The sequence below is a fragment of the Cygnus atratus genome, chromosome 1 (genome assembly GCF_013377495.2).
Source record: "Cygnus atratus isolate AKBS03 ecotype Queensland, Australia chromosome 1, CAtr_DNAZoo_HiC_assembly, whole genome shotgun sequence".
NCBI classification, from domain to species: Eukaryota; Metazoa; Chordata; class Aves; order Anseriformes; family Anatidae; genus Cygnus; species Cygnus atratus.
In genome coordinates this window covers 196377098-196449186 of record NC_066362.1, presented here as the reverse complement: position 1 = coordinate 196449186, position 72089 = coordinate 196377098, and positions in this window count along the sequence as shown.

Here is a 72089-nt window from a genome sequence, read left to right as displayed (position 1 = left end):
GTTGAAATTAAAATATGTATTTATAAGCACACTTGAGGTAGTTCTCATCTCCAAAGGATTTCATTTAAGCAGAAAAAAACACAGAGTTTATTTTTAAGTAGTCTTTGGTTAACTAGGAGACATATTAGAAACCACTTTCACACACAGACACACACACACTGTGTTTAGGGTGAAGGTAAGACAAAAACAAAATGAGAAAAAATGGATCCCAGGTACTCTGACTTGGTTGCTTTCCAGTGTTCTGCCCTGTCCTTAGTTATTATTCAGATTTCATGGCACTGTGTTGAGTGATTTATAAACACAGAGCAAAAAAACAAGGTTCCTTTCTTCCCCCAAGCATCTTAGCCTAACGAAATGTAATAAAAACTAATGTGACTCTGCCCTTACACTAATTGCCTGAATCAAAAGACAAAATAAAGCCATGAGTTTTTACTGCTTTATCAATTGGCAACAAGCAGTTTGGTTTTGGCAATGACAGGTTTTTACTTGTTTGGAAATATGTAGGGTAGAAATTCAAAACTATGTTTTGAATGCTTATATATGCACATGTAATTGTATTTTACATGGTTAGTTTTTTGAAGAATAGGATTTGTAGTTTTACTTTATTTAATACTTTTTACTTGAGACATCCCTTCACCCATTCTATGAAGTGAGTAGCTGAATGTTGTAATGTTACCAGAGGATGAATAAGAAGCTATAACTTCTTTACAGATCAGTGAAAATCCAAAGCTGAAATTCCTTTGCAGTAAGGCACATATTTATGATGCTTTTTCCTCTGTACTTTTAAAAAATGACAAAAAAAAAAAAAAATCCTTACTTTGAAATTGAATATCTTATTGGAACCACCACTTTTTCATAGGGTCTCCATTTGAACTTTCAGTGGATTTTGTGTAGCAGTCAAGCTGAAGTAGTAAACAAACATATGAAGAAATATGAAAGATCATGGCTAGTATTATCAATTAAGATAAACAAGTGTCAGGATCGTAAATTGGCATTTTGATACACACACAAATATTCATATGAGCATTGTGAAAGAAATGCATACAGATACTTGAATATTGAATAACATATTAGAAAAATATCATTATTATTTTTATTTTTATTTTTTTAATTTTAATTTAAGGATCTCAGCTGTGAAATGTCAGAAGAAAGATTTTCTGTACTATGCTTGTTCATTATCTGCAGGGGCTAGAATATTTAGTCACAAGACAATGGCCAATTTGTATTCTGTCTTCATTTACTTCCTTGAAACTACTCTACTTTGTCCCTCAATATTTATAAAAGTAGAAACAGAATCTTAGATATAGCCATTGAAGCATTTGAGACCTAACAATCCAGATTTTGTTTTTAAATTTGTCTCATTATTTGTGTTAGTATCACAGAATCACAGAATCACAGAATCACAGAATCGTCTAGGTTGGAAGAGACCTCCAAGATCATCTAGTCCAACCTCTGCCCTAACACTAACAAGACCTCCACTAAACCATATCACTAAGGACTACATCTAAACGTCTTTTAAAGACCTCCAGGGATGGCGACTCAACCACTTCCCTGGGCAGCCCATTCCAATGCCTAACAACCCTTTTGGTAAAGAAGTTCTTCCTAATATCCAACCTAAACCTCCCCTGGCGCAACTTTAGCCCATTCCCCCTCATCCTGCCACCAGGCACGTGGGAGAATAGACCAACCCCCACCTCGCTACAGCCTCCTTTAAGGTACCTATAGAGAGCGATGAGGTCTCCCCTGAGCCTCCTCTTCTCCAGGCTAAACAACCCCAGCTCCCTCAGCCGCTCCTCATAAGACTTGTTCTCCAGACCCCTCACCAGCTTCGTTGCCCTTCTCTTGACTCTCTCGAGCACGTCCATGTCCTTCCTGTAGCGAGGGGCGCAAAACTGAACACAGTACTCAAGGTGTGGCCTCACCAGAGCCGAGTACAGGGGCACAATCACTTCCCTAGACCTGCTGGCCACACTGCTTCTTATACAGGCCAGGATGCTGTTGGCCTTCTTGGCCACCTGAGCACACTGCTGGCTCATATTCAGCCGACTATCAACCAATACTCCCAGGTCCTTCTCGGCCAGGCAGCTTTCCAGCCACTCATCTCCCAGCCTGTAGCTCTGCTTGGGGTTGTTGCGCCCCAGCTGCAGGACCCGGCACTTGGCCTTGTTGAACTTCATACAGTTGACCTCAGCCCATCGCTCCAGCCTATCCAGATCCTCCTGCAGAGCCTTCCTGCCCTCGAGCAGATCGACACACGCACTTAGCTTGGTGTCATCTGCAAACTTACTGAGGGTGCACTGGACGCCCTCATCCAGATCATCGATAAAGATATTAAAGAGGACCGGCCCCAGTACCGAGCCCTGGGGGACACCACTTGTGACCAGCCTCCAACCAGATTTGACTCCATTCACCACAACTCTCTGGGCCTGGCTATCCAGCCAGTTTCTAACCCAGCGAAGCGTACGCCAGTCCAAGCCCCGAGCAGCCAGTTTCTCGAGGAGAATGTTGTGGGGAACGGTGTCAAAAGCCTTACTGAGGTCAAGGTAGGTCACATCCACAGCCCTTCCCTCATCCACCAAGCGCATCACTTTGTCATAGAAGGAGATCAGGTTCGTCAAGCAGGACCTGCCTTTCATAAACCCATGCTGACTGGGCCTGATCGCCTGCTTGCCCTGCAAGTGCCACGTGATGACCCTCAAGATAATCTGCTCCACGAGCTTTCCTGGCACTGAGGTCAAACTGGAAGGCCTATAGTTCCCCGGGTCTGCCCTCTGGCCCTTCTTATAGATGGGCGTCACATTGGCTAGCCGCCAGTCAACTGGGACCTCCCCCAATAGCCAGGACTGCCGATAAATGATGGAAAGCAGCTCGGCCAGCTCCTCCGCCAGTTCTTTCAGTACCCTCGGGTGCATCCCATCTGGCCCCATTGACTTGCGCACATCCAAGCTCCTTAGCAGGTCGCCAACCATTTCCTCATGAATAGCGAAGGCCACATCCTGCTCCCCAATAGTCCAAGACAGCGGTTTTACTGGTCCCCTTCCTGACTTCGCCAAGAATAGAGAACTGAACCATTTCGTGGTCACTCTGCCCAAGACAGCTCTCGAACACCACATCTCCCACCAGTCCTTCTCTGTTTGTGAACAGAAGGTCTAGCGGGGCACCTCCCCTGGTAGGCTCTCTAATCAGCTGCATCAGGAAGCTATCTTCCACGCTCTCCAGAAACCTCTTAGACTGCTTTCTCTGGGCTGTGTTGTGCTTCCAGGATATGTCTGGGAAGTTGAAGTCCCCCACAAGAACAAGCGCTGACGATTTCACGGCTTCTGCCAGCTGCCTGTAGAACTCCTCATCTATCTCCTCATCCTGGTTCGGCGGTCTATAACAGACCCCCACCAGGATGCTTGCCTTGTTGGCCTTCCCTCTGATCCTAACCCATAGGGACCCAACCTTATCATTCCCAGCCTCAAGTTCCTCAACATCAAAACACTCTCTAATATAGAGAGCCACACCACCACCCCTTCTGTGCTGCCTGTCCCTTCTGAAGAGCCGATAGCCAGGCATTGCAGCACTCCAGTCATGACAGTGGTCCCACCACGTTTCCGTGATGGCAACCAAGTCATAGCCTGGCTGCTGCACGATGGCTTCCAGCTCCTCTTGTTTGTTACCCATGCTGCGTGCATTAGTGTAGATGCACTTCAGTTGGGCCATTACCTTCATTGTTCCCCCTGGTACAGCTCCAACAAGCCTTATTTCAGCCCCGTCCCCCTTCTTTCCTAGTTTAAAGCCCTCTCAATGAGCCCTGCCAGCTCCTGGGCTAGGATCCGTTTTCCTCTTGGAGATAGGGACCCGTCTGCGGTCACCAGGCCAGGTGCCGAGTAAAGCGCCCCATGGTCAAAAAAAACAAATTTTCTGTGTTGGCACCAGCCTCTGAGCCACGTGTTAATCAGGTGGACTTTCCGTGTCCTCTCAGTACCCCTCCCTGCCACTGCAGGGATGGACGAAAACACCACCTGTACTCCCACTCCATCCACTAACCGTCCCAGTCCCCTAAAGTCCCGTTTGATAGCCTTCAGGCTTCTCTCTTCAATATCATCACTGCCAGCCTGGACTATCAAAAGAGGGTAGTAGTCAGAGGGGCGAACCAGGTTGGGAAGCTTTCTGGCAACATCCCTGACCCTGGCCCCAGGGAGGCAGCAGACTTCCCTATGGGTAGGGTCAGGTCGACAAACAGGGCCCTCTGTTCCCCTGAGAACGTAGCATAGTATATTTTATGCGCAGTGCAATGTCTGCATAGTTTGTGTTCTGTCATTCAAGAACCAACCTTATATCTGTGCTCCAAAGCTGTTAAGGGTTATAGGCAGAGTGCTATTTCCAGTCCTAAGATAATTTCTGCAAACAGAAAAAAATAATAAAATTAAAGTGGTAAGATGGAATCACCCTTTTTCTGTCCTACCACTTTTGAGTCTTAAGATTCAGATATTGAGACTATCCACATGGACCACTTGGGTCTTTTGTCTGAGGGTAACGTTTTGTCAGAGTAATGATATAGGCTTCAGGCATAAGGTACAGAAGTGGTTTTATCTTGTGTACAACAGAAGGGCTATATACCAGAGCTAAATGTAAGTAGGATTTAATTAGAAGCCAGGGGGAGACCAAAGGCTTGTGACAGGAATAAATCAATGCTTTTGATCACTAGACCTTGTGTAGATTCTGCTGCTGTAACAGAAAACCAGTACATGCTATTTCCTTCAAAACCCTTGACACAACTGTGATAGACTTTGCTGGTATACAGTTGCATAGGTTTCTTTGACTTTAACTGTCCCTATTTAGATCTTACTTTGGATTATTACTAAGGGAAAAAAAAATTGTTTTGGTTGCTACAGTAACATGTCCTATAATCCCCAGGCATGTGTGAGCTCTTCACCAAATGTTTATGACAACAGATAAGTGTAAATCTAGAAGGAGAGAAAATGACAGACTGCTCTCAGACCCTCTATGTGCCATGGAGGTGAAGGACCGTGTCAACAACTGGAGATGGACTAATTTATTTCAGGTGAAGGTCTATTCCAATCATTTTAATTTGCCTCACCATAAACCCATGCTGCTTTTCAATGGCAGGTTCTTCTGTTAGTGACAGTGATGGAATTGTTACTGAGTTCAAGTGGGGCTAGGGCTGACACTTAGGCTGTCATCTGCAAAGGATAGTGGGCCACTTTCTTCTGTGGGGTGTGTAGTGTTGGGCTGGAAGGCATTAAATTATGGCTTATTTCTGTCTCTTACATGGAATCAGTATTTAAATTGGACAGAGCACACATAAAAAGCCTTCCTGTCATCAGACTTGAGTTATGCAAAATCAGCTGTACTTTGAGAGATGAAGTGGTTGTACATCTCAGTCTGTGCATGTATATAGCTGCATGCTGAAAACAGTACGTGAAGTTCAGTTTCTATGCCTGTGTGTGTTTCTATGGCAGATGAGTCTGTTCTTCCACCTGGAACAATCAGCAGATAATGCAATTATAGTCACAGCTAACTCCTCATTACCCATGGCTGGAATGTTCCTGTTGTCTATTTTTTAGGCCAACTTAAATAAATGTGTTGTTGTTGTTGTTGTTTTCCCTTTCATAAATACTACCTTAGCTGACATGTAAACTTAATATTCCCAAAGACATTTCAATAAATATACTTTATTTTTAAAACCTAATGTACACGCATTTTGTATTGTCTGTATCCTTTACTGAATTTATCTTCACTCCAGAATTTTTGTGCTTAAATTGAAAGTTGAAGGTAGTTTCTTTTTAGTGTCATTTTGTCTTAGTATGATGAGGAGTGTGAAAATCTGCAGTCACAATCTTTCAGCCCAAACAGATAACACAGATAACATTGTTTTACTTCTGACGGATACTGTTTTTTTGTGCTGAGATGCAACGTGGTACGTTGGATGTGAATGCACAAGAAATGTCACACAAAGCAGCAAAACTGTAAATCATGAAGGTAGTGGGTGGAAATAGGCTTCCATCACTTCTAGGTAGTGTTCACTACATGCTGACCACAGTATTTACTCATTCATGGAACAGAGTATTATGGTTCCCATTAATGTTTTCATAAATGTCTTGGATAAAGGACTTGAAGGTAGACTACATAAGTTTTTGGATGGCGCTAAACTGAGATCTATTGAATCCCTTGAGGTTGGTGAGGCCTTGTAGAGAGATCTTGACAAATTAGAGGGCTGGAAAATCACCAAGTACATGAAGTTCAAGAAGAGCAAGTGCTGGATTTTGCACCTGGGAAGGGGCTACCCTGGCTGTAGGTACAGGCTGGGGGATGAGAGGCTGGAGAGCAGCCCTGCAGAAAGGGATCTGGGGATGCTGGTTGATAGCAGGTTGAATATGAATCAACAGTGTGCCCTGGCAGCCAGGATGGCCAACCGTATCCTGGGGCGCATCAGGCACAGCATTGCTAGTCAGTCGAAGGAAGGGATGGTCCTGCTCTACTCTGTGCTGGTGCGGCCTCACCTCGAGTACTGTGTGCAGTTCTGGGCACCACAGAACAAAAAGGACGTGAAACTGTTGGAGAGTGTCCAGAGGAGGGCTACATTTGGCTATCAAATACACCCAGATAATGCTCTTAAATTAGCAATATTAGGCAAGACATACGAGGAGTGTCTGAGGTCCCTTGGTTTGTTCAGCCCAGAGCAGGGCAGGCTGAGGGGAGGCCTCATGGTGGCCTGGAGCTCCCTCATGAGGGGAGCAGAGGGGCAGGCGCTGAGTTCTGCTCTCTGGGGACAGTGACAGGACCCGAGGGAACAGCATGGAGCTGGGACAGGGGAGGGTCAGGCTGGGTGTTAGGAAAAGGTTCTTCACCGAGAAGGTGGTCAGGCACTGGAACTGGTTCCCCAGGGAAGAGGTCACAGCAATAAGCCATCTTGAGTTCCAGAAGCATTTGGATAATGCTCTCAGACATGGTTTGATTTTTGATTTTTTTTTGTTGTTGTTGTTTTGGTTTGTTTGTTTCTGTGTGTGGAGCCAGGAGTTGGAGCTGATGATCCTTGTGGGTCCTTTCCAACTCGTGATTTTCTATGATTCTATGGTTTACCCATAAATAGAGTTTTTCCTCTGTTCTGGACTTTACTTTGGCTGCCAGTGGGCTTTGGAGTTTGTTTTGGAGGGGAGAGGTCCATTTGTGTTTACAGGAATGCATACAATAAATATAATTGTAGCTTAATGATATCAGTCTATCTGCTGGATTCATGGAGTAGAGAGTATATGATTATTTTACAGGAAACAGTTTGGAAGTGATACAGAACCTTGTCCAGTTCAATGGTGGTGGCCTTTTAATAGTTTCAATTTGACACAGACCTGAAGGAAGAGTTGAACTTCATAGTGTCTGCAAGAGAGAAAAAAAATGAAGATGAATGCAATATTATATGTAAACCACTAAGTTACATGTATATAAGTATACACAACTATTCCTTGGGTATTAACAATAATTCCTTTTTTTTTTTTTTAATATTTATAGTCCAAGTACTTGAAGAATGTGGGAAATTATTTTTTTCTATAGACTTAAAATCTCCTGCACTACAAAAGCTGCTAAAGTACAGCCATTTTCTGCCAATATTTTTAGTTGAGCTATGGCATTTCTTTAGATAAAGATGACATCATTCAGAACTTACTTTAGTGTTTGGGAGCAATTTAGAATCTACCGGACCTCAGGTAAATTATTAGAGTGCTTAAAATATCCATTTATTTTCTCCATGTTTTACTGAGATAATTATATTAACTTAGATTTTTTAAAAATGTCTTCTCTCAAGTTATCTTTGAATTCAGTATTTGTTTACTGAGGGTGCCCTATTTTTTTGTTTTGTTTTGTTTTAAAGTCTGTGAGAGTACCCTCCCACTCACCTTTGCCTTAGTCAAAGTCAAAGTCTTGGTCAAGAATCAATATGAAAGTTTTTGGAGCCCTTGGACCTTTGTGCCAGCTCTCCCCCAGAAACCCACGTACTTTCTGTTGAAGTAGCCATGATGGGATCATTTGATGTCATGGAACTGTTTGATGAATTAGGAACACAGAAACACCTGTACCACATAAGATTGAATAGAAATGTGAGGAGATGTGAACTTTAATCACCTTTCTTATCCCATGGCTTTCCATTTAGTTTTTTTTTGCACTTAACTCTGGCCTTCTGGTTTTGGGCTACTGAGAGGCATAATACTGGACTTGAGTAATAATATCAGTATAGAATTTTCAACGTTCCTGTGAATTCAGAGAAGTTCTGGTAGATATCTCCAGCCACTTAGAAAATTAATAAGCAAGATTATGGAAAAAGTTTGTGACAGATTGTTTTATTGAAATATTCAATTTAAAAATTTGTAACATTTTATGAATTTAGCCCAGAACGCTTATTGCAGCTTAAAATATAGCTTAAAGTGTATTTGTCACAAATCCCCAGAGATGATATTACGAGCAAAGTGAAGTAAACCATCTGATTGTTGATCCCTGTAACTTAGATAAACAAATCTTAAGGAGCAAAGAATGTCATGGAAGTGAAAGAGAGACACACATTTAAAATAGAAAGGAAATGCCACTCAGTGTTTAGGAGGCCTCAGATAAACTTTGTTTTCCCTAAATCACAATTTCATAGTTCCTTTCTTGTCTGACAACAGTTATATATCACAGTAGTTTCTCTGACTTTAATAGTGTGATTCCAGATTATGGCTCCTCTACAGTCTTGCACTGGACCATTTGACTATTGATTTAAAGAGATGCTGGAGTGCCTGAATGGAGCAAATCACTGTGTGGGGGGAGGGGAACAGAGATCTGGGCTCCAATTATTAGCAGTGCTCTCAAATGAAAGAGCTCTAAAGAAGTCTGAATGACCTCACAGGCTAAGATCATGACACCTGCAGTTAGCACGTTTCAGCAGAAGTATTTTAATGCTTTAAACAGAGGTATCATCTCCACCAATTACTTATTACTTAATTACTTATGGATCTTAGTCATTCCTCTTAACCTTCTGCTTTTTTTTGTTTGTTTGTTTGTTTTTTTTTCATATTCCTGAAATACATATACCTCTCTTGTATTTGAGTATTTATTCAGTTAAAAAATTACATACAGATCTAATGAGAATAGCAAAGCAGCTGACGGTGAGAATGGGAACATAACTGTTTCTGAAGTACCACCTTCCATTTTTTAAGCACTGCTTTTCATATGCCAGAAATGGCTATCAAATACACTCAGATGATGCTCTTAAATTAGCAAAATTAGGCAATTAACTGAAATTTAAGATGGGTAATAAAGTGGAACTGAACCCTAAATGAGGTTTAGGATTTGCACAGCCAATGTAATCCTAAAAGCCTTTGAAGGAAAAAGCCTTCAAACTATTCCACAGTTACCTGTAACTCTAAGGACATATTTGTACAGTCTTTATGTTATCCTGTTTTTCCTTCTTTCAACCAATTGATTCAATAGAAATAATTCACGTGATGCCTTGGTATTTCAAAAGGTCATTTTTTCACCTGCTAAGTATATGATGCCATCTTGTTTGACTTTTATACAAGCATCTATGTTTTTCCTCCTTCTGTCTGTTGGGATTATATCTCTGTAAACAAACCAGAAATGTTTCTTTATCCTTTTCCAAATTTCTCCTTTACTTGCTTACTCCATGGAGTTCTTTGAAAACAAAACAAAGTAAAAATCTTAAGTCTTCTGGTATGCCAAGATCAACTATGTCTCCGTGCATTCTCTTGTTCCTTGTCTGTCTGCATTCATATTTTGTTTCAGGTCTTATATTTAGACTGTGGGCTCTCTGAGACAGGGGCTGTCTTTTTTGATCCATGTTCAGTGCTGAGTGTTAAAGTAGTGCAAATAAATAACAATAATGATGTATTGCTAAACTATACCAGGAGACTGTACTGCTGTACTCAGCTAATTCAGGAAGTGAATCAGGAGACATGGTCATCACTTCCTGTCAGTATACATTGCAGCTTAGCAGACATGGAGTCTATGAAGGCTCCTATCAATTCATAAGTTTGCAAAGACTGTTCTAACTTTAAAAATTCTTTAGTACTTAATACTTTGTGGAGGTAAAAGTAGGTTGTAGAAAGTTGTAGAAAAAGTCCAGAGCTGGTAATTTTTGTTGGCAACATTAACTTTTCAAAATCTTTTTATTTTTAAAAAATAGTCTACTTTTAAAGAAAGTTCTGGAATAAAAATAAATATTTGGAACTGGTTTTGCAATGTAATTTAGATCTTTTTCAGAATAAGTTCCCACATCATTTTGAAATACTCTTTCATTTTGAAAGTGCAGAGCACTCTCTCACTCTCCCTCCTCATCAGGACAGGGAGAGAAAATTCAACCAAAATGCCACCATGGGTTGAGGTAAGGACAAGATCACTCATCTATTACTGTCATGGACAAAACAGACTTGACTTGGGGAAGTCAAGGAACTATCAGTGGAACTGAAACATAAGAACTACCAGTGTTGGTGATGAGCCTGCCTTTGTCCAGCCCCAGGTCACCTTTTGGAACTGGCTGGAACAGTCCTCTCTCCAAAATGGGGCCTTTCTTACAAAGACCACACCTGTAGCTCCCCTGCTATTGAAACCTTGCCATGAAGGCCCAATAAAAACTTGGTTCTAGTTTTGAAGCTTAAACGTAATATTGGTTTCCCACTTGAGTTTAGGAATATTGTTCTTCTGTGTACTGCATCAGTGGTTATTTCCATATTATGTCCAGGATGATTTTTAGAAAAGCAAAATTGAAATACAGAAGTATTTTATTTTTGCTTCTGTGATTTAAATTTAATTTTTATTTTTTGTTTTCATTAGTTATATTTATATTTTTAATAAACTGATTACTCAAGATAGGCAGTGATATCCTTATAGCTTGCTAAGTCTTTATTAATAATATACACATGCTTTATCAACAGTTACTAACATGAGTATTCATACCTTTTAGGAAATATTTCTTCCGGTTGTATTTGCATATTTCCTTTGTTGTTCTTCAGTGTATCAAAAATGATTTACACTTGCTAGTATCTATTGAGTCTTGCAGTCAATAACAATTTTTTATTGCTTTTAAAGGGCCTTGAGGTGGACCTCCATCTGGGAAAACAGGCAAATTACATGGTCTACAAGAATTTTTGAAATAGCGATTACTTTCTAGTATATATATGCATATATGTATATTTAATCATTATCCTACTTTACTTGACCTATATCTTTTTTTTTCATATTTGCTCAGAGCTTCCTACCCCCACCCCCGCCCCGGGGAGAGGAATAGGAGAACAAAGAATTCAGTATTTTAATCATTCTGCCTTTACTTCATTCATTAACAGACCCATTTTCTTCTTAATACCTCTTTTTGCACTGATATATCCGTAAAAGTCATTTCTTTATTAGAAAGAAATAAGACTGCCACAGAAAAATATCAAGAGATGTGGGAGTAATACAGATGAGAAAACTGAAATGAATGTTCAGTGATTACATGTAGGTTACTTGTCAGTCCCTTACGCTATTATTTTTAATCTATATCTGGCTGAGGACTCAGTGAAAAATGGATATTTGCCAAATTTCAGACTTTTTTTTTTGTGTGTGTGTGTGTGTGTGGAAAATCTCCAAAATGGAACATCTTTATTCTCTGACATTTAACTTTTGAACTTTGTTGAATACAGATTTTTTAAAGGAACACTTTAAAACTTACAGTTTATAAAGCCATTACAAGTTCTGGTTATTTCTAATTACAGCAATATATCTTCACAGAATTTTTAAATAGTTTAACAAGAAGCATTTGCCAACAAAATTTTACAATTCCCAGCATGTCCACTATTCTGCAGTCCCACATTGTCTGTAAATTTCTGGTCTGCACAATTAGCAAAGCACTTTAATCCATAACTGATCCTGTGCCATAGAATAACCCATAACAGAGAGCAATTTTCAGACAAAGGTTACTACTAGAGAAAATATTTTTTTCCTTTTTATAGAATTTAGAATTGTTGGAGGGAAAAAAGTATAAAAGGAATTTGATCTCTTTTCTTCTATTTTCTGTCAGAGAAATAGGATACTTGTTAAGCCTCAATCAACTATGACCTTTCAGATGAAGCAGAAACTTCCACACTTCCATGCATATGAAGTACTAGGTGAGTGGTCTCCAAGGGAAGAAAAAATTGAATGTGGATGACCATATGGATGATATTTCTAATGAATCCTAATCAGATGTGTGTGTTTCTAATGTTTTTGTCAGTTGGAGCTCATTTTCCTCTGATTTGCTTTTGCTCATCTACCATGTAAATATTCCTTGTTCGTAAGCTTAGACATTTCTCATTCCTTTTCTACCTCAATAGAGATATCACTTTATAACTTGTCTTTAAAATGTCTCCTTGTCAAATTGCCTGCAAGTCGTACAGTGTGGTGCTGAGCCTAAACTCACCTTGTGAATCTAACGGAAGCAGATTTGGCACTTTTTACTAGGCTGAATCTTGAGAGTGACAGTGGATTTGAGACTTGCTTCATTGACTGTTGGAAGTCAAATGCATTCTAGCAATGAGAGGCTTTGAGAAGACCCTTGCAGTTCAGTAGAGGAGCACCTTGAAAAACTTTGAGGTCTTTGTCTTATTTGTGAGGTGCCAGTGCTTGGCAATGGATGGCCTTTGAAAGATCTTGACACATTCTTAGGAATAGGAATTTACTGCTTGACAGCCCTCCCTCAATCTTTCTTGACATTAGATGAATATTAAAGTAAAAGTGAATTTACTTAATGAAATTCAGAAGTTATGAAGTCTATTTTTTTACTTGGAAACAGATACTGAGAAATGAAATAATAACACATCTTAATGTAACTTATTCTGGTGTAGCTTAAAGATGATTTTTTGCACTCCGGTCAGATTGGATGCTCTGAAGCCTGAGTAACTCTTCAAGTGATTTCCACGTATCACACATGTGCAACCTTGTCTTTTAGAAAGGCAAGTCCTTAGGCTTTGCTTTCCTTATACAGGATCATAACTTGTAGTAAGGCTGCCAATCTTTTTCAACTATAAGTAAATTCACCCATATCAACTTCCTATAAACCCTCCATTCTTATAATGGAGTTAATTAGCTAGCAATTGGGCTAGCATCTCTCCTGTGCTAGCAAAATCCTCCCTGACACCGGATTTTTCTTGATTAATAGATCTCTTTGGATCCCTCCCTGGGATCTGCCTGTTGGGTGTACTCAACTACAGTCAACGTCTAGTTGGTTGCAAGCAGATCTGATCTCCAATGTGAGCAGAAAGTGGTACTTGGCCTGAAAATAAATAAATAAATAAATGCTTACAACCATAAAATAAATTCAACTTGCTGCTAGATTTGAAAAAAAATGTTAACTGCTTTTGGGAGAGTGTATGATGCCAAACATATTCTGCATGAATATTTAGTGAGAAAGATGTGTACATCGTATGATAAAAATATAATGAAAGCAAAAATGCAGAATCACTGTAGATTTCAATCTGAATACCCCCAAGCATTTTAGAAGTCATTATTTCAGCCTGAGTTCATTATTTATCTTCAGTCAACAAAAAGAGTAAGGTGTTTCCAAAGGGACCATCACTAAGTCTTATAGTAGATATTAAGCTGGACAGGACAGCTCTCCATATGGAGGTGTGATCTACTGCATAAAGTTGGTCCTAAATATTTGCCTCAGTCAAAACCCCTGATCTTCAACAACTAAATTCAGGTGCAGTGAGTCCCATTAGAATCATTAAGGTTGGAAAAGACCTCCAATTTCATCTGGTCCAATCATCTCCCTATTGCCATTGTCACCCGCTAAACCATGTCCCTCAGCACCATGTCCAACCTTTCCTTGAACACCCCCAGGGACAGTGACTCCACCACCTCCCTGGACATGTTTCCTAATTTCCAACCTAAACCTCCCCTGGTGCAACTTGAAGCCATTCCCTCTAGTCATCTCTAGTTATCTGCGAGAAGAGGACCACCCCCAGCTCCCCACACCTTCCTTTCAGGTAATTGCAGAGAGCAATAAGGTCTCCCCTGAGCTTCCTCTTCTCCAGACTAAACAACCCCAGTTCCATCAGCTGCTCCTTATAGGAGTTGTGTTCCAGGCCCTTCACCAGCTTCGTAGCCCTTCTCTGGAGAGTTTCCATTCTCACTGTCCTGGCCCTAAGCGTCATTAAAGAGCAATACTTTGCAAACATAGACACAGCCATCCTTAAGAAATATTTTAACTACAAGTATAGTAAATAACTCCTCACCCAAAACTGTTATCTAGTTGGCCGCATTCTGTTTATAAATTATAACAAAGATGAATATTAATATCATACTAATTTTATGATTGACTAAAAGAGTAAAGCTCTGAAAGAAAATGTTATATATTACATTCATAGAGTATCTGTGAGGAAGAATTATTGACTGTGATAATTTGTAAGAGTTAGGAACACGAAAAACTGTAGATCATCTGATATACGTGGTGGTATTTTGGTCCTTGTCAACGATAACCTCATCCTGTGGTCTCCAACTTGGTGTTGTATGAATGAGATATGATGTATATTTCTATTATTTCCCTTTCTTTTGATGGATCATAATAATGTCACACATTTTGGCTTGGCTTTGTTTCATGGGAAACATTCTCCCATTTTTTTCACTGTCTTGCTGGCATGATAAACTAACTTAATGTTAGCTCTGATCTACAGCTGTACCCTACCAAACCAAAGCAAGCTGGCTGCATAACCAGACCCAGAGTGTTGTGATCAGCAGCACAAAGTCCAGTTGGAAGCCAGACATGCATTAGTGGTATGCTCCGGGGCATGGTAATGGGTCTAATACTGGTCAAGAGCTTCATTAATGAGCATGATGATGGGATGGAGTACATGAAAAGCAAATTTGAAGATGATACAAAGCTAATGATACACCAAATGGGAGTGCCACAATACAGAGTAAAAATGTTTATGTAGCTTGTGTATTCAGCTGGCTGTAAGGCATAGAATTGTTATAAAATGCTGAGCTGTCCTGAAGAATAGTGCAACATTCCTGGACTTTCTGTGCTCTTGGCTAGTCTACCAAATAATAATAGTTATTTCTGAGCAAGTGTCATTTCTGAAAACCTGGTGAAGCATTTTTCTCCTCACCCGGAATTATTAGCTGTATACTCTTCATTGCATCTAACTCAAGACTTCTTGGACCTCAGCAAACAAACAAAGGGCTTTGGATGACCTGGCTCAGAATTCAACACCTTTCACATACCATTGTGTCATCTAATGTAATTCTATAAAAGGAAATCCCATGCGGGACTTTCTTTAAAAAAATAGGACAAGGTTAATAGGACAAATCCTGTGATGAGAAGTCAATGCATAAGAAAAGATAAATGAAAGAGTTAATGTTAGCAAACAGCTGTGTGGAAAATGGAGGCAGTTGGTGATTAAAGGTCAGAGTATGCACACAGCAAGCACATGCTATAGAAGGTTAGAGGGTAAAAAAACTAGTGGCATGGATTAAGAGGCCAAGTGCAAAAGCAAAGTAGTAGTGTTGGCTGCTTGAACAAGGATTAGAACAGGAAGGTAGCAATGCTGTTGACTGCAGTACTTTCAATGTGTGTGCCTCAAACAGGTTTGACATATAAAAGAGGGTGTTGTGTCAAGTTTAAAAAAAAAAATTATCAGATAAGATGGTGAGCCAGGACCTCAATCTGTATAAACTTTATCCAGGGAAGACAAAGCAGGGATATAAGCCTTCTCCTGAAGAGGATATTTTATATTTTCTGTTTTCGTTTCCAACAAGCCAGTGATATATGTCTGTGAAAATATTTGGATAGCTTTTATTTGTTGTAAAGCTCAAAAGTGATGGAAATTTTGAAAGACTTGTTCACTACATATTGTATTCGACTATACTGCTTGGCAGTAATACTTGTGCCCTTTTCTTACTTCTCTGGTGTGGTAGGATGTGGTAGAAGCATGTGATTACTTATGAAGAGTTGCAGCAAGACAGAAATTCTTAACACTAGCAGTTGCACAAAAATGTTGTTATTGAGTATGGTTTGAAAACCAGACATGGCATTTGCAGAGGCCCTGAGGAAAGCAATCAAATGTCTTTACACTTGTTATTTACGTCATTCTTTTCATACATATGAATAAAGGAATTTTTATGTCCGGTTGATAATAAAGACAGGAGGAAAAAAAACAACAACAACAACAACAAAAAACTGTCTTTACAACATTGATACCTTCTGTAAGATATGTATATCTTTCATATTAACTCTGATTTAAATATTCACTAACTTACTGTACCAATTTATTTTCTTTGCTCTTTAAAAAAAATGAAGAAAAAAATCAGTCTAAATGCAATTGCAGGCTAAAAATAAAGGTTAGGGGAAGAAATCAAAGAGTGAAAAATATGAGGAGTAGTGAGGAACTATTTAAGAATACTGGATAGCTGAAAAGCTACAGTCATTCTTGAGAAAGAAAACCGTGCTAGCTACAAATGACTATAATTTAGATGTAAAATAGAGCGTTTAGACATGACAAATGAAAGGAAAAAAATGATAATAAATATCACTCATACATTAGAAGTTATACAAAAGTGGCATGGAATACTAAGGGGCAGAACTAACCCATGTCTGTTAAAGACAATAGTAACAAGGAGGGATTGTTTCAGATAGATTTCAGTAGATAGAAATATATTTAGAGAAAAAAAGATTTTTATTTTGATATTTTTTTTTTAGAGAAGAATGGTAGAATTATCAGTAAATGATGGATGTTCAATAAATTTATTATTTCTGCTTGGGGAATAAACATTTATCTGAATCATGTCGCACGAAGATTTCATGAAAGCAACCAGAAGGTGATTAGTTTTTCTGAGCTACGATCTTAAAAGCATCGGCACACTATTTATGACTAAAAGGTTTAAAGGATATGGCTAAGGAGCTCTCTGGGCTGTTAATGTTGATTTTTCATTAAACCTTGCTTGCTGGAAAACCTCCAGCATTCTAGAAGAAGCTAACGTTTTGCATTTATTTTAAAGGGGGTAAATTGGTCAACTTTTCACAGTTGCAGCTTTGTCATCTTAACATTAGTCCTGGGCAAAATACTGATGTGGCTGATAGGCAAGCCTACTACTAAAAACTTAAAGGAATCAATATAATTAAAGACAATATGGAAAGACATAGAAAAATATTTGAAGTTATATATTTTGTAGATAAAGCAAGTAAAATTAATTGCTTTTGTACAGATTTCTCTAATGCATTTGACTTGGTACCAAAGTACATGTTTATGAAGAAATTAGAATGATATAAGAACGGCTGTGCAAGTTGAGCAGAACGGAAACTAGTTAACTCTGGACCTTCTCTGTAGAAGTTGCTGTTCATCTAGTGATCTCTTTAAGAATTCAGATTCTGGCATGTGCTTTTCGCTATTATTATCAATGGCTTGCAAGAATGCATAAAATAATTACTAATAACATTTGCAGTGAATCTTACTGAGCAAATTAGTGAATCATGGTTTTATTGCATTAAAATAAATAAAAAAAAAAACACACTGAAAAAATGTTTATTTTTGGTTTTCCAAGTATAAATGCAGAATAAATGTAATGCTTGTAGATTTAATTATATATATATGAAAATAAATATTTAATATAAAATAATTCATTTTTATATTTAATATACAATAAATGAATAAAATCTTTGAGTTGTATTCAGCATGTTTGGTTTTCTGTGATAGTTTTATATATACCTGATCCCAAAATATTTGTGTGGTATAGTATCAATCCCTCATTCAGTGGTACATTTGTTTTCTTGTGCTGTAATGAAGCAGTTAGTCAAGTCTGTTTACTCATCTACAAAACATATATTCCTTATGTCAGCATGTAGTCATGTATACATCATTGTATTTAGTGAAATAAACAAAGACTTTGTTGTTGGTGGTGTTGTTCTACCCGAAATTCAAATACCTAAATAAGATCTGGATGTGAATGCTAAGGAGAATTCACATATCTAAAAAGAATGTGTAGGTCCTTTATTCCCAGTGTGCAAGTCTGAACACAACCCACAACCTGTCCATTTATTTCACTATAACAAAATTTTTGAAAAAGTAGACATCATTTATTTTGTTTTATTTTATTTTATTTTATTTTATTTATTTATTTTATTTTATTAATTTTAAGGAATCAAATGCCAGTGATTTCAAGCTGAGATGTTGGGGTGGGATGAGAATTGGAGCGTCAAGAAATTTTTCTTGTGAATACAGCCCCATCCTGAGTATTGCTACCATTTTAATGCCCCCACTGCTCCGTCTGATATTTCAAAGACAACCTCAAGTATCTTTCATGTAAGAAGTTAACACAGAAAGAGCTGCCTTTCAAAATCTGAAACTTTTTTTCTGTCAATGAGCTTAAGGAAGTGTACAAACAGCACAAAGCATGGGAAGGGTCTTTATTGCCCTGGTATGCTCTTGCAAATATCAATAATCCACATATATAACATTTATGGTCACTTTCAATAGATAAGTTTTGAAATCAGTGCACTAAGGGCAGATTCTCATGACAAAGGGACAGGATGTAGACAGGGCTATGGGGAAAAGATAAAATGAGTCCAGTGTGTGTAGCACGTTAAAATCCAAATGAGTATATTCAGGCTAGCAGTGATCTAGCAAAGAAAGTTGGTAGAAATTTGATCTAGTCTAGATCTACCTTTACTGAAGAAAACAGACTCTCATTTTGAGTGTGAACATCATTAGGTACATATTGTCATCTAAACACTAGTGTGAAACAAATGCAATGCAAGGATGAATTAGCCAAGATAAGACACTCATGGCTTCTGTAAGCCCTGTGGACTGCCACTATCTGGAATACAGTGACAGAGCATGCTGTTTATACATGGTCAAGTCTTTGCTTCCATAAATGGGAATGAGGAGTAGTTGTCACTAGCAACAGACACCAAATACGTGGGATCTAATTCAAGGCTCATTTTAGTATAGATAAAGTACCAATTCATTAAAAAAAAAAAAAAGTTCTGGTGAAGTATTTTCACAGTGAAGATGTAGAGAAAGCAAAATATCTTGAAATTAGGCTATTCCAAGAATCAGAAGTGCTATATATATTTTATAGCTTTCCTTTTTCTTTCCTTTTTTTTTTTTTCCTCTGAAGTCAATATTCTTTACTATGCATTATTATTGAGCACAAGAGGTATATGATATGTGCTTTATTGTATTTGTAGTGTGCTGGGGTATTTGAAGTTTGCAATGCCATGTGTGTGAGAACACATTTTCAAATTGTATTCCATGGTTCTTGGGAATTCATATCTTGCTTTAAGGTTCCTGGAAAAGATCTTGCAGACCATACTTTTCTCATTCAAAAGAGCTCACTTGTTAATTTAAATTCTGTGCAGATGTACTTACTGAATCCTAGAAAATATTTAGTGTCCTGTAAACTGACTCACACAGAAAACCACTGTGGAAAAAATATATAATCAAAATTAGAATTTGTTCTCTCAGGATGTTACAATCTAAATACACACAAGCACATCTACAGGTACAGACAGAGAATACTTGGAGATAATGACAAAAGTCGCTGGTAAAACTGGTCAAAGGTTTTTTTGGGCAGTAGAAAACCACCCAAAAATATCTGGGTTAAGAGTTTAATTTAGCAGACTTATGGAAGAATTCCATAGGAAAAAAATAGTTTTCCACAAAAACAAGTGTGTAAATATTTCACCCCTATATTGCACAGCCAGTCTAATTGTGGAATATGCTTAGATATTGCCATTGTGCTACCAATGTGCTCTTTATCTAATATGATCCAGAACAGATAAATTTGAACCAAAGCCATTTTTATAACACTCTGATCTGAAAAGGAGAAAGCTCCAGATTTATCGACACTTGATACGTTTACCATACTGACAGCCTTCTTGGTGACAGAATGCTCACAAGGTAAAAGTGGAGGAAATGTAATTGAAAAATGGTTCATTTATCACAGTATTAATTCACTGAAGCATTCAAACAAGTTAATGCTTAAACATTCCATGTATATACCCCTGGTTGGTCACCTGGAAAGTATTATCTAAGAGCATCTGAAATGTATGTTCCTTTTATGTTTTCAGAGTGGACTAGCATTGCAAAATTTGGCTGCATGTTCTTTTCTTGGAACTTCACCAAATGTTACTTCGAAACATTTTGACACTGTTATGAATTACTCACAGAGTGTGCAGTCCATGTTCTCATGATGTCTGTCACCTCATGGCAATGGAGGAAAGGAAAAAGAACAGAGTCTTTGGTTGTGAGTGAAAGCGGTCCTCTCCCCTCCTCTGTCCCTTTGGTCAAACAGATTGGCTCTAAGGGGAAAATGGCAAAAGGCTAGAAAAGCAGACTTTGAGAGTATAACACAGCCCCTGCAACTAGCGGAAAAGTACATAAAAATAAACAAAAATAAATTAAATAAATAAAGTTCTTTATTTTACCGCATTTTAAAGTAATTATTTTTTCTTTTACGTATATGTTTGTAAATTAAATAAATAAATAAATAAATCTCCTCTTGCTGCTACCAGCATGTTTCCAGGAAGGTCTCTAGTGATCTTCCTCCTTTTTGTTTAAGATAAATTTGAGGGGAATAAAGAAAAGGGCAAGATGGTATTTTTCCTTCAGCTTCCTTTGTAGGGAAACTGGGAGACTTCAGCCTTCTGACTGAAACTATTACAATTATTCCTTGAAAGTAATAGCCACTGCAGAGTTACAACTTTATTGCCATTTAGAAATATCACTAAAGTCAGTATGGCTAAACCAACCAAAACAAAGGGCAGTGTTTACCATTTGTCACTTGCTTTTTTTAAATTTTTTTATTTTTTTTTCCCTTACCTGGTCCCAAGGCAGAGGTAATTTACAATATCATGGTGGGCTTGTTGCAAGTATGAAATGGGTGGTGATTTGGGACATGGAATGAAGCTTGGTTTGTATTTATTTCATATCTAAATCATTCCTGAAGCTGAAGAATCACTAGCACTTTTCCAAAATGATTCTCAGTTTCTCTGGGTCATGGTGTCAGAACGGCCAAACCACTCAAGCAATTTTTAAATCCCAGCTTATTTCCAATAGACAGGGAAATCATTTTTGACTTGCTCCTCTGAGCTGCAGGAGCACTACCATCATTTATATCTCATTTTCTTGAGTATCACAATGTTGCTCACAATGCAAGGATCTACTCCTAAGCCACAAAAATAACTTCTTCAGTTTCAGCAATGGTGTGAAGACCATGTTTCAAGTTTTTGATGGCTATAGAACTTCACATCATTGTGAATCCAGTCTCTGATTTGTGTCTGAATTCTCTGCTAATCATTCTGAACTGTCTTAGTGATCAAGAATAATGAAGCAATAGAGAGATCAAACTTGGATGTGGCTCTTTCATAACTTACACTACATCAGGCTCTGATGCCTACATGAATATGTGCTACTGTTTAATAAGCCAATGTTTTTTCACCCCCCAAATTATAACTTTTTCATTTATTTCTTTTGTGAAGCTGAGAGATATTAAATGACAGTGAGTACACTGGAAGCATCTACTAACAATGCTATGTCATCAAAAAAAACCACCCCCCAAAAAACAAACAAACAAACAAAACAAAAAAAAAGTAGAGAAATCCTGAAAGTTTTTTGTTGTACACGTTTACACTTTCCACGAGTAATTACTCCAGGCCTGGATAACTGAAAATCCAAATGGCCACAGTAAGAGTTACCCAAGATAACTGTCTACATTTAGATCTCTTTAGGAGAGAGTTATTCTAAAAGGACAAGATGCTCAAGTAGTGTTATTCACTATGACTTTAAGTTTTGTTGATGAAATCCTGTAACATCCCTTTCCAGGGATGAGTGTTTGGTTGTGTTTGTTGTTGTTGTTTTTCGTTGGTTTGTATTTTCGTGTTGTTAGTGGTGGTGTTCTTTGTCAAAACAAGGAAGATAACACATTGTAAATGACCCATAACATAGCCAATCCAGACCTTGTAAATCAAGACAAAAGGAAGAACTGGTGACATCAGCTTCTATTTATCACCTAAGAAGGCCACCATATCACCTAATATTTATAATGTACCTGTCTGACCTTAACTGTCTAAAAGTTGTCGAGTCTAAACTAGACTTCAAAGCTCCCTTTGTGGTGAAAAGAAAGGAGTGTTTTCATCTGTAGGGTGATCCATCTCAGCCTAAGATAAATGTTTAAGGTAGAACCATCGAATAATGTAGGGTGGAAGACTGGCGAGATGCATCATTCTGTAGACAAACTTGTCTCATCTTTTTAGCAATAAAGGTCGTGGAGACAATCTGTCTAGCCTTGACCCATTGATGGATAACATCAGGTGAGAGAAATCTTGCCTGGCTCTGTGGCACTTGGGAAATTATATTAGTTTTCTGTGGTATTCGCACATCCATAAAATGGGGCAAAAGATGTGTCCTTATATCAAAAATATGCTGCAAAATTTGATTCATGGCAACTTAAATAAAAGACAGCATAGGGATTGTACAACATATTTCTCTAAGGATGAAATATACAAATTCAATAAATTTATATTATCACCTTAGTGTAAACACCCAGACTTTGCATGCAGCAACCCACCTCGAGCCTTGTAAACAGGTGTCAGAAAGCTGAAAAGATACACAGAAAATGTGCACAGTTAAATGAGTTTGGTGATTGTCAAGCTATTTCTATTAGACTGTAATAGGTTTGGCATCTAGGTCATGCTTTGCTGAGGAAAGAATGAGAAAGAGCTTTAAATGCACTTTTCATCTCAGTAGAATGACCCCGTATGAATGCCAAATAGAGCCAAAGAGAGCTGTTAATCAGAGATTAAACTCCAACAAACAAGTTGCTTGCCAGTAAATTCTGTGGTCATCTAGTGTGATGTGTTCAATAGGATCAGGTTTTGAATTAAAAATCAGTCCCTTTCTGTTCAAATTCTTTCAGCGGAATGCTGACGTACCCAGTGTTAGAATTTGTTTTAAGCATTAGGAATAAACATGGGTAAATTCTGACTTCCAAGTAACACAGTTTGTTCTCTTCTTCTGAATTACCTAAGGATGAGTAGTATTATGGAGACTATAGAGTAAGGAAGGTTCCAGAGGCAAAAAAAGGATGAAGTAGAGGAGAAATGTAGATCTGCACTTGAAGAGTTTCACTTGCTACATAAATATTTACTTATTTACAGGAAGAGACAGAGAAAACAGACTTCAGTCAATCATGGCTTTTAGTACTTTATATCATCACTGCTATGGATACAGATGATGTAGTAATCAGAGCTCAAGGGGGAGAGACGCTTTCTGCTCACTAGGAAATAGGTAGGATAAAGACAGGATGTGGCTGGAGATGCTGATCCAACTAAGCTGACTAGTTGTAACAGTGATGCCTTTTTTAATCCTTCCTTGCTTGGTCACATAGTTCAGGCAACATTTACTTGAATGCACAGAATCTGCAAGCAGGCTATACACAAAATAAAAGTGATTCTTTAACTTATTGGTTAATATAGATAATAGACAGCATATATTAATATAGATAATAGACAGTTTAACAAGCTTTGGGGCTAAGGTTTACAGTCACACACCTGGAGAGTCATCACATGAGTCATTTGTGGGCAGGCAGACAGCCATCAAGAGCAGAGGGACAACTTTTGTTATTGTTATGAAGGAGCTGATTCTTCATGTTGCAGAGCTGCCATCCTAGAGTCTCTGTCTCTCTCTCTGTAGGGTTATACCTTTCCTTATCAACATTTTTTCTCTGAAATCCTTGATCTGTTATTTGTTAGTGTCCTAACAATTACGTCTGTCTCCGTTTTTGCTTTTCATTTCTTTTATATCTTTAAATTGCATGCTTTCTCATATCTTCTCACAATTTTCTTAGCAAAACTGAGTCAAGATCACACAGCTGCACCAAACTAGTACTTGCAGCTGCACTAAGGTAGTGCTTGAACCTCTGAGTTGAGACTTACACATTACAGGATCCTGATTAAAACTATAAATTATAGAAACTCTTACATATTTCTTTACATCCATCGTGTGTCATAGAAGAAAATGTAAATACTTCATGTATAGCCCTATATGGGACTCATAACCCTGGTGAATAAGTCTGTCTGTCTTTCTTTCTTTCTTTCTTTCTTTCTTATTATTACCTTGAGCTGCTGAAAATAATTCCTAATGATATATGAAGAGGATCCCCAGTATTAATTTAAGAACCTCAAGAGAAATTTCATGGGATGCAGAAGACTAAATTGAATTCCTGCAAAGAAAGATGATCAATAATATACAATTTGAGCATGTTTTGTATATGTGCACTAGAGGCTTGGGTTGGAGAAGTCTAGATATTCTGGAATAGCCTTACAGTAAGAAAGCTAATTTTTTTAAATATGGATCTTAATCAATATATACTGTGCATGCTTGTAAAAACACAGATCTTCACTGATGTCCTAGGAGTGTCCTTTCCAGTCCTACATGATCTCTAAAAAAACGCCATAACAAAAAGAACAAAAATAAATATCTCTTTGAGGAATACATACAAACATATATGAAAATTAATATTAAAATACCCCAAGTGGATTAGGCATGACATGTCTTTTGCTTGTTTTTGGAAGTTTCCATTTAAGAGAGCACATTCATTCGGGATAACATTTAAACACAGTTTATTTCAAGCACATGCTTATGTGAGACAGCAGCTCAGTGCTGTCTGAAACACTATGTGTTTCAGTTAAGATTACCAGCTTTCTTAATGTTTCCATATATTTTCTTATGAAATGTAGGCATAAGAACACTTCACAGTAAAATTCTCTGGTTAATTTTGATACTTCAGAAAACCTGTGAGTATAAGCTTGTACTTGCTAAGTCCGTCTGTATCTGTTTATAGCTAAATCTGCCCTGTCCTTTCAATGCTACTTTCAACCGTCTCCTGAGTGAGAGAGGTGTTCTGAATATATTTGAGTTCCTGTAACATAAAATATGAAAGAGGCAGATGTTTTGTCTTAACCCATGTAATATGTGCCAGAATTGAAATTGTGTCTGTTCTAAAGTTATTATATTTAAACTTATTTTTTAGCCGTAGTGTAAACAAACTAAGATGAAGGTACCCACACTCAGGTAACCTGAATATCCCTTTTAGTCCTCCCAGGCATTAAAACTGCCAGTCCTCTGACATTTATCAAACAAGTTTTGGAATAAATCTCACATGTTATTTATAAACTCAGAGGTCTGATTCAGGAGGAGAAGAAGAAGAACTTGTGTCTTGTCAGGTGTCACATACAATTTGAAGGCTCAACACTTGCAGAATCATCAGTGATGCTATTAAACATTATCTATCTGATAGCAGATTAGCTACTTGTGACAGCAAGTCACAGCATTTAGCAGTATGATGACAAATACCATCAAATACCACCAAATAGATACAAAATGATGAAGGGCTGGCCCTAAAAGAATTCAGGACAATGTAAAAGGAACACTGAGGAAAGTTTGACACAGTTTCTGAGATGGAAAAGCTTCTTACTGGTTTCCACTGTATATGCCACATTTTTTCACAGGGAAAATATAATGACATACATTACTACGAAATATTCCGATGAGTAGAGAAAATGCTTTCCAGTGAGAGTTCAGTATGCATAACTTATCAAAAGAAGATTGAACAGTGACTTGATTAAGGTGTATAAAGATCTTCAGGAGAAGAAAATATCAGGTTGTTGTGGTTTAGCCCGGCTGGCAGCCAAACACCACACAGCCGTTCGCTCACCCTCCCCCCTCCCTCTCCGGGATGGGGGAGAGAAACGGGAAAGTGAAGCCTGTGAGTTGAGATAAGGACAGTTTATTAAGACAGGGAAAATAATAACAATAACAATAATAATAATAATAATAATAATAATAATAGTAATAATGTGTACAAAGTGATGCACAATGCAATTGCTCACCACCCGTTGACCGATGCCCAGCCTATCCCCGAGCAGCCGGCCCCCCCACCCCGGCTAGCCACCCCTATATATTGTTCAGCATGATGTCAGATGGTATGGAATACCCCTTTGGCCAGTTTGGGTCAGCTGTCCTGGGTCTGTCCCCTCCCAGCTCCTGCTGCACCCCCAGCCTGCTCGCTAGCAGGACAGAGCGAGAAGCTGAAAAGTCCTTGGCTTGGTGTAAGCATTGCTCTACAACAATTAAAACATCAGCATGTTATCAGCGCTCTTCTCATCCTAATCCAAAACATAGCACCCTGCCAGCTACTAGGAGGAAAATTAACTCTGTCCTACCTGAAACCAGGACACAGGTGCTAATGGGCTCTTCAATCTTTCTGAAAAAGATATTACAAGAGTGAAAACTATTGGAAGTAAAAGATTCAACAACTGAACAATTCAAATGAGAAATGTGATGCGGACTCTTAACTATGGGATAATCAAGCATTGGCAGGGATGAAAAGGATAAAAAACTGCAAGCAGTAATGGATTTCTTTTGTCTTCAGATCAAACTGCATACCTGTCTAGTAAGCATGTTTTAGATAAACTCATGTAATTGGACTAAAACCAACATAATTTAGTGAAATGTTACAGTCTGTGTGAACCTTTGGAGATTAAAGGTGCTCTAGGGGCTTCTGGTTTAGCCTATGATTAATCCATGTCTAGGCAAGGGCTGACCAACTTCTATATGCTTTCGGAAACCTGGGGTTCAGACTGATATGACTACATTTACGCATCTGTAACTGACTTAATAAATCCTTTCATTCTGCTCTTTCACTTAAGCCAGTTTGGTTGGCTTATCAATATAGCTGCACATCCAGTGAAAAGATAAAACAGTTCTCTAGCCCAGACCTAGCTCTCTCTAGGCCACCAATTGGTTATCCCTCCTCTAGATCACAGTGCACAGATTGCTTCTGCATGCTGTGTTCCCAGCTCATTTTTACAAAGGGCAGAGAGTCCCTTCTAATCTTCATCTCAGTCTGGGACACCTGAATGGCTTCAGAGACCAAAGTTTCTTCACCAAAGTGAAGTCTGCTCGTATAATCTGTTTTGTGCTTTCAAACGTAAATCAATCTGGCCATCATTTATAAATTTCTCTCACTGCTTGGTTTTGTCTGCTTATAATTGTCTTAGTGAATATTTCTTGGTCTTTGTTTCAAAAGTGAGTTTCTTCTGTAAAACCCTGGATTTCTATACGCATGGCTGCTTTACCAGTAAGATTTATGCAGAAGAGCTGGGGCTCAGTGTGTTAGGTAACTTTATGATTCAAAGACAGAATCAAAATTTTGAATGCAGTGCAAATGAAAAAGAAATAGGGGGAACTGAGGACCCAGAGATCAAGTGACAGAAGAATATTATTCCTTCATCTTGGTGTTTTATTGATCGATCTGTCTGTCTGTCTATCTATCTATCCATCTAATTTCAGATTTGCAGTTGTGTTTCCACAGAATCTAAATAGTAGCAGAAGGATCTTCCTTCAGTTGGAGTTTTGTATAGTGTTTACTAAGGGTCTAACAGTTCTGTCTGGGAACTCCTGTAGGTTGCCACTGAAAACGTTAGGATTTAGTGTATTTTCAACATGTGTTTCAGAAGGCACTAGAAACATTTTATATGAATAATTTACAGCGTTGAACCCTTGGTATATTTCTCTTTACTTGTCCCTAATCTTTTTCACCTTGAGATCAACATGACTAGTGTCACTAACAATGGTAGGAATTGGGAAGACCAGACCTTTTTCCATTTGTGTTTCTCAGATGTATTCCTGGTGATCGTTAACATGTAAGTCAGGGAAAGTAACATGCTGTCAAACCTGAGAAGTGTCCCTTTTCAAAGTAACATCCCCTGGACATTCCTAAACATTATGAGAGGTAATTAGGTTGTGGTGGTCTATCTCACAGACCCATACAGACCTGAAATAGATGAAGTTCATCTACTCTATCTCTGTGTCCCAAAGCAGGTTCAACTATATTTGTATCATTCCTTGCAGATGTGTATCCAAACAGCCTTTAGAAGGCTTCAGTGAAGTGAACTGCAGTCTATTTCTGTATTCCACTATAATACACTGTTTTAAAGTTTCTCTTTATGTCTATTCTAATCTTTGTTACAACAGTTTAAACACATTATTTCTTGTCCTATACCCACTGGACAAGAAAACAGGTTCTGCAGTAGATTTTCTAGTATAGGCGGAAGCTGTACTGTGTCTGCCTTGGTGCAGACAGCTAAACACCTTGGTGCTTGCCAGCTAAACAAATCCAGCTATTTTATTTTTTATTATTTTTACAATAATCTGTGTATCAAACCTTTTATTTCTAAGATTTCTGTCCTCACACAGAGACTGCAGCTAACTTTTAAACTGTTAGCTGCAGTCTTTAAGATATAGTCGGAAGGTTTTGAGTAGAAACATAAAGTGTTTAGAACCTCATGGATACATTAAATCCACAGATGGAATAAATCCCATAGATTCAGTGAAACAGCACCTGTTTTAGCTACTTAGGTTTTAACCCAAGAAGTCCACAGTCCGTGATGGAATCAAGACTTTAAAGTCATAGTCTGTGAGATAGTGTTCTGAATAAAATCCTACAGAGAAATTAGAATAGTTTGTAGGGAAACAATAGAGACACTCTTCTTGGGCAGAGCTACAATGTTTTTTACTCACAGTCCATTCAGATGAAAAGGGTCAAGAAAGGTTTTCCAAGCATACATCAAAATATTCCGAACCCCTTGTAGGGAGACTGGCTCATGGTGAAGCATTTATCAGAAGCATTTCAGTTAGCAAATAAACTCAATAAAATTTATTTGTTCTTCTTTTCCTCTAATTGGAGTTTAAAAGCAAAACCAAGAAAGCCACTATGTTTTGCTCAGCTATGAAAATAATATAGCCTGGGATGCTTATCCGCTGGGATATAGACTCAGGACACATAAATAATAAGCTTTCACAATTTAAATCCTTTTATGAACATAGTTCTTAGTGTTGTCATGCTTGTCCTTCAGACTTCCTTTCAACAGCACTCGAGGTCTCTCCTGGAGAGAGTTAGGGGCTTGTTCCTCACAATTTGCTCTACCTTATGGAACCATAAACAAACGCCATCTTATTTAAAGACCTTGTCATGCTTACCACTTTCTTTAGATTTGACCTGAATATTTCATCACTGAAAGGTTCGGTAAAGCAAACACAGAATTAGATGCTTGGTTATCATCATTATAACGCATGAATAGTTAAAACACCATGATTCTTGCTGGTTATAAGTAGTTTCTACAGAAAACATTGTTAGAATGAGTTCATAAATGTATTCATTGCAAATTTTGAGATGAAGCAAATGAAATCATTGCGGTGATGAATTATTTAGATTGTTTTAATATTCTTAACGTATCATTTTATGTAAAAAAAAATCCTGAATTTTAATACTTGTGACATTTTGTTATGAAAATTTCTGCTCTATCAGATTAGCTTGCTCTTAAATTCCCATTAAAAGCATGAGTCAGGCTTCCATAGTATTCTCCTTCTGCAGTATTTACTGCAATCCAGACTTGTGCTCAACCACACTTTTAAATAACTAAGAAGACAGTGATTAATCACACACATCCATCTACTTTTCTCCTTTTACATGACAATTACACAGAAATTGAAATGAACTCCTTAAAAATTACAAAACATGCTGTGGAAAACATTAATATCCAACTAAGTGCCTTCAATGGAAAAGATTTATCAATGATAACTTGATATGTGATTATAACCAAGTATGTGATGAATGGGAATTGTTCAGTTATCTTTCAAGAAGTAATTATTTCTAACTGGAGTCACTAACAGAATCTGGGTGGGTTTTATGATGTACATCTTTCATTCAGCATGAATTTTTCTCTAAACAGGTCTAGAAGGTGACATTTGTGTGATGGCGCCCAGCTCAGAAACTCATGTTTAGATCTGAACAGCTGGCTGTCCTAAGCCTTACAGCAGTTTGTCACTGAGCTGCCATCTGCATCATAAGTTGTTGCCTGTTTGTATAAGAGATGTAATAACTTTATTAGGATGCTATTAGAAAGATGCAAATGCCAACAGGTCTGGAAAGGGCACTGGCATGGTAGCACTTAGCATGCTTGATCCAACTGTTTTAGGAGCTCCCCTGCTATCAGGGTAAGGAGCTCCCATTCTTTTCTCTGTCCTCCTGACCACAGAATCAGGTTGGAGACACTTGCTATGGGCAGAACAACAAGTTCGTTCATTGTGGTTATTCTGTGATGATCAAACACAGAGCTGCCAGTTCACACAGAGAGAACCAATAATAGGACTTGCTTACTTTACCATTTCCATTCCCATTTCCAGTTTCTTGACTCTCCTTTTTTCTGCCTTCATTTATACATTTCTCTATGTCAGTTCCCTCACAAATAATCAACCTAAGACCTTCTATTCCCAGTTTTGCTAAATCCATATTCAAATCTGGTATTACTGACGTGTGTTGCTGACCTTTCAAATTTCACTCTCCAAAAGTTCCCCAATACCCTCACACATTAACTATGAAGTTTGGCCATTTCTCACATGGCTCCCCCTTAAGCTAACTTTAACCTTAACCCTAAACTTAACCTTAAACTTAACCTAGAAATACAGACTTTCATGGGCCTATATTTAAACTTTTGTAGCTTCTTTTATTGTTATCCATCATGTCCAGTAGGTTTTTGCATCCTGCTCAGTTAGCTTAATCTTGGGCCTAGTCAGCAACATAGTCATCCGTTTGCAGACCTAACATCTTCAAGAGAATTTAAAGATTACAAAAATCCTGATAGAAATTGAAAGGTATAAAATACCTTTACAAAATATATAGTACAATTAACTGTATTGTTGGTAAAACCTCACTGAAGCTGGAGAGCACACAGTGCATATACTCTGATTATTCACACCAAGTACTGCATACAGTTTGGGGTACCACAATATATGAAAGTTCTAAAACTATTACAGAACAATCAAAGGAGAGCTACAAAGATGGTGAAGGTTCTAGAAGGGCAGGTGTATGAGGAGCAACTGTGGCCATTTGGTTTGTTCAGTCTAGAAAAGAGCAGACTGAGGGGAGGCCTCATGGCTGCCTGCAGCTCCCTCATGAGGGGAGCGGAGGGGCAGGCGCTGAGCTCTGCTCTCTGCGGACAGCGACAGGACCTGAAGGAATGGCATGGAGCTGGGACAGGAGAGGGTCAGGTTGGATGTTATGAAAAGGTTTTTCATTGAGAAATGAAAAAAATGGCTGGGCACTGGAACAGGCTGCCCAAGGCAGTGGTCATGGCACTGGGCCTGCTGGAGCCTTCTGACAACACTCTCAGCAATATGATTTGATTTTTGGGTGGTCCTGTGTGAAGCCAGGAGTTGGATTCAGTGATCCTTGTGGGTCCCCTCCAACTCAAGAAATTCTATGATTCTAGATATAAGAGTATGAATTATGTAATTTAGGGTCTTTGGGACTAGATGGAATAAAAGGACTAGCCACTTATGAGACTAGCTAGTTACAGGATCATAACATCTAAGAGCTCGCCTACAAGCTCTGAGGGCAGAAAATGTGTTGTGTGGAGTACTGAATATCTAGAGATGGTGCTGCTGAATAGAGTTGTGTGCCTAGGAAAAAGAAGCATCACAGATATATGGAGAAACAACAAGAAAATCCAAAGTAACTAAATCATGCTGATAGCATGAATCTAGGCAGAAGCTGAGAGAAGGCTTATGCCTTCTTGTCTTGTGTAGGGAATTCTTTTGAGCTGCAAGCAAGACAAAGTGTTTTTTGCTTATTGGGTTTAACTGTATTCGAGGGAACAGGACCATTTATGCTTGCATACTTGCAAACTTGTAACCAAGAAAAAGGTTTAAGTCCTTCATCACTGGGATTATTGTTATTATTTCTATGATGGAAGTAGTGCAAAGGATCCATATTTCCAGTGGCTGCTTCAGTGAAAATAGTGCATGCTATTATTTAGATAGAGTGCTGAACTAAAATATTACGTTCTCTTAGATGGGCTAATTTATTGATCTGCACTATTGTTAGCTAATTTTCTCCTTGTTTTATAAGGATTATTATTGATTAGTAAATGACTTTAATTTCAGTAAACAGTACAGAGAGTGAGTTAAATTGAGTTATCAATAATTAATTACTAAATGTTAGCAGATGTTTATATTGATCTTAGGCAGAGGGGTTAAATTCAGAAATTTGAAATGCTTTTGGATGTAGTTTCTTCCAATAATGTAATTATTTATTATTATTATTATTATTTCCTAGTAATTTTAAAGCTAATAATTTAGCACATTATAAATTGCATCATCCTTTCTTCCCATTTCCATCTTGTAGATAGCCTTGTATTTTAATGACAACATTGAGTTTATTTTATATTCACCTACAAACTGCTCACTTGAAGACCATAATCTCCTTGCCATTTTGAGCCCAAGGTGATCATAAACCCACCAAGGTTACTGTATATTCTCCCAATAGATGAGAAACAATTATTCTTAAGTAATTACCATCTGGTTCTATTTATAACATTTGGTCAACACGAATGGCTAAAGTAGGAAGGATTAGTCTCACATATTTGTGAGATTCCCTGGTCATTTTGGGGGCTGTTTTTTAGACCAGTTCTCCTGAGTTCTTAGATGTTTGTCGGAAGTTAGTGAGATAGACTGGGAAAAATGCCTGTGCCTCATCTCCCTTCTTTTCTTAAGTAACAACAAACCCAGCTCATTGACATCTAAAATACAGTTGAGTGAGCTTGGCTGGGTAAGGGACAGACATGCAGTCTGTTCTGTCTCTGCTGCTTCCAGGAGTCTTTGGCAAGGTGAGGAGATTGTCAGTGTTCAAAAATGAAAGGCACAGAAGGTCATCTGTCACTATCCAGCAGACACAGATGAAGATTTATCTTCTCTTAGAAAGGTTTACTATAACAACAGCACTTTCTCTTGTATTTATAATGTCCAGTAGGTTGTAGAGAACCACGTATTTTTTCCAAGTAGTAAAATCCTGATGATCTCTTGGTACTCCTTTAGTCAAAGACATCAGCAGTATCAGCACTTTTGTTGCTGCATTAAAATTCCTTGGGAGATGAAAAAACTTGATGAACAGCAAGTATGCCAAAGGGGAAATACTTTGTTTTGGAAATGCTGTAATATTTAATTTCTGCATTATAAATGAAATTCTCCAATGTGCTTGTGCAAATTGGATTCACCAGCAAAAATTAGGGAGGGAAAAAAATAACAATGAATACCCCTTACCTACCACTCTGAATTCTGTTACTCCTAGGAAAGATGTTTCACTGTATTTTTCCTCAGATGATCAGAAATCTGTGTCTACTTCCTAAACTAAACTTCTTCATTTTATCTTGTCCTCCTGTTGGTGTTGTCCATTAGCTCTTCTTTCTTCCTGGTGTTTCTCACTTGTAAATATCTTTCTGTCAAGCTACGAAAGGTAAGTTTTTTTAAGGACAATTCCCTGCATCCAGGGAATTGCAGAGATCCTTGGAAGCCCAGTAAGTGTGAAATCTTGTATTGGCAGTGTCAGACAGTGTACTGTCTGGAAAAGAGTACTTCAAGGCCAGGTTGGATGGGGCTTTGGGCAACCCGGTCTAATGGAAAGTGTCCCTGCCAATGGCAGGGGGATTGGAAGTAGATGTTCTTTAAGGTCCTTTCCAATTCAAACCATTCTATGATTCTGTGATACTGTCTGTAGTATCTTACACTGCTTTTGGGACAAGGATTGGCAGATCAGGACTTTCATTACAGCTTTTTGTGTTATGCAACAGATATGCCATCTCTTGCTGTGTGTTAGTTTCTTGAATTCACAGATCATCCTAGTAGTATTTCTTTACTCCAAAGGTAGCAGGTAGTTATAATGAATAGCTTTCTGCTTCTGTAAGCCCAGTGTAATTCCTTTGTGTTGCACAGCCGAGTTGTTATTTATGATGTTTTTAATAGAGATCTAGTAAAACAAACAGGAATAAAATATGACTGGAAGAAAAATTTGAACTTGAATGAATTCAGCTAAGATATCATAAAGATAGGTTTGGCACTGAAAACAAACAAACACAGGCAAACAAACAAACAAAAAGCAAGAACCATCCCAATGGGGGAAAGAAAAAAAATAAAAAAGCTTATAAAGAAGAAGAAAATTGAAGCTTAAAATTACCATTGTATTTACAGGGTTCCAATTTGCATAAGGCTTTGTTACACTTACTTTGCTCCAAATCCATTACATTCTCTTGAATGCATTTTGTAACTGACAGGCCAGTGCCACAAGTTACAAAATCATTGATGTCTCTTTTCTCCAAGTTATTAAGAAATTCCTCTGCCAACTGTGGTTCATTAAATTTTCTTGTTTGATTTCCTACTGTGATGATTAAAGTTGCTGGTTATGGAATCCCACATCTAATATTTCTTTCTTTCTTCCTTTTTTATTTTTTTATTTTTTTACCCTCTTCAAATCTGACAAACGTTTGTATCTGGCAGCTGTTTCCCTTGTCACAACAGCATATATCTTTATCCTAATCATCTTTAAAAATAGTAGTTCACAGTTATTCCCTTTAATTTTTCTGAATTGCATTCATTTTGTAATTCAGTTTGGAACTGTTTCCAGAAGGGACTATAGAGCCACTGCCTTCTGCAGACAATGAAATCAGTAAGCATTGATACTATTTGATATCCAAAATTCATGAAAACAACAATTTAGTTGGCTCCACAGTTTTTCTCTCCTCATCACAAATACCAAATGACTCCTAAAACACGAAAAGGAAAAAGATTACAAAAATGGACTACTGCTTGTATAACAATACCATGCCGTATTCCTAATTAAGAGCAAGGCACAGGTAAAACTCGTGAATCACTGAACCACAGTCTTAGTCTAGTGCAGAAAACAGGATGGGAGAACAAGGTGCTTGTAGCTGTGACTGGACTGGGTCCTAATACCCAGTACTTCAAAAAAAGGATAATATCCCCATACCTTTCTGTCTTTCCTCTCCTTAATTCCTTATATTTATCAAAAACACTATAACAGTGGAGCACTAGGTATGAATGTAGGAAACAACTCCCATTTTCCGTAGAGGGCTTAATTATTATTCATCCTTAAATGATACTTTAAACCATATATCCTACAACAAAGCTTACTGAAATGACAACTTTACATCTACTTCAGTAAATTCTGTATCTTTAAAGCCTAAAATTAATCTGGCTCATTGTGAAGTCATTTCAAAATATATGGCAGGTCATGAGTTAGGATAAGACAAGAAGCAATCACATTTTGTAACACCATAACTCTTAATTGCAGTTATTGCAGTTTATATAAACATAGTGTAACTAATTACTAATGCTTCTTAGAGCAGCGAGGTTAGTTCCATTGCTGGACTGCTTTTTAATATATGTTTCTATCATATTCTTACAAATCCATTTTATATGTAGTTATATGATGCAGTGTTTACACTGCAATCACAGTCATTTCTGCACAGAACTTTGCAGTTATGCTGATGTATTATTAATTACCTGGACCAGAATACATAATTATATGAACATATTCACTACACCAGTCTTAAAAGCCAGCTATCAAGTAACTTTGATGTTTTCAGTAACTAATGCAATGTTTATCTACTACATCTTAACTTCAGTTCTAGATAAAGTCAATATATTTCATTAAGTTCATCAAGAAAAAAGCTAGCAGGTTTTGGCCACACATGGGTAGAAGCTGAATGCCTCCAATGCCAATTAAACAGAACAGTGGAACCAATGACTTCCACTTGTCACCAGAGCTCAAAAATCTCTTGGTGACCTTAGAAATAGACTACATACATGTAAAAATGTTTTTAGTTACTAATGGTCACAAATTGCCTGAGGATGTTTTTTTCCAATGTATGGAGTATGGATAGAAGCATAAGGCCAGGTTTAGACTGCTGAATACACCACTGGTGAAGACTAGGACATAGCTTTCTTTCAAAATATTGAAAAAAAGGATACTAGCTCACAAAAAGTTATAACTAAATAGATATAAACAAAATATTTTGCATGAAATAAGCATATATTTTTTCCTTAAAACTTTAAATGAGTATTTTCCAATGTTTAATTCCAGTCAAGGCACATCCTGTGAGTGTGTAGCTTCTCTTTCTCACATCTCATATTAAATGATGAGCACTATACTAATCCAGTAACAATATAGCAATTTTGTATACATGATACCAATGCTATTAAGTGCTGGTGCTCTTTCACTGTGCATGGCATTAATTTTGTGTATATCACTACAAACCTTCAGCAGCTATAGCTTTTACCATCCAGATTCAGTGGGTCCTTGTCATACAGCCTGCTGACCCTGCCCCAAAATGGGGCAGTCCCCCACCTGTCCTCTCCTCCACAACAGAAATGAGGGGAAGAGACTCAAGGCATGTCACATCCCTGTCTCTCTGCTCCCAGCAAATTGCTCAAGTAGGAAAGCATTTCCTCACATGTACAGCCAGGAGGCATCCGAAGGTTTCAGGAACTCCTTTAGGAGCAGATATCACCAGTCCCCAAGGAAACTTAGGAGTCCCTACTACTACTGACTTGTGCTCCTACTTGTAATTTCTTGATGTTTCAGTGATTCCTGTCCATAGCACTTAATGGTTTTGTGCCACTTGGGGTTATCATAGTACTTTTTGGTATTATCAGCATAAAAGACTCAGCTAGCGTCACCCACTGCTAAACAAACTTACACACACCTTTAAACCTACAAACCTGTTCTGCAGCAGTGGGATCCAGAGGTCTGGGTGAGGTGTTTAGGGAACTGAGTGATGTACAGGGAAAGCCAGGAGCTTCTGAGTGGGATTCACAAAATCCTTTTTTGATAACTTGAAATGACTGAACTCATTTAGAAAATGTTTAGATTGGATGATAAAAGTAGTTCATTTATAAACACAGAAATCTAAGTTAAAACGTAAAAAGTTTCTGTTGTAATTTTCAGGCCAGATGAACTATTCCAAGAATATTAGAAACTAAACTAAAGTTTGGAGTAAAGTTTTGAAGATCTCAGGTTGGCTTATGGAGTTCAAGTTAGGCTTTGACTAAGCACCTAATATTTTCATTATTTATCAGAAATGAGCCAAATCTCTGAAGCTTTTGAGGTTCATCTATTGCTGAGGAGTTCTGCCAGCAGCTTGGTATCTTATAAATAATCTATATTTAAACCACAAGTCAAATGAAAACATTAAAAAATATAATTACAGCCTATTGTGTTCTTTAAATATATATTTTTTCTCATTTAATTGCCAGTGGAAATTGTTGATGGGGTATCATTTTAAAGAAAAACAATGTGATATTCTGTCAAGCAGAGTATGTACACAAAATGGAAGCTTAACTTTGATTAGGTATGATAGTTGTGGTTGTCAGGAACCCACCCACTAGTTCAAGTTATGATTTAACATTTTTTGAGCATCCTACCAGAGTCAAAGTTAAATTTACACTCTTGACATTTTCCACTGCCTTTAAATATCCCTGTGACTAGCTATTGAAACATTTTCCTAGTTGCATTGTTCTCCTGTTTCTGAAGTAAAAAATTATCTTCAAGGTTGCAGTTCTGAAATAAAACAAGGGGTAATATGTGAGGGAAAAAAATAAAAAGAGTGGTTATGGCATGAAAATAACTTTTCAACTTTAATGGGTTGATGGCTAAGATCAAGTCTAAAACAGAGCATTATCTGTAAAATGCTGAGCTTATTGCATGAAATTCTGTAAAACTTCTACTTTCTTACATCCAGACAGCCAGAGATGTGGAGCCACTGTGGTGGTTTAATGATGAGCAGATAAGCACCACTGTGCTGCTCTCTCACTCCCCCTTCACAAAAGGACAGGGGGAGAAAATATAATGAAAAGAAGGTCATGGGTTGAGATAAGTACAGGGAGATCACTCACCAATTACTGTACCAAGCAAAGCAGGTTCAGTGTAAGGGAGATTAATGTAATTTATTGAAAATTAATAGCAAACTAAAGCAGTGAGAAATTAAAAGCAAACTAAAAACACCGTCCACCTACACCATCTCTTCTACGTCCTCCCCCAAAATGGTGCATGGCAGGGGAATGGAGGCAGTGGTCAGTCCACGACACTTCATCTCCGCCGCTCCTTCACGGTCACTCTCTGCCCCTGCTCCACGTGGGGTCCCTCCTACGAGTTGCTGACCTTCCTGAACTGATTCTGCAGGGGCTGCCCACAGGCTGCAGCTCTTCAAGAACTGCTCCCACATGGCTCCGTGCCATGGGGTCCATCCCCCAGGAGCAAACTGCTCCAGCACGGGTCCCCCACGGGCAGCAGCTCCCCCCAGGCCCCCTGCTCCTGCGTTGGCTCCTCTCCATGGGCTGCAGCTCCAGCCTGGGGCCTGCTCCTGCGGGGGTTCTCCATGGGCCGCAGCCTCCTCCAGGCCACATCCACCTGCTCTATGGGGGGGCTCCTCCATGGGTTGCAAGGGCAGTTCTGCCCAGAAAGCTGCCCAGCAGAAAGGGACCTGGGGATCTTGGTTGATAGCCAGCTGAACATGAGCCACCTGTGTAATTGGATGGCAAAGAAGGCCAACAGCATCCTGGTTTTTATCAGAAACAGTGTGGCTGGCAGGACTAGGGAAATGATTGTCCCTTTGTACTCGGATCTGGTGAGGCTGCACCTTGAATGCTGTGTTCAGTTTTGGGCCCCTCATTACAAAAAGGACATTGAGGTGCTGAAGCATGTCCAAGGAATGGCAAAAAAGCTGGTGAAGGGTCTAGAGAACAAGTCTTATGAGGTACAGCTGAGGTAACCGGGTTTATTTAGCCTAGAGAAAAGGAGGCTGAGGGGAGACCTTATTGTTCTCTACAACTGTCTCAAAGGAGGTTGTAGCAGGGTGGGGAATGGTCTCTTCTCCCAAGCAACAAGTGATAGGACAAAGAGGAAATGGCCTCAAGTTGTGGCAGGGGTTGGATCTTAGGAGAAATTTCTTTACTGAAAGGGTTTAGTGGCATTGGAACAGGCTGCACAGGGAAGTAGTTGAGTCATCATCCCTGGAGGTATTCAAAAGATGTGTAGATATGGTGCTTAGGAACATGGTTTAGTGGTAGACTTGGTAGTGCTAGGTTAACAGTTGGACTTGATGATCTTGGAGGCCTTTTCCAACCTAAATGATTCTATTATTCTATGATTCTTCTCCAGTGCCTGGAGCACCTCCTCTCCAGTGCCTGGAGCACCTCTCCCCAGCTGAAGCTGCCTGCTACCAAAACTTGCCATGTAAACCCTATACAGCCACACACTAGAGGACCGAGTCTCAGGCAAAGAAGAAAATTCAAGTCAGTAAATCAGGAAAACTCAAAAGGAATTTTAATGTCAAGGTGTTATTCAATAATCATAAAGCATGATTCTGCTGCCATTGGGTATATGTTAAAATACACTGACATTAAAGCATGAAGGCTTATGCAGAACTGTGATAATGAAATGCATGAATGAAAACAATTCTTATTCAGTGGATTGCATTTGTCATATAGAAACAACAGAGAACACAAAAATTTCCAGGAAACATATGGTAATATACAGATTTCAGCCCTCAAACATGGCATGTAATTGAAATCACTGATATAGCAGCAGTAGTATTTGTAGCCTTTGTAGTCCATGACTACAAGGAAGACTGAAGCCATAAGGCTCCACCAGTGCCAGGGTGCGCTGAGAGGAGAAAGACTAATGCTATTGTTGCAGAAAGTGAAAACCTATTTTATGTAGGGATCTTACCTTTCACGTAATCAACATTACTTATTGATGAATTGAAACTTGATAATCAATTTTGTCATGTTACAATATTTTTTGATGTTAATAATAGTATATTGTTGACATCAAAGGAACTGAGCTGAAAAGTTTGCAGTGTATCAATGGCATTCAGATGTTTTCTATGTGAATTACCTTCTTAAGCTTCATAAATTATTTTAACCTTTGTCTAATTTAAACATTTTCTTTGAGATTACATCAATCTATTTTGTAAATAAAAGTAGTTCAATTATTGGGCTCAGATAAGCGTAATGTGGTTGTGTGAATGACGACCAGGAGACAGTAAGTAGAGAAAGCAAGTTTCAACAAGCTGTCTCTCACAACTACCACCACCAAAAATACATATATTGGTTATATATATTAAAATTGTTTTCGCTCAGATTTGGAGAAGATGATAAAGGGTTTTTAAAGAACGTTTTTTTCATTAAAAATAGTTTTGGGCAATGTAATATTCTGACTTAAAAATGCTTATTTAATTAAAAAAATCTATACCCACAAAACATAAATTGAAAGATTTCTATCCGGTCTAGTCAAGAATATTTTGCTCAGCCAGTGAGGTGGGGGAATTTTGTGCCTGTATATAGGTGCATATAAAAATGTTAGACAGATCTTCCTTTTACTCAAGCAAAGCTGCAGGAAAAGGAATAGATAGTGGTGCCCCTTAATTTATGAAGAGCAGATCATTTCCATGACCATGAAAGCCTACCGACCTTGTCATGTCTAGGTTTTTACAGCCAAGCAGATAAAGGCTGGTGCAGAAATGATACCCTTCTCTTTTTATTTCACCTTTCTACAGTCACCAATCTGCTGAGAAAAATTCCCTTTCTGTGACTTTGGATCTTCTTTATGTAACTGCAGTCCTCCATCTCATTTAGCACAGCCACAACAGGAGCTGTGTTTTGCTTAGTCTTTCTGTGATCAAACTAGATAAAGTTACTGTGATGTGAATCGTCATTGGGGAAGTCTCATCTGAAAAATTTATGACAATAAGGTATCTTCAGCTGGCATAACCTGTTGTAAAATCATTAAGACTACAAATTAATAATATGATTTGGGTTTATGGAGCTGGGTATGAAATACCCATGACTTCTCTGATCTATATAATTCTGAATAATCTAATATGTATAAAGCAACTAGTAAACGTTATTTATAACTTTCAAACACTACTAAAGTAGAGTTGTTATAGCAGTATTTTTCTGTTGCTATGGGCTTAAGAAACTTAGAGACAGTAGTAGTAACTTGTAATATATGTTACCATGGTGATTGTTTTCTTAATGAACAGTGGATAAAATTACTTCATAAAATGTATATACTTTTCGCCTGCAGACTACAGATGCTTTGCAGCAACCGTATGGTATGAATCAGTGTTTGTACTTAATGGCATGCATGTTTAGTGTACTATACCAGACTGATGGTGTATGCTTTAAAGTCCTTATTATGGTAGTAGATGCTGATCTGCTGAGAATTAAATACCTTTTCCTGGAACAGATCCTTCCACTGAGATATAGCAAATGTAGAAACAGTTGAGTCTAGCCAACATGTATTACATGCAGAGAGGCTGCATGCAGACTCCTTCTGGCCTGAAAACAATATTGCTATGTTTGCATGACACCACAGCAAAGATAATAAAATTTCTATCTCAAAAGGGCCATAACCAGCACAGACACCTCAGGATCTTCTGTACTACAGAAAAGAAGAAAATACATGCCTGAGTCACTTCAGTGTCTTTGGCACATTCACTGCCTGGGAACTGCACTTAGGGGAAGAGCTGGTCTGCATCACTGCTGTCTTTAGAGCCTGAATTCCTCCACAGTTGTCCTGGAAATTCAACAGAATTGTCAGAACTCTCCAGGTGAGGACCACCATGCAGGCACCAGGCACTTCTGGTTCTCACGTGCATTTCCTAGTCCCTTTTATAATTCCTGCTCCAGTGTGCTCTGAAACCAGGCTCTGTGTTCGAAAGTCTGCCACTGCACTTAGTGCAGGAGGTAAATATTATCTAGAAAGATTTTAAGGAAGGTTGTAAAGTTCTGGTGAGGATGTATCATGCTGTCCCCAAGGTAAGCATCAAATGTCTTGATCTAGAGAACTGGGATGATTACTTTCTGATTTCTGCAGCTCTGTGTCTCTCACTCTGTTTTTTTTTTTTTTTTTTTTTTTGTCTACAGATTTCAATGTCAGTAGAAAATAACTTACACTCCATGTAAGCACAAGAGAAAATTATAGTTGAAAACTTAAGTTATTTGTCAAAGACATTACAAAGGCAGGGTCTGAACAGAGATTATAGCTCTACTCAATCCTCTGGACAAACATTGAGAGTGAGTGATAGAATTCTTTGTATAAATAATGGAAAAGAAGTTAAATATTTTGAGATAAAAATGAAAAAATAATCAGTATTAAGTAATATTACATAGGGAAGATCTAGGCCTTTTTAGTTAATAGACCAGATCTGGAAAGCTTGATTCTATTTCACCACCATTTGAAACAGAAGTGCTGCAAAAGGAAAGGCAGATAACGGTTGAACTATAAGGAAGTAAGTACGCTATTCTCTCTTTAGCATAACATTAGTACTTAACATTCTAGCTAAAAGTAATTTAAAAGCATTTAAACAACATTTATCATCTGTGGACTTCCAAGTGCTTTTCTATACACAGTTTGATAGGTTTCTTGAAGGTGTCAGACACTGATTTTATTCTGGATCTCTGACCACAGTTTCATGCATTATACTATTGACAGACTGGCAAATTAATCCAATGTTTGTGGCTTGTGCAAAACACAAGAAAACTTTTTCATACCACTCATCTTTCCTTACTGAACCACACAATGCTTTTTCATTCTGTTCTTGCTTCTTTACTCCAACTCTACCCACTTTGCACAGAAATCCCCAGTTTTTGAAATAAGGGTATGTTTTGAAAAGATTTTCCTGGAAGTCATATATGACATATTTATCCAGATAATTGTTTCTTAGTGTACATGGCATTGCATTCAAAGTATTCATACAGGAAAGACCCTTTGAAAGGCTTATTATTCCTATGTAAATGTATATTTCCTTAACTTTGAAAAAGGCAAAGTAAAATATCAAGAATATAAAAAAATTTACAGAAAATAACAACAATACACAAAGCAAGAATTTCTATCTTTCCTGTCTTTATATCCGTATGGCTGAAATCACTCATGCAAAAGGGAACATTATTCTCTTCAGACTGATAAAATTAGTGGTGTAGACCTCAGTCGTCACCATTTTTTAGCTGGATTTAAACTTAGATACTTTATACTGTTAGCACACATGGAAAAGTGCTTCAAAGGAATGGAATGCAGGTGTACTAATTTCACTTGTTTCAAACTATATGAACAGAGCAAGTGAATATTCCCAGGAAAACAGTAGTATGCTACTAAGGAATGGATTTGATTTTAGGATGGACGGTTTCCACCTTCTACTTCTAAGATTCCGTTCAAGCATTGTTAAATCAGTTGCTACAGATATTTTATCAAACTATATAACGTATTTTCCATATGCAATATAAATTAAAGAGAAGTTCAGTCGTTTATTCTCCAGAATCAGAACATAAATGTATTGGTGATTCATACCAAAGTAGTAGGAAGTTTCCAGCTTTCTAGTTTGTTTGTTTTCTGATGAATTTTGCAACCATCAGACAATTTCTGAAGACTTGTTAGGAAGCACACTGATAGATAAATGCTGTGAAAATAGTTAAAACCTTTCTCCCCACACCTTTGAATGACATAATTAGACACTCTAAGAGAAAAATTCTACAAAGTCTAGAATGAAAATATAATTAGATCACAGAATCATTAAATGGTTTGGATTGGAAAGAGACCTTAAAGATCATCTAATTCAAACGCCCTGCCATGGGCAGGGACACCTCCCACCAGACCAGGTTGCCCAAAGCCCCATCCAGCCTGGCCTTGAACACCTCCAGGGATGGGGCATCCACAGCTTTTTGGGGCAACCTGTTCCAGTGCCTCACCACCCTCACAGCAAAGAATTTCTTCCTTATATCTAATTTAAATCTACCCTCTCTTAGTTTAAAGCCATTCCCCCTTGTCCTATCACTACACCCCCTGACAAAGAGTGCTTCCCCAGCTTTGCTGTAGGTCCCTTTAGGTACTGGCAAGCCGCTGTAAGGTCTCCCCAGAGCCTTCTCTTCTCCAGGCTGAACAACCCCAACTCCCTCAGCCTGTCTTCATAGGAGAGGTGCTCCAGCCCTTTGATCATCCTTGTGGCCCTTCTCTGGACTCATTCTAATACTTTCATGTCCTTGTGCTGAGAGCCCCATAGGAATCCTATTTTCTCATTCAATCTACTTTGGGGTGTTGTTATTTTATTGTTATTTTGCTAGAAATTATATACGATGGAAAGAATATGTTTTTTTTATATATATATATGATAGTCCCTATGTTATAATTTTTGGCAATTTATTTATGATCAGTGACATAAAGCTTTCCATGCTTTCATTATAAAGTCTTTATTCTGTTCCTTATGATTTTGCCAGACATGGGCCAAAAAGACTAAGGTTATTGTCTTAAACTTGTTTGTACTGCATGTATGAGTGCTGAGATGATGTTAGTGTAAGACCATTCTTTGTTATCTTTGGAAAGTCACAGGGATTTGGGGTGAAGCATGTTCCTGAGGAACATAAGAAAACAAATGTCCCTCCTATGTTCAGGAAAGACAAGGAAGAGGATCAGGGAATCGACAGGATGGTCAGCTTCACCTCAGTCTCTGGGAAGGTGAGGGAGAAAATACTCCTGGAATACATTTCTGGTCATATTAAGCAGAACAGGATGAATAGAAATAGTCAGGGTGGATTTTCAAAGGAGAAAACATGCCTGACCAAACTTCTTGATTGACCAACTTCTATGATGTTTAGAATGTGACTATGATGTGACTGGTGAGATGGATGAACTAAGAGCAGTAGATGTTGTTCTTTTTGGCATAGGCAAGGCTTCCAAGACTGTCTTCAATAGTATCCTCATAAACAAGCTGTTAAATTATAGGTCATATAAGGACAGTAAGATGGTTTGAAACACTGACTAAACAACTGGACTTACAGGATTGTGATCATCAGCAAAAAATTCAGCTGGCTGCCAGTCACTACTGGTGTATGCCAGGGGATGATAACAGGACCAATACTTCTTAACATCTTCAACAACGATCTGGATGTTGGGAAAGAGTGTACCCTCAGCAAGGACACAAAACTGAGAGGAGTTGTTGGTACACTAGATGGCTCTGCTGCCATTCAGAGGGTCATCAACAGGCTGGAGAAATGGGTCAAAAGGAAGCTCAGCGAGTGAAGGAAATCACCATGTCCTGCACCAGGGGATGAAAAACACCAGGCAGTAGCTTAGGCTGGGTGCCAGCTTGCTGAGAGGGTGGGGTTCCTCTTGGACACCAAATTGACCAAGATCCAGCAATGCACTCTTGCAGTGAAGAAGGGCCTAGATGACCCTGCTCTGAGGAGCAAGTTGGACTGAATGATCTTTGGAAGTCCCTTCACACATCAGCTGTTCTGTGATTGTGCAGATGGGAATGCTCTCTTCTCAGAGAGAATGACTTGCGGAAAGTTTCCCATATAAAAAAAAAAGGTGAAAATGAAATACACAGGGTAGATGAAACTGGGCAGAAAAACTGACATGTGAGACACTGCGCTCTTACTGCAATCTGTAATATTGCCTTCACAGTACTGTCTACTGACGTGAATGCAGAGTGGTTATAGCCTAGATGTTGTTCTTTATCTTTCTCAGGGGAATACTAGCTTTCCGCTCCACCTTCCCTTGCTGCTGCCACATGGCAAAGTTGACGCACCTGATACTTTTACAATCTGCACAGTGAAATCACTCAGACTCCTTTGATGGGAACTCTGTAGCCTTGTGCACGTTAGAAATGGCTCAGATTTCCCAATGTCCTTTCACCATAATGGAGTTTGATATTTCTTCCCGAAATAGCCTACTTACTAAATTTCTTACTTCCTGCAAATGTGGTTTCCTTAATTCTTATAACCTTGTCTTGATGTACTGCTAAAAACAAACACTTCTTGAATTATTTTAAGCAAAAGACATATTGGCCTGTAATGCTCTAATCAAGTTAAACAGAAGATCAAGTTAAGCGGTGATCAAATCAGATGGTACTGTCATTTGTGTAGCCAGATTAAATTTTGGATATCTGCTCTCGGAAGTATCCTCCAGCTAAGGTGGGGGGTACTTCTATTAAAAGCTGTGGAAAGTGTATTCAGTGCTGTCTCTTTTCATTATTTTTTGTGAGCTGTTTTTTAGGATATAATAATAAAATAATGATAACTTCTATAGCTGTTGGAATCAGCTGATCACTTTCCTAAGGGAAATGAGCAAGTAATCTGCTAAACTTTGTGGTTCAAAAAAGTATAAAAATGGTGTGAACATTTGCACAATATCTATCTGGACAACAAAGAGGAAAAAATAAATAAAGAAATAAAATCCATCATTTAATATTTTTAAACTTAATGGTTTTAGAAAACAGCTTCATGGTTTTGGAGGCGTCATTTTCTTACATAGCAAGCACTTCAGATTAACAAGTTTGATTCCAAGAAACCAGTAAATGAAAAAAAACAAATAATGAAATAAGGTATTGATAAACCAATTAGGTCATTTCTCTATGGATTATTTCTTTCTACAAATAAAGATTGATTGAACTGAGGTTGAATCACAGGGAGGTATACTGAACAATATTGCAGATGGACAGATAAATTAATCAGTGATTTTTCTCTTCCAGATCTGATTTCTTCTCCAGCCTTCCATATAGAGCAGTACACACACACTTTATTAAAACTGTTCATCCTTATGTATGGACAAAATCGAATCCAAGAGTATATTTAATTTTCAAGTGTTTTATTTTATTACAAATATTTAAACTACATATCATAAAGAATCTCTTAATTGGATGCAGACATTTTTGGTCCTTCACTCAATGCAGATACATTTGGTCTATATATTAGTGCAATGCTATATATAAATACTACATAATGTATGAATACTGTAATACTGAAATACTACTATTTTAATATAAATTACTGAAATACTATGTATTCCTGAATTTTTTGTTTGTATATTTTTGAAGAAGAAAGGTATAATTCTAATTTAGTTTAAAAAAAAATATTTAGATCATATGAGAAGCTGCACATGCTCATTATCGTACTATCAAATAACTCACCTTCCACTAGTATTTATTTGCTCTTTCTCCAAATGTCTAATTGTCAATCCATGAGTATTACTTTAGATTTTCCATGTGCTTTTAGACAAATTTCTATAGCTATTTGAAAACCTCAAGGAAATATCTCTCTTAAAAACTAAGAAAGCTATAATTTAAAGAAAAATATATATCTTCGGAGCATTTTGACATACCCTGTCTGGAAGTATTCTGAGTTTGTTCCAGATATTAACCTCTCATGCTATAAACATCCCTTGTCTTAAAAGAGGGAAAGTGGAATTTTCATATAAGTCCAGGAGCTCTACTGTCAAAGGAGACTTAGCCTTTACTTTGAAACTGTTTCATGGTAAAAAATCTTTTCTACAAGCACATAAAGACATTTGGCCTGAAGGAAACTCAATTTTTCAACAGTAGCAAAATAGTTAATGGGAAGATTACTGAAAATCCTCATCTTAATCTACTTGCAAACTCTATAATCCTTCACAATAAACATTCATAGTTTGGAAACCAAACCAAAGAAGTGGTTAAAAAAAAATGCCTATAAAGGACTTAGGGAAATATATTTTTCTTTACAGCGAAAGTAGGTTAGTATCCTGAGATCAAGAAGTAAACCTACTGAAAAGGGAGGCATACAGGGTGGTTTATGAGATAATATTGTTCTTTAAATACAATTGCACAGAGCTGACATAAGTAAACAGGCTGTGGATGTGTTTGAACTCTCAGCTGTGGACACTTACACATTACATTGGCATGTTACCTTGGATTTCCAACCCCCCTGCCATGGGTAGGGACACCTCCCACCAGACCACAATGTCTTTGGGCAACCAGTTCCAGTGTCTCACCATCCTCACAGCAAATTTTTTCCTTATCTAATACAAATCTTTCCTCTTTCAGTTAAAAACTAATACACCTTGTCCTATCACTATACTCACTGACAGAGTTCCTCCCCAGCTTCCCTGCAGGCCCCCTTTATGTACTGGTAGGCTGCTGTAAGATCTTCCCGGAGCCTTCTCTTCTCCAGGCTGGACAACCCCAACTCCCTCAGCCTGTCTTCATAGGAGAGGTGCTCCAGACCCTTGATCATCCTCGTGGCCCTCCTCTGGACATGTTTGAATGCTTCCATGTCCTTCTTGTGCTGGGGGCCCCAGAGCTGAACACAGGGCTCCAATTGGGGTCTCACAAGAGCAGAGCAGAGGGGGAGAATCCCCTCCTTCAACCTGCTTCTTTTGATGCAGCCCAGGATATGGTTGGCTTTCTGAGCTGCAAGTGCACATTGACAGCTCATGTTGAGCTTCTCATCAACCAGCACCTCCAGGTCCTTCTCCTCAGGGCTGTTTTCAGTATCTTGACTCCCATCACTGGCCCCAGACAGTTCTCTAAATGTAGGCATTTAGTTCCATTAGAGACACTCTAAGGATATACAGGACATCTGGAAACATGACCCAGGACCTAGGGGAAACCTATGCCTTGCTAGAAAGGCATCTGAGGGCCGGGAGAGATACAGTAAGGGATTTCAAATGATTCTACATGTCTGTGATTGTGCATCTGATTTAAACCCCTTTAACCATATCATTGTGAACATTCTGAGCTGACTCATTCAGTTGCAACAGGAAAACAGATCACAAGCAGACAACCATACTCAGATATATAAATGTGTCTAAGAATTTTAGGTAAATGTAGTCATTAACAGATAATCTATTGGTTAGAGAGCACTGACTAGGTAGCGGAGGTGATCCTTGCAAACTTCCTTTCCTCTGAGAACCAGTTCTTCAGTCTTCCTCTCTCTGTGGGAAAACTTGAGTGAATCAGTAAAAGCTTTTTGTGGATATTTCAACAAACAAGAATTATTTTTATATATGTTTAAGATAGACTTTTTTTTTTTTACAATATTTTATTGAAGAAAAAAGTTTAATGATTGGACTGATTTTTTTTAATCATGTTGTTGTCCCAAGCAATAACAAAAAAAGACTAATTTAAAAACCTATGCCTTGCTTGATTGTTTTGGAACTGTTTTTGTTGTTGTTGTTGTTGTTGTTTTGTTTGTTTGTTTGATTTTTAAATGTGTGTATATTGCATATACATTTATACAGGTATATGCACATGAGAGTGATCTTAGATACATGCAGTTTTACACTTTATTGAAAAAAAAAACACACATTTTTTCATCAAAGAATATGCCCAACAAAATATTTTTATATATTTCAAACTAAAACTTTTAATGTTTCATTAAGTAATGTTTTCACCAATATCTCTTTAAATTATATCCTTCTGACACTATTTACTGATAGCAGCAGCTGTGAGGTTTTGAAGAAGAAATGATGGGTCTCATTTATTTAAATAAACTACGGTGAAAGTTTGGGGATTATTCTGCCTTTGGCAATTATTGGGAATCCAGGAATAGTAGTACTATTTAGATTTAGCTAATTAATCTTCATGTCCTTCATCAGTCCCAACTCATTTTACATCTAAACGAGCATTCAGCTCTTTTCCTCAGGTTCAAGGGACCTGAGTGTTGCCTTTTGGGCCTGAAGAGCAGATGCAGAACACCAGCTGTGCAGCATGCAGTGGTTTAACCAGCACCAGGTTGTGAATGTCAATGGTATTAGAGCTGTGCTGAAGAACACCAGGCAAAGTGGCCTGTCTGTAATGGGAGTACTTTTGAAATGTACTTAGTATTGAAAATCACCCAAGAGGGGGTACTAAGAAACGAGCAGCTTAATCCCATTGATAAAGTGTCATCAAATCCCATTCTCTCAAGGATTTAAAAAGATAATCCCAGACAACCCTATCGAAGGCTTTTTTAGCACCTAGTGATAATGTTACCAGAAATTCCTTCCAGTGCTGCGATATTGCAATTTTATGTCAGTTTAGCTTCTTGCCTGTTAAAATTTATGGAAAGCTATTTGTAAAAAGCACAGCATTCTCTCACCCTCTGAATATATAACATGCAAAAGTACACTTGAGGGTATATATACTAGGGAGACTAAACTGTTCAACTTGACACATTTAGCTTTTTGGCAATGTGATTTGTTTAAATTAAAAATAGCACTTTGCTAAAGATGATGAAGCAGACTGCTGCACTGAAAGAAAGTATTAATCACAATTATTACAATGATTTGCTCTTTATTAGCATTGTTGCATTAGTAACCTCAGGTCCAAATCCAGACTGCTGCTTCATCTGGGTAGACTAATGCATATTAAAACACTAATGAATTAAAATACATAACATTTCCTATATACCAACATGCAATAAAACTGGCCACTTCTCCAGAGAAGCTGACTCTGCCTTTAAATTGTTTAGATTATAAGGCTTCTGGTGGAGGGCTGTTTTTCATTTTGTTGGTATGACAGGAAAAGGAAAAGATTCATTGTTCATTAGCAAGGCCGGAGTGCTCCTGCTGCTGCCATTCCTGGGGTTCCGGTTTCATCAGTAGGAGGGAACTGTCTTTGCATAAATGTGTGGCATCACCACACACCATGCATGTGTGTTTGTGAGGGACCAATCCTGCTGCAGAAGATAAGAATGTTTTGTACAGGGTGCAAGAGAATATCCAAATATCCAGCCTATGGTATAACAGAAAATGTTAATTTTTTTTTTCCTATGTCTGTATTTCACCTTAATTATTTTTGAGCATAGTCTGCCACTGCTGTATTTTGAAGGGAATCCACAAACTGATCCTCAGAGAACTGGTTTTGTATTTACTTTTGGTGGTTACAAAATAATGTAAATCCTACTGATTTGCTGATTTTGCTCTTGATAGGGGCTCAGAGTTACAATTGAGGTTTGCAAACCAGTCTTTCTTCATTTCCTTTACTGTATTTAAGTAATTTTTAATGGCTTTTGTAAAAGACTTCATCCTACCTCTGCTAATGCAACTATATGGCTCACCTCCAGAGATGCGGTGGCAAACTAGCACTGCTTGTGGCAGACATGTTCCTGGGTGGTGTTTCCTGATAGTGCTGGCTTACAGTGGAGAAGTGTAAAGGCTTTCAATTTAAGATACAAATATATATAAATATATATATATATACAAATATATATATAAATATATATATATATATAAATATATATATATAAAGTCGATTTTTAAAAATTTATTTGAAAAACTGGAAATCTTCCAAATGTTTAATGTGAATCTATATCCAAAGTCCCATGGAGTTAACTAGGAAATGCCAGGAGAGCTTCCTTGTGAGATTTCTACACTTTGATTCTGCTTGAGACATAAATCCTATCAGAAGAGTTCCTTCTCCCACAGGGGAATGAGGTTTTTCCAGTTCAGTCTGAAAACAGAAACCTGCAGGTTGGACAAATACTGCAATTCTGAGAAAAAAATAAAACTTCAAATTTTCTTACCCCCAAACCTCTGGGAATAAAACAAAAGCAATCCCTTTTTACAAAATGCTGGTTAAATGCGAAGTGTGGGAGTGTTTCTCTAATGTCTCAGCAAAAGCAATATTTATCTCCTTTAAATGAAAACACAAACAGTATTCCTTGTTCTATAGCTTAGTGATAGGAGTTCTACCCTGGGATTTTGCTCTTCTTCCTTGAAAAACAACCTGAAAGCTCTGAAAAATGTGTCTAATCTCTGTCTCTCTCTCCCTCTCTCTCTTTTTTTTTTTTTTCTAGTTCACATTCTAGTTTTAGCTTTTGTAGTGAAAATGGGTAAACGACTTCACATCTCTTTTTCTTGATTTTCCAGGTTGTAAACATCGTACAGATGAGGTCTGCTATGAGAAACCACCTTTTTGCTTAAGGTCTGAAGTGCAAAATTATAAGAGACTGAGTACTTCACTACTGCAGAACCATTTTCCTCCCCTTCCTCCCAGAGTGTACTTGTGTTCCAGTCTGCAGAGGGAATGGCTGGTAGATTTGAACTGGGAATCTTTCTATGGTAGTGTACATGTACATGTATATGTATGCATGTCTGTCCGTCCATATTTTTTCTGTTCCCATTTGTTAATGCTAGCACAATTATTTCAATAAAGATGTTCCATGGTGCCTAGTTTCAGAAACCTATTTTGCTCTGAGGTGGTCAAAGGCTATACCAGAAAGGTTTTATTTAAATCTAGTCATATTACTATTTTACTCACTTAAATACTTTTTCTCCTACATGAGCATCCTAACCACAGTGTTCTATCTGTATGGAATATATACAGCTTCTGCTAGAAGCACACTTCCAAGACACGTGAGGAAAAAGTAAAGATAAAGCTTTATTCATCTCTTTAGAAGTTCTGGAATCAGTTTCTCTAAATTTATTTCAGACTGCTTTGTGACGTAAAAGGAATATGGAAACTACATATGTTAAAGGTTGGACTAGATGATCTTAGAGGTCTTTTCCAACCTGATGGATTCTATGATTCTCTACAGCACATGGTGCTTTGCTGAATGATGTGGAGACAAAATAGAGGATCTATTTAACTTTATCTAAACATCTGAAAAAGCCTTGTCCAAAAACCAGCAATAAGGTGTTATATTTTTAAGCTTGCTAAAACTCAGAATTTCTTTTCTATGGTAAATCTCCACATATTTAGAACAACAATAATAACAAAGAACTAGCCTCTGGAGATATTAAGTGGGTGGAAGTTGGAGAGAAAGGGTTGATTCAATGTCAGAATATCAGTGTCAAAATGTAATTTCATAAATCAAGCTGGTCTGCACCAGTTTGTGGATAATGTAGTTCATGTTAGCTAATGAAATGTTTTGAAACAGAAAACGTTTTCAAAATGATAGCTGAAAAATCTAAACACTGCATTCCAAAATTGTCCAAATGTTCTTAGTGCTTCATGTAAGACTTCAGAGCCAACTTTGTAAAAATTGACATACTGTTTCAGAAACATTGATGGTGATGAAATGGCATTTTTGGAAGACAAATTCTTGGAAAACTTGAAAATCTTTCAGTTAAGTTTACTGTGACTTAATTGGACTTAACTACTGATCTTTGATCCCTGAGGTCCTGAGTATCAACAGAAATTAGAAGAGACCTGATAGCTAGCACAACCTGCTTACAATCCCAAGATCTTGCTACTGCGCCCATTATTTTCCACATATAGGGCTGTTCTGGCAGTGTATTCTTTGCCCTCATTTATATATCCTACATCAATCTGAGAGTGAAGGAAGTGACTTTTTGTCACCACAGTGAATTTCTGATATATAGAGATCTGTATCAACTTTACTGCATATAGAGTCCTATGGCTAGTTGAAACCTGATAAATCAAAGTCTTCTGATGGTGCAAAACAAGCTGTAGCAGCATGGAATTACTCTTTGGCAACATTTTTGGGAGGATAGCTCTTCATCAATTTTATCATCTCAGTTCCAGATGAATTTATATAGATTTTTAAGGTGGTGAATTTTGATCTATTCTACTATTTGAAAAAGTCATAGAGTTGGATGTACTGACGGGATATGTGAAGTTGAATGTTAAAAGTAATTAAGCATTGCATAATAGCTGATTTTCAATATTCAGTTGCTCTGTGTGCTGGGCCTATTGCCTAAGACTGTTTGGACATCAGTTGACTTGTGAAAGGTGGTGACTGCCTTTACGTCATTTGTTTTGTGGTGTGTGTGTGTGTGTTTTTCTCTTCACCTCTCTATCACTTATTAAAATGACTTTTTCTTGACACATAAGTTTTCTTACTTCTGCTTTTCTTATTTCCTTCTCTGTCTAGCTGAAGGGTGAACGACTGTTTATGTTATATTGTTATTAAATGCCAAAAAATTCACCTAAACACACCACAATGTTGTAAATTAAGAAATCAAAAAGCACTCCTCTGAACTGCAGCATAAACAAAACGCAATCTGGTTAAAACTTCGTATTTATTTATTTGTTATTGTTGTTTATTGTTATTTATTTATTATTAGTCATAAAGACTTTCAGAGTGCAATGGTTAGTACTGAAAAGAAGGGATTTAGTTTTAACCAGGAGAACAGCTCACTGAAGATAGCTTCACAGAAAATCTTATGCCCATGAAAGTAAAGAAACTAAAGTCATAACAAAATCCAAATATTAACAGTATTTTATAGTTTCTATTTTATGTGTGTATATATATATATATACACATAAAATAGAGTTCAGTATTTCTGGGGGTTTGTGAAGGGTAAGAATCAGTGCTGTTTCAGCGAAATGCTTTTGCTGTCACCATGCTGGAGTCAGGGTGGGAATATGGTGTGCTCTGGTGAGGCTGCTTCCACGGGGAAAAAGGCACCATGCAGAGGTGTGGGACAGTGAGCCTTAAGCCAGTGGTGCAGTTTCTGCCAGTGGGGCTGAATCTGGATCCAAGTGCAATGCCAGAAGGGAGCCGGGAAGAGTTTTTGTTAGCTGTTAACCAGCATGGCCAGCCCAGCAGAACTCTGTGGCGTAGCCATAGCCTCATAACTGCATGCCCAGTGCAACCCCCTGCTTGTTGTGTTCACCTTATCTTTAACTGAAAGTTATGTAAAGTTGCATTCTACTGATCACATATATATTGAGTGAAAGGTCACTCAATATACATAAGTTCATTAAATAATTGTGTTTGTTCTTAATAGGAAATTAGATCTACAATGGTAAACTGTAATACTGGCAAACTGTATAGTGGCAAACACAGCGGTATAATCCTATATGAGATTAATCTATGAAACTTAATCAATAAATGAATGCCATTACATGTTATATTGTATGTTATATTGCATGTTATTACATGCCCCATGATTCTTTTTACTGGGTGAAGAAGGTATTCTCATCTCAGGGTCTCACAGAAGACCCTGTTTTTAATTAAGGTATACATTTAACAGCTCTGGCGATGCTGATGGAAAGTAAGTTGATACAAAGTAACTGAATAAAAAAAAAATAAGCTTCCCTGTGATTTTTTCCCTTGTTATTTTTGTTATTCTTCAAAAATTCTAGTGAAAATTAAGATTTGTTTTATTTTTATTAATAATAGAGCTCTTGTTTTCTTACTTTCTGACTTTTTAGTCATCTCAAACAAAAAATAAACTATGAGAGAGACAATACTAAGATGTTTCCCCAGTTTCATTTAGCTCTATTAATGTGGGTTGAATACAAGAGGTAGAGACTGACAACCTTCTTAAACATAGCTCAGAAGACTCAAAAGTTCACATTATCTTCATCGTGTAGATCAGGAGATGAGACACAGAGAGTGAGGGTCTTCAAAGTTGTCTGTTTCAATGTTTAATATTTTTTTTTCATTATTATCGTTTATTTCCAGAGCTGTTTCCTAGTCATTATGCTTGACTTACTAATAAGAAAAAAGAATTTGTGTTCTCAATTGTTTCAAAGCTGTTTTGTCCAATATTTATTGTGAATGCAAAAATAAATGAAATTAAAAAATAAAAAATAAAACACAACAAAATAAAAGCTCTAAAGATTTTTGAGAATGCAGAGCAGATCTTTGAATGTCACAGATATTTGGGAGCAGATGCTCATGTGTACCAGGGTGTTTTTCAGGGCTGGTTTTGTTAGAAATTATAGATGCTTGGGGTCAGGTGTAATATATGTCTGTACACCTGTATGTGTACTATTTGGAGGATAAAGCAGGTGCATATCTGCCCTTCCTTTGGACAATGCAACATTGTTTATATATTCTGTACTTAACTTTTTAAACTATTTTCTGGAAAGAAGCAGCCTGCACAATCATACTTGTTTGTATCTGCTCTTCTTGGAAATTTTAAAGCAGTTTTTCAGTAGAACTTTATGTTAGTGAAATGGTAAAGATGTTTAAAAACATCAACAAAACCAAACCAAACAAAAAAAAAACACTTAAAAAAAAATCATGAAGACTTGTGAATAAAGAAGCAAAAGCTTAATATAGCTCCAGCAGAAGATTTCTGTAAACTCATCCTTTTCAAGATAAAAATTTATTTTCATTTTTTTTGTTGCTAATGGAACTACTTGTAATTAAACCAGCTCATCCCTTTGCTCTCTATTACATAGCATGAAACTCTTCTCAGAGAACAAAAGCCAATAGATAGCAAGTTTCTACCATAGACAGCAGTAGCAAATTTTGGGTTTAATTCTTTAAGATGTTTGTGATCAGTAAAACACAATTTTCATTGAAGTTTTCACAGCCCATGATACCTCTCTCAACATATTAAAATCTTAAAAAATCTAAAACCACCAGCACTAGCAGAGAGTTCAGCTGCTGTAAATTCAGTGCTATCATGTGGTTTGCATACCTGAGAGGAGCCTGTGCAGCATATTGGTCTGCTATATTTAGAAACATCTAGGTGGAAAGTTGACCTTTGCCGAGTCCCTGATGGGCTCTGCCCAGTGCCAGGGGGAGCATGGGTGCAGAACTGGGGTGAATGCTATATTCCTCAGAGGGAAACTTAAAGAAACTTAAAAGAAATGAAGTGTCAGCCAGCCATTCTAAGTAAAAAAGTAATATATATATTTTTTTCCTTTTCCTGTATTTTAAAGCAGCTATGTTGCTATGCAATTTAAGTAATTAGTCTGTTGCAAGAAGGCCTTTCATGCTTTCAACTTGGTAAGGAGATATATTTTCCTAATTACTGAAACCTTTAGACACTTATGAAAAAAGTGTAGTCAACCATTACTAGGTTCACAGTTCATGATTTTCAGAAATACAGTATTGGATAGATTAGTGGTTACATTTCATGTGCTGAGCCATGTATTTGACAAATGAATCTAGATTTGATGTCCACATTGGGTAAGGGAATTATGCCTATCACTTATCCACAGAGAAAAGGATATAGGTTATAAAACTCTAAGCGGCTATTTGCCATCTGACAAACATCTGAATTTGACTTCAAGGGAGTAGATAATGTTTCAGATAAACATAAGTTTTATTGTTTTCTAGAAAATATGTTGATACCAGTTATTCTTATTCCTTCAGTCATTTTTGTTGGTTTAGTTTGGTGTTGACATAGGTACATTTTAATAGATGATTTTAGAATCTTTAGAACTGCACTTCAGTGACTACAGTGAAATAACGTCAGGAGCAATGGCAAATGGCAAGCCCCAACAGCACACTAGCCCGGATGCTCCCAGGGCATTGCAGGGGAACAACCAAGCCCATAAAGGCTCACCCTCACCATGAAGGATCCTGAGGCACAAGGGCAGGGTGGACGCAAACAACCGTATTACCAGCATAAACCCTGACCTGTCCCTGCAGGGATGTCCAGGGGCACCCTTAGCCCATGGGCCCATCACCTTGAGCCAATAGGAGAGGGTCCCCATCACCCTACACCTACTGACAAGGATGGGGATCAGTTTGGGGGCAAGGGAAGGGCATTTGGGGATTGCACGGGACTTATTTTGAGGTGTTCTAGGGAGGAATCAAAGGTGGTGGAGGGCAGAGATCAAGATGGTGTGGAGAGGAACAAGGAGTAATGGGACCTGTCACATGCAAGCAGGGGCTGGTCAGTGTACCTGTCTGTCTGTGCCCTATGTTTGACTGGTGTAGTCTACCCTGACTTCTCACTAAACCCTATTTCAAGTTATTTTCCCTAGTGAGGAGCTCTCTGTATGCACAGGTGTGTGTGGGTCTCAATGACAGTCCCCAGCTGGGATCACAAATCACAGAGGCCTGGGTGTCGGTGGTGTCCACAACTAGAGCGAGTGTGGGTGTGCGAGTATGGGTATGTTGGGAGAGATGCTACTGGAAGAGATGACAAGCAGGTGCTACCCAAATAACAGCCTGAATGGTGCCACATTTTGATTTTGTGACTAAAATAATGTTGATAACACACTGGTGTTTTACCTGTGATTGAACATCTCTTGTATAGCATCAAGCATTTCTCTTTTTCACAGTCTGTCTCCCAGCTCAGAAAGTAGGCTGGACAGCCATCCAGAAATGGCTATATCCCATACCATATGATGTTATGCTAAAAAAAAAAAAAAGGTGCTGGTGGTGGGGTGTTTGTCAACCATTTTCAGGCACTGGCTGGGAATCAGTCTGCTTGTAGGATGTGGTGAGTGATTTTCTTTGTGTGACTGAATTGCTGTTTTGTCCTGTCTTTTCTTCACTTATTGAGCAGTCATTTTGCTCTTATTCTCTGCCATCCCACTGTGGGAAGCAGTGAGTGGGCAGCTCTGTGAGTGCCTAGCTCCTGGTTGGGGTCAAGCCACCACAAACTTCCACATCTAGTTAGGAGTTTTCTATAATCTGCCACACACGAACAATCAGTTTCCTGAAAAATCTGTTTTTAAAGAGGACATTTCTCATGTTAAAATTTGTGTTAGAAAATTAAGTACTTTACCTAAACAGGAATATTTAATTTTATTAAATTGATTTCATTTTATTAGAATTTTAACAAACTGGTAAACCATGTTTCCTGTCATTCATGGGGACTGAGCCCACAATCACTGCTTTGTAACAGATGTGTTTCAGATAAGGCTCCCTATCCGCAGTGAAAGCATGTGTCTGCCATACTGCAGTCACTGGTGTGCCATGCTCCCTTATAGAAATGTAATTTACTATAGAAAAAAAATGAGAAATATATCAGGGCCAAAAAGATGATCGGGAGGTGGAGCACCTCTACAATGAAGACAGGCTGAGGGAGTTGGGGTTGTTCAGCCTGGAGAAGAGAAGGCTTCGGGGAGACCTTCCGGTACCTAAAGGGGGCTTGGAGGAAAGCTGGGGAGGGACTCTTTGCCAGGGAGTGCAGTGAGAGGACAAGGAAGAACAGCTAAAGGAAGGTAGGTTTACATTAGATGTAAGAAAGAAGTACTTTACTCAGAGGGTGGTGAGGCCCTGGAACAGGTTGCCCAGGGAAGCTGGGGATGTCCCATCTCTGGATGTGTTCAAAGACAGGTGGCATCGGCCTTTGGGCAACCTGGTCTGGTGGGAGGTGTCCCTGTCCATGGCAGGGGGTTGGAATTAGATGATTTGTAAGGTCCCTTCTAACCCAAAGTATTGTATGATTCTATAATTCTATGATGATTCTATGAATAAACCAAATGGATTGCACCATAGGACAGACTATTTCTGTTAGCTTGGAAAAGATCATAAGGTAACTTAGATGAAGGCTAAAATTAGTCTAAATTAATCCTATCCTCATTTTTACAGGATTTTTTTTTTTTTTGGGGGGGGGGGAATGCACAGATTTTTCATTTCAATTAAAATACTTGAATTAGGTTGATTAAAAGAATTTCCACTCCAAAAAATTGTTTTGAATTTCCTTCCTCCTTCCTGTTTTGAGACTGAAACAAATATTTGATTTTTTTTTTGTCTTCTAAAAGTTGAATTTCAATTAGTACTGTTAATCATATCTTCATTCTTGTGCAGCATCATCCCTTTGCTAATTTTATGAGGCTGCATGCTTCTAGACTGTGATATTTCCTTTGATTCCCCACTTAGACTGTGGCATACTCTATGTCAGAGGATGCTACATCTCTAGCTCTGTGTAAGGGCTAGTGTTTAAATACTGTTGACTAGTGTTTAAATACTGAAAATGTATAGACTAGTGTTTAGAACTGGAAAACTTCAGGTTTGCACTGAATCACTGATATCTTACATTTCTCCTTACAGAAGAAATAAGCAATCCTGAAGTACAATGTAGTAGTATGCATGTGTATTTCTCACATTTATTTGAGGAAAATGAGTTCATGAGTTTCTGTTTTAATTAGAATGAGTCACTGGCTTTGTATTTTCTTTTGTGACAGAGATTACCTCTGATTTTTTTACTCTACTCATAGAATAAATTCTTTTTAGACCACAAGTAAGATAATAAACAGTATCTCAGCATGGTATTATATTTGAAAAAATATATATTTAATTATAATTATAATTATGATCTGAAAAATAATTTAACACTATGTTCCACAGTTTTTTATACAAGGAAATAATTTTATATTTCTGAACTTTTTATTTGACCCTGTCAAATGAATAGTTAACTCAATATTTTCTCTGCACCGTGAGGAACATTAATGCTCTCCTGAATCCAATCTCTGAGCATCACAATGGCCCTGTGAAATAATTTCTTTCACAAAATTCTTTATATTGTTAAATTTGAGCCTCATCATGATTAAAAGGCATTCCAGAACCTCAGTGCTCTAATAATTAGAAGCATTTTCCTATTTCTCATCTTTATTTCTGGATAGTTCTTACCCACTAGCTCTTCCATGATGAGGGTGTCAGATATTTTTCCCCTGTGTCCATAGACTCCTGTTTGTCTGTGAAGTATTTCTAAAGAGCCTGTAAGAAGAGCCAAAGAAAAAAAAAAGTTTATATTCTAAGTACAGATTAGCATCTGTGTGATTTTTACCAAGCCATCAAAAGCTCCAAGATAAATATTTAGATGTCTATAGCCAGGAAAAGCTTGGAAAACGGTGGATCAGCTGAAAACTAATTCTGATTGTCTGGTACTTGCTTCCACAAGTATCTTTACAGAAAAGTTATGTGTCCTTTGGGAATTCATCTGGTTTAACAAAATGTTGTAACTTTCATAAAACAGGAAGTTCAAAACCCTGATCATTCTATTTGTATGGCAGGCTGGCTACATCCACAGGCATATACTGTCCTGTGGTATCAAAAGGCCCAGCCTGTGCACCTAAGAAATAAAATTATTGGCATATGTGGCAAAGGTGGTGGTGGGGATCATTTTGATGTGCCTGAAATAATGTAGGGATTGTACTGCAGTTTGCTAGTTTATAGCATGAAAATGAGAATATGGCTTCTATGCCCAGATGCATGGCACATATAGGAGTAGTCAAAGATGCAAAACTGGTTTGGGTAATATTGTAAGACTAGAGAGAATTATGCAGACAGTCTTTGTGTCTTTATATTGACTTATGGAAACACACCCTGGAGGAAATTTTTCCCAGAACCAGAATGGGTCTATCTTGTGGAAAGCATACTGGAGTGATCCAGAACAGATCCAGACAGTGAACTGACAGTTAAGCAGTATGGAGAACTGAGTCTGGCACTTAGAATTGTTCCTGACTGTGTTATAGTTAGCAATGTAGATAAACACTGAATGATCAGAATATGAAATATTCCAGATGAGATATTGGCCGTGATTGCTAATTCATGTTTCCAAATTAACAGTCATCAACAATGTCATTAACAGACTTTTTCTGCCAAAAGGATTAGTTATTTTTTCTGACAAAAGTACACATAAAAAATAGTACATAATGCTTGTCCTAAAAAGTTTCTTTAAGTAGATTCACTCATAATGTCACTCCAAGCTGTTATTTCCATTCCTTGCTAACCATTACGGTACAATTTTTGATACCCAGTTCCCAATTCTTGCCCATTTTCATTTGCTTAATTAATTATTTTTCCATGACAACAACTCTGAAGATTTTATCTTTTTTTTTCTCTTTTTTTCTTTTTTTTTTTCTTTCTTCTTTTTTTTTTTTTTTTTTTTCTCTGCATGTGATTTTTCTGTCTTGCCAAATGTTCAGCTTGGTGTCCATCGGAACCCCAGGGCCCCAGGTTCTTTTTTGTCAAGTTGCTTTACAGCCAATCAGACCAAAGTTTTACCTAAGGTTACTCCTCTCCAGGGGCAGGACTTTGCATTTCCTGTGTTGAATTTCATGAGGTTTCCTTTGGACCATTTCTCTAACCTGTTGAGGTCTTTCTGGGTGTCAGCACAGCTATCAGCCATTCAACCAAGTTTTGTATCATCTGCAAAGACATTAAAGTTAAGCAGTATTGGTCCTGCTATTGAACCCTGGGAGACAGCACTAGTGGCTGGACTCCAGCTGGACTTTCTGCTGATCACAACCCTCTGAGCCTGGCACTCAGTCCACTTTTCAGTCCACCTCGCTTCCACTTATCTACTCTATATTTCATTAGGCTGCTCATGAGAATGTGGTAGGAGACAATACCAAAATCTGAAGTTAACATAAACATCAGCTAATTTCTGAGACAGTCATCTGTTTGTAGAAGGCTACCAGTTTGGACAGGTATGATTTTCCCCTTTGTAAATCCATGATGACTACTCCCAATCATCTTATTGTACTTAATATGATTAGAAATGTCTTTTGGGATTATTTGCTGTTTTATTTTCTCAGGAAATGATGTGAGGCTATCTGGCCTGTAATTTCCTTGGTCCTCATTCTTGCTGTCTTTAATGTTTTGCCATTTTCCATTGTCAGGAATCTGTAGTAGTTGCCATGATCTTTCAAAGATAATTGAGCGTGGCCTAACAATGTCATTGATCAGATCCCTCAGAACTCATGGGTGCTCAAATCTCATGAATTTGTGTTTTCCCTGTTTATTTAAATGTACTGCAATATGAGCCTATTCTTTTGAAGGTAACTCTTCCCTGCTCCAGTATTTTCCCATGGATTTCAGTGACCTAGGATTTTTAAAAGCCAGTCTTAACAGTAAAGATTTTGATTTATTTATTTATTTATTTATTTATGTTGTTCATGACTTCTTTCAGTATGTTCTTTGCCCGGTTCAAAGATGGTTGATGAAAAGACTCCTGGTCTTTTTTCACCACTGACATGTTGAAGCCTTGCTAGCTGGGTGTTAGTTTTCCTAACTACAACCTTGAACGCTCAAACAGTGGCTCTTTACTCTTCCTGGATTACCTGACTATGCTTCCGCCTCTCATATGCTTCCTTTTTATGTTTGAGTATTGTCAGTACATGCAACAGTTAATCTATATTCATCCATACAGACCTTCTGTCACCTTTACTTATTTCCCATACACTGGTATGGACTATTAACAATTTTGGAGAAAGTGACCCTTGAAAATTAACAGCTGCCCTTTTGCTTTGTTCCCACATCCCAAGGTTATGAATTCTATCATCTCTCTGGGGACAAGACTGTTGCCAGCCTTTACATTCCTGACCAGTTTCTTATTTGTTGTAATTCAGAGATCCAGCAAAGCACCTCCCTTCATCAGCTTCTTGATCGCCTGTGCCAGGAAATTGTCATAAATGCATTCCAGAAAACTCCTGGATCACTTGAACCCTGATGACTTGTCTTTTCAGCAGATAGTGGGATCATTTAAGTTCCCCATGAGGGAGAGGGCCTAGAAACATGAGGCTTCTTCCAGGTGTCTGAAGAAGTTCCCATCTACTTCTTCTTCATCAGGCAATTACCCAGTATAATGTCACCCATGTTGATATACCCCTAATACTGACCCATAATATTTAATCTGGCTCATCATTCACCTCTAGGCAGAGCTCCAGACATTCTTGCTACTCTTTTTGTAAAGAACAACTCTTCACTTTCCCAGATGTCCTTCCTAAAAAGCCTGTATCCAGCTATTGCAGCACTCCAGTTACATGAGCCATGCTACCATATCTCCACCATCCCAATGAGATTGCAGCTGCAACTGCACACTGACATCTAACCCCTCCTGTTTGTTCCCCATACTGTGAGCATTTGGGTACAGGCAATTCAAAGAGGCACTGTGTTGCACCGATTGCCCAGAGAACATATGAAATCTTCCCCCATCATGATCTTCTTGCTGCTTCTTATTTGCATGTATACACTTGTGTGTATATCCCTTCAGCCCTGTTTTATTGATTACAAGGTCTCTCTTGTCCACATCTTGATTTTAACTTGTCTAATTCTAGTTTCCAAACACTATTAGGCCCCCCTTCCCCCCCCCCCCCCCCCTTATTTTTTCTATCAATTCTTTCTTCATGGAAGTACAAGAAGCTTCTTTTTAAATAGCAGAACCTTATCCAAATTTCAAATAAATGCTGTTAAGGTACTAATTAGGACAGTCTTTAGTCTGAAATTACTCTTTCAAAACTGGGGAGAGGTCCTATGTATTCCATTAGATAATTATTTACCCCAGTTGTACTTCACTACAGCTGCTCATTAACATATAATAGTGGTTCTTTTCCTGGGTTTTATTAAAAGCAGTAATAGCCATATGTGCTTACATTTTAAAAATAATAACAACAATACTGTGCTGCTTTGCTTTTGAATTAATTCCTAAGTGTATCATTAGCATTCAGAAGGAATTATAACAAGATAATGACTGGAAAATAACCTTTATAATGATTGCTGTTAAAATTAAAAAAAAAAACAAAAAACATAAGCAATAAAGACTAAAAACCTCCTTCATAGTATATCTTGGTGAATGCATATATACATATAGGCCTCTTTAGGAAAGATCTTAGGGAATGTGTGCTTTACCTGACGAAGAACAAAGCTCATTACCACTAGAGTAATCAATAATCTCTGCTAATGTGTTCAGCTGGCGACATAGACCAGATCAATAAAACCTGCCACATGCTTTTGTTTTAGGAAATGAAACCTTTTAGTTCTTAATTAAAGGAGAGACCTCACATCTTTAATGATGTTTGCAATGAGTGTTGCTACAGAAGACAAGAAGAACCAGGGCTAAGGTTTGCTCTAAAAGACTTTGACAAAGTAATAAGAGAGTTGAGCCAAAACTGATATAAATTTGGTTTATTTATTTTAATGCAGGAAGACTGGGGAAAAAAATGTTCAAGAGGAAGAAATATTCTGATGAACTACTGTGGTTATCAGAGGAAATACCACTTAGTACAACATGTTTCTCTGCAATCTGGCAACAAAGGATACAGAATCCAACCATGCAGGAGTACTTTGTACGGTCTTGATTGTGGGTCTTTAAGGCATGGCCACCGTAAATTATAAGTTATTATTTTAATCTTCATCTGTTATTATTCTTCTGACTTCTGTATAATTCTGTTGACGTGCATTTTTTAAAAGGCAATTAAGTTAGAGGAAAGCACATTTTGAGTGAAGAGCAGGAGCAAACTAACAATAATGACTGCACTGAAAATGCCTCCACTATGTACAGCTAATAAAAGCATAAATATATGAGAGGGAATGAATTACTTTAAATGTTTAATAAAATATCTAATTTGCATAATACATGAAAGATGCAAACGCGCCTGTACACATGGGTCTTGATGATGGTATTATTGTTTTTCTAGTGCTAGTATGCTGGAAAACAACTCAAATAAGAGGTTTATATAACTGCAATTAACTCTTCCGTTCCTAAAATAGTAATTATGGTAGATTTGCTGCAATGAAGTCTTAAAGGTTCAAACACGGTTCAAGAGCAGCATATCTAAAGTTTCATATTTGCAAAGCATTAGAACTTTACAGAAAGTGACTGACAGTTCAGCCATTTGAGAAGGTGTGGGGGTATGGAAGGGAACGTAAGAATCAAAAGGAGAATTGCTATGCATTTGCATAGCAACTTAACAATGCCAAAGTTTCCATTATCAGTAATCCTACAAGTGCAAATCTATATGCCTAGTTTTACTCACATGAATGATTATTTGCAGGACCAAGCTCAAAGATCATCATTATCAACTGAGAAATAAAAAGCTTTAAAAGCCTAATGATTGACTCCCTTTTAATTTGCACAGTGCAAGCCACCACTCAATGTGCTGAAAGTACATAGTAGTTTAAAATTAAGAAATTAAATTTAGACCACGGGTACATAAAGAGTACAGAGTGATGCAAAAGAGAATCAGAACAAGTAAAGAGGTAAAGAAATTATATTCCATGCACAAACAAACAAAAACTATCAAATTTACAATTTCTTTAAGTCATATTCTTTTCATACACCACAGTGCTTTGAGGGTTACACTTGCATCCTGAAATGCAGAATCTGGCCTATGAAAGACCTTACCCTTGTGCAGCAGATGCTTATTGTTTTGTTGGGATATTTAATTTTCTTTGTGGGAGTCAGTTTTTCTTTGGGGTAGGAGGAGGAAAGTGGGATATTGTGGTAATTGTGTTGGAGCAATTCTTGCTGAACAAAAATAATTAAGCAACAAAGCCAGTACTTTGTCTTTTCAAACAACTTTTTTTTTTTTTTTCAATGTTAAAACAAACGTTTCATGTTTTTCCAATTTGGCATTTTTTTTAAGCTTAAACAAAATATGAAATCAAGCACTGCAACTAAAATCTGAAATTTTGGGTTCCATAGGTTGTAAATGTTATTTCCCCCTGTACTCAGCTCTGGTGAGGCCGCACCTCAGGTACTATATTCAGTTTTGGGCCCCTCAGTGCAAGAAGGACGTTGAGGCCCTGATCATGTCCAGAGAAGGGCCACAAAGCTGGTGAGGGGCCTGGAACACAAGTCCAATGAGGAGCAGCTGAGGGAACTAAGGTTGTTTGGTCTGGAGAAGAGGAGGCTCAGGAGAGACATTATTGCTCTCTACAGGTACCTGAAAGGAAGCTGTGGGTAGCTGGGGGTCGGCCTCTTCGCACAGGTAACTAGTGATAGGACAAAACGGAATGGCCTCAAGTTGCGCCAGGGGAGGTTTAGGTTAGGAATTAGGAGACATTTCTTCTCAGAAAGAGTAGTCAGGCATTGGAACAGGTTGCCCAGGGAGGTGGTGGCATCACCATCCCTGGGGGTGCTTAAGGAAAGGTTGGACATAGCGCTTAGGAATGTGGTTTAGTGGCTAATATTGGTGGTAGGGGGAAAGTTGGACTAGATGATCTTGGAGGTCTTTTCCAGCCTTAATGATTCTATGTTTCTGTGTTTGTTCTGGTGAATTGACTATTCACTTGGAGAAAGACCTACCTATACTTATCACTAGCGGAAGCACAGTGTATAATTTTTCCTTTTTTTTTTTTTTTTTCTTTTTAGCCAGCTTCAGCCAGCTTCAAGTGTAGACATCCAAAATTCATCCAATAGATTAAATGTGGATATCTGCTGCACTTCAGTTTTTCTACAATATCTGAGACATCCAAATATATCTGACAGAAGACCACGGGTAAAACTTTTGGCTTTCTGGTGAGATACTGCATGACATGTCTGCACTAGATGCCTGTGTGTAGGCAAACAAGTTGTCTCCCAAATAAAAGCCCATTTTCTTTATAGTCATTGGAGCAAGAGAACAAAAATGAGCTCAGTTCTAGAAATGCTTGTTGAAGATGCCTATGTTAAGATGAAATGAAGTATCATCAGAAACTGCTGCTCTCTGATGGCAAAGTAACAAGACTTTTGATGACTTGTCTAGGTCACACTTTAATTCTTATAAAAAATGAGTTCTACCTACTATGAAAGTTACACCTCTGCATGTTTTAATAATATATCCTGTCTAAAGCTACTGAGGATCTTGCTGTTAACTTGAATGGGGTCAAGGGTCAACATTCTATTTGTGTGAATTAAGGTATAACAATACAGTAACCATTCTCCTCCACCTTCTATTTTTGAACATACCTCAGATTTTGCATATCTCCAAATATCTTTAGGTGCTCATATAGTACAACACCAACCTGCAGAAAACAGCCTATTTTAGGAGATTATAATGTATAAAAGACAAGCTAAATTTCTGAGAAAATGGTTGTGGAGAATAGTCAGAATTATTAGTATCACTGATAAGCACCATCCTTTGTCACAAGGGAATTGAGAAACTTGTACTTGTTTATCTCAGATACAAACTTTGTGGATGGAGGTCCACAGGCTTGGTATGAGAGTCTGATGAAGGTTAGGATATAAAAGAATGTTAGGAGTTAGTATATAAAACAAACAAACAAACAAACAAACAAAAAAACAGTAGGGAAGAAAGAAGAAATTTCCTAAAAGAGGCAGTCGATGGTCTGTACTCCTTCTCCTACACCAAGACAGGGATGCCTTCTTGGTAAGTTTTGTGCCTTTACCCTTTGGTGACAAGTACCTGAGATAGCATTTTGCTAGCACTATTTTCATATATTAGTGCTATTGCAGTGAGTATATTTATCAGTAGCAGTTCCAAATCTGTTATATATGTTGCCTCATTAAATACATCCAATTTTATGAAACTCTCAGTAAAAGTCCCTGGCAGGGCTCTGAAACAGGCAAACATTTGACTCTGATAAGTCCCCTTTAACATGACAATCGAAGAGGGTAAAATAGCTCTAAGAGGCTATATTTAAAACAAATGAGGAAGCTTAGTAAAGAAATATGATCAAAGCAACATAATATAAGCCTGCCAGAAATAATAGTACATATTAAAATTTCTCCTTTTAACTTAGGGTATGGTTGTGAAGATTTGCATATACCCATAGCTGTTGAACATGTTTCTTTCTACAGATTCAATGAAACAACTTGTAACAAAATGGAATGTGGAAAAAAAAAATCAGGAGAGGAAAAGAGAGGGTGCCAGGGAGACTTCAGGATTAACACTTCTGTGCTGAATATTTAATTAGCCATGGATAACAACAGATAATTATAAAATCAAGGATAGTTTTATTATACACCATTTTATAATTCTTGTGGGTGTGTCATAAAATTGTGAGCATTTATACTTTAAAAAATGAACCATGTGTTTAATGCAAATGTAATCATGCTAATGCAATTCATATTCCTTAAAGTGCACATTGGGAGGGTGGGTAATAATGGGAGGCTTTGTAAACAAAATCACTGGGAGATACTAGATGTAGCACTACTGAAGCACTTTATTTATTGCAAAATTTGGAGAAGAGAAAAAAATGACCAACAATCAGCTCTTCACTTGTGTTTTTTAATTCTTGGATATTTTTATTACATTTGTTTATTTTATTGTTCCTTTATTTGTTAGTGCTTCTCATAGAAACACTAGCTTGATCATGTCTCTTGTCCATCTTGCAGAGGCCTTGGAAATTCATTAGCTGTCTATGGTTAGTCATTACATTAATTTCTAAACCCAGATGGCCAGTGGTTTCTAGCGTACCATAAGGTTTCCAGAAATTCACATAGGAGGGCAAATATGGTCTCCTGAAGAGTGACAGCTGTAAGGCATGAAGAATAACCTAAACTTTCTAAAATGGCACTAGACATCTACATTTAGACAGCTGAATCATGCCATGGATAGCTATGTTTGGGTATCTATGTTTGGGTGACTACTGACACAGGCCCTGAAGAACCTGCTGTAGGTAGTGGGAGGATTGGACTTTATCTCTGGAGCTGCCACCTCAGTTCTGTGATTCTCTTCTGCTGATATGTGCAAAAACTTTTGCAGGAAGAGCTGCTCAGGAATGCTTCTTCCAGACAAGTGGATTTTCTAGTAGCTGTAAATACAGTCATGCCGAGAGCTAAACTGAAGTTCCTTGATTTGTACTCATATTTCCTATCTTCAATGGTTTATTTTGTTGGAAATGTGATTTTAATGCCTCATAAAAGTGTGTTGGTCAGAACATGGGATCTGACTAAAGATTTTATATGGACTAGTAGAATTCTTCTCATAAGCAAAATGTTTTACTGTTATCCAAAATAGGTCTTTGAAAGTTAGCTTACTGGTAAATAACTTGAATCCTCATATGACAACTCAGCCTTAATATCTGGATCATTCACAGAGAGCTATTATTTCATTTTTTGATTTCATTTTGAAGCGTTCCAACTGCTTATCCCCAGAATGGTATTGGGGAATGGTTCTCACCAAGATTCTTCTGAAAAGTCACTGGAAAAGAGACTGGCTACTTTATTACCCCAATAGTCCTTCAACATCATGCCAACACTAATACTTTCAAAGACTATCCCTTGTGGAAGTATAAGGTCAAATCGAAGACCTATGAAATTCAACAATCTATATTCAATAGCAATAGAAAACTGAAGAGTAAGAACAGGTAAAACGTACATGGTACTTCCTCTTAGTAGTCTCCCAACATATCACTCATACCCCCAAATTGTTACTGATTACTTATTTTCAATACTCCACTGTTTAGACAAAACAAGTTATAAACCTAGAAAATATTGCAAGAAATAAAAGTGGTAAGTAAATATCTTCTCTTAATACCTGTGAAAGAAAATGATCCAAAAGAATTCACCTGCAGAAAGATCTTTTGGTGTAGTTTCAGATTTGCTTTGCTAAATCTTAATTTGAATGCCTCACTAAGTTGTTCTTGTGCCAATATAATCTTTTAGTAGTGACTCAACTACATATATATATTCATTTTTTAGTAAGGTGGAGCTTATTTCTAACAAGGTTTTCATCATAGAGGAGTATGTGAGAAAGGCTGTGAAATTTAAGACTGCAATATAGGTTCTCTCACTGAAAGACTCTCCACAGACTCTACATAGAAATCCCTTAGCTTCATTCCCCTTGTATTTAAAATTATGTTAGAAATAGTTGCATGATGGAAAAAATAAAAAATAAAAAATGGTATAGTTGCACCCTCAGTTCCAATTTCAGTTCAAAAAATATTTGTAAACTGATACTGTTTCTAAACTCAAGACAGAAACAGTCATTTTGGGAAGAATACCTGGTATTTTTCCTCTACAGTACTGTAATTAAAACTCTTTCTGGGGCAAGACCTTTCACCATTAAGCCTAGAAAGATTTTTTTCTTTAATTTTTATAGCTGACTCATAAACCCTGAAAAATGGATCTTATAATGGAAATGCTGACATAACATTAACCATAGAAGCAAGAATAGCACCACAGTAATTTATTTACATGCTGCTTTTCAATTACTTTGCCTGCTATTGTTATCATTTTTATGGCAAGTATTATTTTTCAACAAGATTCTGATTTGCAATTTTATACTGCAATCTTTACAGTTGGCTGGGGTCTTCTTACAAATTAATTACACTGTTCAAAGAAATTGCTTAGGCCTAGAAAACTGACACAATTTATTATTGTTTCCAAAGGGAAAACTTAATGTCTTCACTACAGTATTGGCTCAGTCCTATTGTAGTTTTCTCTATAGTGCTAAGCATAATAATACAAATAATAATGCAATAATAATTCTTAAAAATCAGTGGCAGACATCTGTTCAAGTCAGAAAAGATTGCTGGCCTAATTCTCTTCTCAATTCCAAAGATTTACATATTGGTACAACTTCAATTTCTGTTAATTTATTACAAACTGTACCACTTAGGAAAGCTAAGCCTCTCTCTTTTCTAATGGAATGAATTAAAATCTGAAGGAATGTATATAAACCACAGAATTAAGGCCCAAGATTTATAGGAGGAGAGGACAAGGACTTTATTCATAACAAAGTTGTAGGAAGAGCAATTAGAATATCTGATGTATCTGTAAACTATTAATAAAGAAATACAATACCTCAAGTCTTAATTCATGATCAAAACAACAACTTAACTGTCATCACAGAGGCTTTATGTGATATGCCACACATCTGACACAGATACAGAAGAACACAATTTGTTTAAGGAGACACGCACAGAAAAAGGGAGGGAATGTGTTTTACATGAAAGGTCTAAATACAAGTTTAGATGCTACTTGAGAATAGGCTGATTGAAAATGTGTGACTAATGTTAAAAGGGAAAAAGAAAAGGAAAAAACTATGGCTGGGGATTACCCTAAGCAACCAAATACATGAAATGAGTAAATCCCAGGAGAGAAGTTTATTTGTGACTGATGCAAGAATGAGCGAAGTGTCATAGCTGGTAATAAGGGGAACATTTAACTATCTAGAAATCTGTTGGTAGCACTGAAAGGAGACACATTGTTCAGGAAGATTATGGAATTAGTTAAGAAGTGATTTAAAAGGTAGTGGAGACATCAATTAGAAAAATAACTCTTCTCCACTGATTCTTTTAAAATTGGATGAAGTTGCTGAAATGAATGTGACAGTGACAATGTTATGACATGATCCTTAACAAAGCATTGGATAGAGAACAGCAAAGAACAAGTGACTCTAAGAAAGGAAACTAAGAATTGCTAAGGAAATATTCATAGGAAAAAAGTATATATATTAAAATTAAAAAAAAAAAAAGTGAGAGAATGTGTAGGATTACTGATATCTTTTAAAAGAAATAAGTGCAAATTACTCCATTTCAGATGGTGGCTAAAAAAGCAGCAATAGATGAACTCTGTTAAATCAGGTTTTCTTCATTGACGTCAAATTCAATAGGAAAGTTCACAAAGCAGAAGCATGACCAAATACTGAGAAATAGTATTAAGGAAAACATTCACGTGGGACTTGGGGCTTGATAAGAAATAAGATTTCTGAAAAAAATAGTATTCTGAAAGTACATTAACAGTAAGAGGAAGGCAGGTATTAGTTTGTTAATGAGTGGGAGCTTGTCTGGTGTGCTGACAACACCGGAGCTGATGTGTTTGCATCCTTGTTTATACTGCTCCTACCAGGAAAATATGACCTGCGTTCCAAACCTGAACATAGACTCAGAGGTGCTTAGATTCCCATGTGCTCTTTTTATTCCATTTCACTTCAGCCATAAGATGAAATCAAAGAAGGACTTTTCCAATCAAATGCAAGAAGTATGAAATGTGAGGTCTATTTAGTACACAGAGTGCTGTCCCATAAGTGTGTCAATGACACTATTCATTAGGTTAATGATTTCAGACTTTATACACTAAAAGGTAATATAGAAATCTAGCAGTGA